The sequence below is a fragment of the Anolis sagrei genome, chromosome 4 (genome assembly GCF_037176765.1).
Source record: "Anolis sagrei isolate rAnoSag1 chromosome 4, rAnoSag1.mat, whole genome shotgun sequence".
NCBI lineage: Eukaryota > Metazoa > Chordata > Lepidosauria > Squamata > Dactyloidae > Anolis > Anolis sagrei.
Window position 1 is genome coordinate 159,344,685 of NC_090024.1, and position 65,542 is coordinate 159,410,226.

A 65,542-nucleotide genomic window follows, 5' to 3' on the forward strand; every position below is an offset into this window, starting at 1 on the left:
AAAGGAAGATTCATTTTGAAACAGTTTGGGGAAAAAAATACTTAGATGATTTTAGATAAGGCAACATGTTTGCTTGATAAACCAGAGTCAATGCTTTGAAAACTTACTTTTTTTGACTACAGCATCCAGAGTATCCTTGCGCACTCAGCTAAGTGGAGGATTTGATACACTATAGTCCAAAAGGTATAAATATAAAGTTACAATATTAACTTTTCCAGACTGTGGCAGTTGTGATTTCATATGTGTTCAAAAGGGAAACAGGAAAAACCAAATAACTATCAAAACAAGGTGTGTGAATGTCTATTTGAAAGGAGTTTTAAATTAGCTACTATGTGCCTTGCCTCCAAGTCTCTGCTAAGGATAAGATCCAACAAAAATGGAAATTCTGATACTTGAATTAGAACCCACTGTGCTTATGTTAAAGAAAATCACTGCCAGTACTTGAGATTACTTAATTCGAACAGTCCAAAGAATAATATGCATCAGATCAAAAGTCACTAAAAGAGTTTCTGGCTGTATAAAATAGAAGTTAGTTGACATCCATCAAGGGATTTTATTCCCCTCTTGAAAGCAATTGTGAATAACATGGACAGATGTTCTTAAACAGAGACATACTAACTATTCAAAAATTTAGAAGGTACTGAATGTCATTTGGAATGTGCTAGACCAGTTACAGTTATCCTTCCTTTTCTTTCATCTTACTGAAGAATCTACAGATCAAAACACATGCTACTCATTCAGTCCAGTTGGACCAGCGTCTAGTGTGGAAGAGCCAAAAATCTATCACATTTGGGCTTGTTTCCTTTATTTATTCATTCTGCCTTATTTCTGTGAAACGTTAAGCCTTCATGCATTATATGAACTTTTAGATCATCATTCTGGCAATCCTTGAACATTCTCCCTCATCATATTCAAGACATTTACAGAAATATCTAATATTTTAAATGGGTGAAGAACATACATGTACATAATGCAAGTCTTTGCCCATGTTTTAGGAACCTTACTGGAACATGACTCACATCAAAAATCCTGTTTACAAGACTTACATTGCATGGAAGAAATGAGGAAAATGGGGTCACAAAATGTAATCAATCATGTTTCATTTTATGGATTCAAAGTTAGAAAGAAAGTTGTTTATCCAGAGTCACAATACTGAAAGTAGCACTTTAGGGCAGATTTTTCCATTCTGGATCCCAAGAATTCAAAGCCCTTGAGAGGTATCCATAAACCAGGGATGGGAAACCTCAGTGAACAAGGGGGCAATTTTCACCCCACACATTCAGAAGTTTGTGCTCTATTTCTACTTCTAGGTTTTTCAGCTTAAGACATTTTCAGATGATGTGTGTGTGTGTGTGTTTAAAGCTAAATTCTTTGTGTAACTGCCTTATCAATAACAACAAAAAAACATTTGGGGTCTGGTGACTTCTGTTGATAGAGAGCTTAAAGGAGCAACCCCAAAAGTATTAGGACCACCCTTGTAGAGTAATGCCCCTAGTTTTAGACTACAATATGTACTACAAGTAGTTCATTGCAATTGAAAATGATTGACACCAACACGTCCATCTTCTACTTCTCCTTCTTTCTCGCATCCTTCTTCTCCTCCACCACCTCCTTCTTTAAGAAGGAGGTGGTGTATAACATACTCCTGGGTGTATAACATTCATGGTATGAGCTGCTCCCACAGTCCACACAGTTGTGTCCACACATAGGAGAGCCAACAAATACTGACATATCATGCTAAGGTCCCAAATTTTAGATGGCTGGATGAGTATTTGGGCTGTTAATGTCCAAACCTTAAAGAAGATATGTTGACAGACAAGTTACTGACAGCTGGGTGAAGTATAAGAAGTATATCTGGGGATAGGATTATCCACAAACAAATTAAGAGAGTATTGTTTCATACACACAGGCAACAAGAGAAATATGTTTCTAATGAGGAAAGGAAACATACTAGAATGCTACAAATACAATAGCATCATCGCTTAAGAATGATTAAGCAATCTCTTCTTGCAAGGAAATGCCTCATTATAACAAATAATTTCCTAGGGGATTGTCTATGTTTTTAAACACATGCTCTTTTTGAGGAGGCATGTCAAATGCAAAAAAAAGGGGGTTGTTAAGAGTTTTTAAACAATAGCTCAAAAATAATGTAAAAAATCCTTTACCCAAAGACTTACAAAATAATAGTAACCCATTATCTTCCTCAGTTACAACCTAGATTAAGCAGTCCAAGATTAAGCAATCTTAAATGCTCTTTTACCAATTTTCACATTTCACTAGTATGATGTAGAATAGAATTTTCATCTAAACAAATATCCAAACTATTACCTATGTTGACATTAGCATTTTAATTCATTTCTATGAGATCATTTGTTGACTGACTCTGGTTACAACTTATCCATGTTGTTGTTTATTTGTTCAGTCGCTTGCGACTCTCTGTGACCTCATGGACCAGCCCACACCAGAGCGCCCTGTCAGCCGTCACCACCCCCAGCTCCTTCAGAGTAAAGCCAGTCACTTCAAGGATACCATCCATCTATCTTGCCCTTGGTCGGCCCCTCTTCCTTTTTCCTTCCATTTTCCCCAGCATCATTGTCTTCTCTAAGATTTCCTGTCTTCTCATGATGTCACCAAAGTACTTCATCTTTGCCTCTAATATCCTTCCTTCCAATGAGCAGTCAGGCTTTATTTCCTGAAGTATGGACTGGTTGGATCGTCTTGCGGTCCAAGGCACTCTCAGAATTTTCCTCCAACACCAAAGTTCAAAAGCATCTATCCATACATTCTGCTATTTTAAAATATTATACTATGTAACATGATTTTTGTTCCTGAGTTATAAATGTCATTTTCTAATTAGTTCTATCATAAAAACATGGGAAAAGTTTATTGAACTGCAAAAACCTTGTTTTTGCAGGACATCCTGCAGCACATTTCGCTATAGTTTTTCAATGAATATCTCAGAGAGTCTCAACCAATTCAACATAGTTTATGGCAACCTCAAGAATGAAGTTTCTGGAGTATGACAACTACTTTCAAACTAAGTACCACACAATTAAACAGGAATAAAACTTCAAACCAGAAACATATTTTTTTAAAAAATATTTACATAGTGTTATGGAATATATAATATTTATTGTTCCATTTGTTTTAAATATATGTTTTCTTTTAGCTGATTCAAATATTCAGTTATAGTTATTGATATCTCTTGTCTGATTTTCATCAGCACTTGAATGCAGCATGTACTTGAGAACTGTTTTGTGAAATGACATGAAGTTTTGTTTATAGTGGTATGGTTGTGTCACGTAGTCCACCATATGCAGGGTTCTATAATCAAGGATCAAGGATCTACCTAGCATAATACTCTGTCTCTAATAACAGCCATATGTCTTCCTGCAAATCTAATAAGTAGGCTACATTATGGACAACCCCTATGTTCCTAGTATTTGGTGGTCATCAATTACTTACTTACTTAGGCGATCCCTCGTTGGACGAGTAAGATGGTCTTCCATCATGGGTTTCCTTGTGGGTCCGCATGTGGCTGTGGAGCCCTATTCTTGCTCTGCATCTTCTTCCGCAGTGAGGGCATTGCTTTCCAGGTGGAAGGCGGTCCCGGTCGGGGTTGGCTTGACGCGCCTTCCTCCTGGCGCGTTTCTCTCTTTCACCCTCCACTCGTGCCTCCTCGAATTCTGCAGCACTGCTGATCACAGCTGACCTCCAGCTGGAGCGCTCAAGGGCCAGGGCCTCCCAGTTCTCAGTGTCTATGCCAGAGTTTTTAAGGTTGGCTTTGAGCCCATCTTTAAATCTCTTTTCCTGTCCACCAACATTCCGTTTTCCATTCTTGAGTTCGGAGTAGAGCAACTGCTTTGGGAGACGGTGGTCAGGCATCCGGACAACGTGGCCTGTCCAGCGGAGTTGATGTTGGAGGACCGTTGCTTCAATGCTGGTGGTCTTTGCTTCCTCCAGCACGCTGACGTTTGTCCGCTTGTCTTCCCAGGAGATTTGCAGGATTTTCCGGAGGCAGCGCTGATGGAATCGTTCCAGGAGCTGCATGTGACGTCTGTAGACAGTCCACGTCTCACAGGCATATAGCAGGGTTGGGAGGACAATAGCTTTATAGACAAGCACCTTAGTATCCCTACGGATGTCCCGGTCCTCAAACACTCTCTGCTTCATTCGGGAAAATGCTGCACTTGCAGAGCTCAGGCGGTGTTGTATTTCGGCGTCGATGTTGACTTTGGTGGAGAGGTGGCTGCCAAGGTAGCGGAAATGGTCGACATTTTCTAATGTTACACCATTAAGCTGTATCTCTGGCATTGGAGAGGGGGCGGCTGGTGACTGCTGGAACAGCACTTTGGTTTTCTCGATGTTCAGTGACAGGCCAAGCTTTGTGTATGCTTCTGCAAAGGTGTTGAGAGTGGCTTGTAGATCTTCTTCTGTATGCGCACAGACGACATTGTCATCAGCATACTGGAGTTCTATAACAGATGTTGTTGTGACCTTGGTTTTGGCTTTCAGTCTGCTGAGGTTAAATAGCTTGCCGTCTGTCCGATAGATGATTTCCACTCCGGTGGGAAGCTTCCCATCAACAAGGTGTAGTATCATGGCGATGAAGATGGAGAATAAAGTTGGGGCAATAACACATCCCTGTTTGACACCCGATTCCACCTTAAATGGGTCACTTTGGGAGCCATTGCTGTCCAAGACTGTTGCCATCATGTCATCGTGGAGGAGCCGCAGGATGTTCACAAATTTGCTTGGGCACCCGATTTTTTGGAGGATGGTCCAGAGAGCGCTGCGATTCACTGTGTCGAATGCCTTTGCAAGGTCGATGAATGCCATGTACAGAGGTTGGTTTTGTTCCCTGCATTTTTCTTGGAGCTTTCGTGCAGTGAAGATCATGTCCACGGTTCCTCTGGAGGGGCGGAAGCCGTTCTGGGATTCTGGGAGGGTGTCTTCTGAGAGGGGCAGAAGGCGGTTTGCAAGGATTCTTGCGAGGATTTTTCCAGCAGAGGTTAGAAGGGAGATACCTCGATAGTTTCCGCAGTCTGTTCTTTCCCCTTTTTTGAAGAGGGTGATGATGGTGGCATCCTTGAAGTCTGCTGGGATTTTCTCGGTCATCCACACTTTTTCTATGAGCTGGTGGAGTTGGTGTGTCAGCGCAGGTCCTCCCTCTTTAAAGATTTCAGCAGGGATCCCATCCGGTCCGCTGGCTTTGTTGTTCTTTTGTTGGCTGATGGCATTGCTGACTTCTTCCAAACTAGGCAGTGCTGCAAGCTCATCCCTGGTTTGTTGTTGCGGGATTTGTGAGAGGACCTCTTCGGCCACACTGGAGCTGCGGTTTAGGAGGCTTTGGTAGTGTTCTTTCCAACGTAGTGCAATTGACTTTTGGTCCTTCAGGAGTTTGGTTCCGTCTGATGAGCGTAGAGGCTATATGCCATGGTTTCTTGGCCCATAGATGACCTTTGTGGCTTTGAAAAATCCTTGAGCATTATGGGTATCTGCCAGGTGTTGGATTTCTTCAGCCTTCTTTGTCCACCAGATGTTCTTGAGTTCTCTTGTCCTTCTTTGGACCTCAGCTTTTGCACTGGCGTAGATCTTTTTCTTAGCAGCACAGTTGATGTCTCTCTGCCATGTTTAGAAGGCTTTCCTTTTCTTGTCGATTAGCTGTTGGATCTCGATGTCATTTTCGTCAAACCAGTCTTGATGTTTCTTGGCTTGGTATCCAATAGTTTCTTCGCAGGCTTGGATGATGGAGGTCTTCAGTTGGTTCCAATGTTCCTCAACATTTTTGGGGTGTACTGTGGGTAGATGGTCCTTGAGTGCTGTTTGGAGATGGGCTCGCCTGGAGGGCTCCTGAAGGGCTTGGGTGTTCATTTTGCGCCTTGTCTTTCTTCCTTGGAGTCTGCGCTTGGGGGCGATCTTGATAGCCATCGTGGATCGGATTAGCCTGTGGTCGGTCCAGCAGTCGTCAGCACCTGTCATGGCTCTTGTGAGGAGTACGTCATGGTGGTCTCTGGCACGTGTGATTACATAGTCTAAGAGGTGCCAATGCTTTGACCGGGGGTGCTTCCATGATGTCTTGAACTTGTTTTTCTGGCGGAAGAGCGTGTTGGTGATGACAAGGTTGTGCTCCGCACATTTGATGAGAAGCAGGATGTCATTCGAGTTGCTGTTTCCAACCCCGTCTTTTCCTATGGTGCCTGGCCACAGGTCGAAGTCTCGCCCGACTCTTGCATTGAAGTCCCCCAGGAGAATGATTTTGTCCTCCTTAGGTATCCCCGATAGGACAGTGTCCAGCTGATAGTAGAATTTCTCCTTGATGTCTTCATCAGGGTCTAGTGTTGGTGCATAGGCACTTATGATGGTTGCCCGTTGGTTTTTGGCAAGATCAATTCGGAGGGTGGAGAGTCGTTCGTTGATGCCAGTGGGTGCTTCGGACAGATGTTTCATCAGATCATTTCTTATAGCGAAGCCAACTCCGTGCATTCTTTGGTCTTCTTCGGGCAGTCCCTTCCAGAAGAAGGTGTAGCCTCCTTTTTCTTCCTTCAGCTGTCCCTCTCCTGCTCTCCGGGTCTCCTGAAGGGCTGCTATGTCGATGTTGAAGCGTCTCAGCTCCCTTGCGATGATGGCAGTTCTGCGTTCGGGGCGTTCACTGCCACTGTTGTCCATCAGAGTCCGTACGTTCCACGTACCGAAGTTCATTTTTCTTTTTTGGCCGCAGGGTGGTGACCCCACTGGATGCGGCAGTCCAGTCAGGGATAAGTGAGGCAGACTATGTTTAGGGCATCTTTTCTAGCCCCCTCCCCATGTGGGGTGAGCAGAGTGGGTCCTAAAAAGGGCTGCTCAGTCGCGGATACAGCTGCCGAACTACTCAACTGCCTCGGACCTTGAGGTAGAACGACTGAGTCCGTACCCACCGCCCAAGTGCCAGTCTGTGACTAGGGGCTTCCAGATTTCACAGTCCTGCCCCCGTCGCCACTCGCTGATCGCCATGGGACTTTGGTTGCTTGGTTTTTATTTTCTTTGGAAGACGCCTGTGCGTGGGTTTTTTTAATGTGTGGAGGTCAGTGCACAACTGAACAACACACAGTCTTCACAGAGTGAGGTTCCACTGGTGATGTAGTTTAACACAATGACCATGGCTTCTCAGTCTGTTGCAGCCTTCTTCCGCCTTCGCAGCCGTTGTAACATGTGCCATGTTATCCTCCGCCTGCTCCGCCGTTGAGGTCTTTGGGTCTTCGGACTGTGCTTGGTCTGGGACCTCCCCCGCGGCCACTCCTGGGAGTGCACGACTCCAGTTGTTGTGCCCACAGGTTCATCGGAACACGCAAGCCCCCTCACCACGACAAGGTGACAGTCCATCGAGGGGGTGGTCATCAATACAAGTAATTCCGCACAAAAACATTGTGATGCATTTTTGTTATTTAAAGGTATTAACCTATGCCGATGGCTGCAGGGGTCAGAACAAATACCTAAAGAGAGGTTCTCTGATTTAACTTGTTTCATGTGCCCATGTCATTTTTTTATAGTTTTAGGTTGTTTTTTTCCATGGTTAGTTTTTGACTGGATTTAGCCTGGGAAAAGGCACAATGGAAACTATCATTGAATGAGTTCAGCTAAATCACAGATTTGGAGCCCATTGTACTTCGCTACTCCAACAGCAAGATCTAGACATGAACTGGGTTTTATTATTTCTGGCCAGAAAGGATGTCAGTTCAGTCTGCATTCTAAATAAACTGACATAAAATGTACATGTAGACAGCATTTTATCCACTTTGACAGCCATTCAAAATACCTGTACCTTCCCCTGATTGGCTGAATATCCAACCCATTTTGGATCCAGGCTTCCATTGGCTGTGGATTCCTCCTGGTGTCAGACTGCCATGGCGGGAAAAAGGAACATCTGTGGTTGGGTAGTTTAAAGTCCAAGTCCATATAAAGGTCCAGCTCCATGAGGGGTGTGAGACCAGGAATGTGTTGATGTCAAATGCAAATAGTCCCATGATTAACTTAATGTCCAGTCCAAGCAAAAACAAAGAGGTAGTCTAGAAAACACAAAAAGGTGATTGAGATTATTTGATGGAATAATAGGCTGGTCTTGCCCGCAACAGATCTGTTGATCTGTATCAGCCAATATACCTAATCTCATCAATTGAATCCTGGAAGTTCCCCAGCACACATAAGAGGATTTATCAATGAGAAGCAGTTTGTTTCACTGAAATACAATAGATATCCCGTCAATGAGACCAGGCTGCCTTCAGACTTGCATACATTCGCTGGCTTTAGCTCGTTTCCTGTCCTAAAGCATAGGATTAAGCAAAGCTGTTTACAGATCTAGAGTTTTAGCAACACTTTGAAGATTAATTCATAATCTTAATTGTAATCCATAAAATTATTGATTCATAAAAGTAAATTTCAGAAACACAGGGAACTATAGCTAACGGATTTTTGCAGAGTTGTGAAGGAGCAATCTTTTGACATTGCAAAAATGGTTTTAAAAGAAAAAGAAAAATAAATTCATTTTTTATTAATCTCTCCATTTGTGCTTAATTATGAGTAGGGTCAATTTCTCAATAACACTATCTCAAGGTATCGAATCACATTCTCAAAATTAGGTTAGTAACATATGTTTCTCCTTTAATCTTCAAACCAATACAGCTCAAATGAACCACCCCACTCAAATCAGAGACACTAGCTGCCACTGAAATGAAAGTGATCCCTCAAGACCACTCTTTTTTACTAAGTTAGAACTGACTTTATTATGGTGTTCAGTGTAAATGCTTTCTTTAATAATGAGTTTCATAAAGGAGGAATCTGGAATGAAGGTTCAGCATAGCAGCCTATGCCTCTAAGAAAGAATAAACACCATATACTGGCTGTCAAAGTTAAGACCCATTATTATGAAGTGTCATTTTAAAGAACAGAACGCAGGCCTCCTGTCAATTCTGATTCTAATGGAGTGAGAAAGAAAAATAAGTTCAAACTGAATTGTTGATTTTTTTCAGAACTAATTTAAATAATGAACTTTTGTTTTGAAATGCTCATTTGTTATAATGCTACTTTGAGATTGTTGTTTTGACAGAGCTATATCCCCACCAGAAGTGCCAGTTTTGAGTTAAACTTAACATTAAGTTCAGCTCAAAAGATGAATATATTTTAGATTTGCTTCACTAAAGCTGTTAGGATAAGTTTAAATTGGTATTTGAGTCTGTTGCTGGTGTTCATTTGCTTGAACAATCTATGTGTGTCTTAGACAGACTATGGATCTTTAGGTTAGAAAATCATATCTAGAGAAGCCACTTGTGTATGTTAGTATAAAACCAGCTATATCTGGTAGGCTAGCAGGTGCCTGGCAGACTGTGCCCTTTTCTTTTAGACAGGTGGCTTCCATTGCAACTGATATCAAATATCTCTTCTCAGCTTCATTCTTAATTTTAAAGAAGCTGTCCAATGTGCTGATCTCTATCCATAAATTAGGCTTAGCACTTTAGAAATACAGTAGAGCCTCATTTATCTAACCTTTGCCCATCCAACATTCTGTATTATCCAATGCAGTCTGCCTCCCACCCGGCTCCACAGCTGTTTCAATGCATTGCAATGTTTTGGTGCTAAATTTGTAAATACAATAATTACTACATAATGTTACTGCTTTTTCTGTGGATTTGTTGTAAAACATGATGTTTTAGTATTTAATTTGTAAAATCATAACTTAATTTGATGTTTAATAAGCTTTTCCTTATTCCCTCCTTATCATCCAACATTTTTGCTTATCCAACATTGTGCTGGCCCGTTTATGTTGGATAAGCAACATGTTGGATACTGTAGCTCCTTTAAAATCCAGAATAGATTCACTGCCCTACTATTAAGCCATAATTTCTGAAAAAAAGTAGACAGGCAGTAGAAATGAGGTTGTCTCAAGCTGTTGTGTGCTCAGGGGCGGCTCAACCCATTACGCAAATTAAGCATTTACAGTATAGTTAATTTTGCCCAGGGGCACTCTTGAGGCACTCTTGGGGAAAAATAGACCTTGACATATGTGAGCTATAGTTACTGGGATGTATAGTTCAGCTACAAAGAGCATTCTGAACTCCACCAATGATGGAATTGAACCAAATATGGCACACAGAACTCCCACGACAAACAGAAAATATATATCAGGGATTGGTTGGGGGGGGGGGGCAAACTACTGTTTGCTTACCATTGAAAATTACCGAGGGCCGCCTCTGTGTGTGCTATCAATTGTCCAGAACAGCTACAGAATAATTGTCACCTATCTGTAAGAGAACAGAGAGTAGTTTGGGGGAGAAAAACCCCTTATGTAATTTCTGTCTCACTGAGTTTAGAAAGTATACAGAAAAGAGAGCATGTGTGTCAAATAAACCTGCTTTATACCATAGTCCAGAAGAAAATTAATTTTGGCTTTTAAAAAGGCTTGGCATTCTCATCAATTCATTTTATATTAAAAGCACAGAGTGTGGTTGGATAGGTGCCAGGACTGTTGCACCTTGAAACGCGCAGAGACACAGAGGTGTAATGTGATGATGGCAGCTACTGCCAGGTCTCTACTTTCTAATTTCAAAATTTTCCAAATGTGGATCAACACCAGCACCCAGATCAACACCAGCACCTCGACTTGCAACCACCACTACTTACTTGCTGATCACATGGACACGCTGTTCTGACATCAGTTGATGCCACCTTGATGGCCAGGTGTTCACAGCAAGCTGTGGCTAACTGGGAATGACAGCAACACAGGGACAAGCAATGTCCTTCCTTTGTAATATTCAGCATAGGAAAAAGGTGATGGTGCATGAAATGAGGCCAAAACAGACCTAAATCAGCTCTCTAATCTGCTGCAAAACACAGGGTTATTACAGACTACAAAGTTTCCCTCAACCTCATAAAGCATGGTTGCCAGGGCCTCTGTGGAGGATGAAGATGATGGGGAAGATAGTTTTCACCTAGCTTCTGAAACATGGGAAAATGTGGAGCAGCCTGACACTCTGGAATTCACTGTTGCATAGAATGGGCAAGACACTCCAAAGTTTGAGGAAACAGAGTTAGAGTTAGGGCAGAGTAAGGATCTTCAGGGGAAAGAATAGGAGCTGACTATTTCCGTCATCGCCTACTGCTAAGAATTGATGCCATCCAGCTGAGAAGATCTAATTGGTTGGTCCAGAATAGGGAAAACAGGTGAAAGGACCTGTGAGTAGCATACATAGTTGGTGGCTGTAACTGCTCTTAGCTAGAAGCAACAGCTGGTATTCCTGTTGGTGACTTTGGTATGAACTTTGACTGTGGTATTTGGACTTAATTTGGCGTATATTTTGGACAGTAGTTAGCTTATTATTGTACATTGGCCCTTTTGAAATTGACTTTTGACTATTCTCCTGCTTGACCTTCATTGTGAACTGCTTGCTGTCTATGATTCTGGACTGTTTTTGACGACGACATTGGAGAACGGCTGGAAGAGCTCCAACAATGGCAAAGTTGTTTTAAAGCCAGAAAATCCAGGATGCTCATTGAAAGTCATCATGCCTCATAAAAGCAGTTAGCACTAGATTTAAAGGGGTCCACTTTTTCTTGTTTGTATAGACTTACCTGATTTCTTTACTACAACCTCAATTTTTTACTTATGACTGAACCAAGTATAGAATAACTTCCTATTTAAATATTTTGATAATCCGCTATTAAGCTTGAGCATCTGGTGTTTCTCACTCCATGTGTGGTAAAAGTCTTTGTTGTAAATTTTAAGCATTGCTTTGCTTGCATTAAGGCAGTGGTCTCTGGTGGTTACTAAAATCCCTGGTTTCACCTTTTTTTAAAGGATTAAAATGTATGCAGAGGATTTCCAACATTAGGGCTATTGTTTTTACATATTTTGAATGAATCCCACCTCTGTAAAATAGTTGTTTATTTAGTTTTAGCTATGGTACCATTGTCTCTGAGAACACCTATGCCAATGTTATCCCAGCTACTGCTGTTACCCAGTTTTGCACATTTAATATGGCTCTTCAACAAACACCTTTCTAATATGGAAAACTTTACCAGTAGAAGTGCTACTGCCATCTTACCTTCTTGCCTTACAAGAGTACACAATTCCACCACCACATAAATTAATACTAATAATACTAATATACTAATAATAATAATACTAATATTATCTGTGCAATCTTAAATACAAGCCTCTTGTATATCATGCAAGAAGTATAGCAGTCTACAGTTTCACACACATTGTGATCAGAGATTATTTGTCTCAAACATCTTCCATCTATTGCATATGAATATTATACTGTTCACATTCCCCAAACAAAAGATGTTCCATCCTGAAGATCCCGATGACAGGATATAATTATCTTGATTTTATAAGGAATGGAATGATAATGGCACTAATCTAGCAGAAAACCTGCCACACTCTTGAAGCTCTGCAGTTCTATCAAGAATGGTGAAGTAGTTGATAAAGTGAACTTCTAGTCAACTTTATAGTTAGCACTGAATGTAATGTAATGTTTATGAAGGACAACATGCCACTGATGATGGTTCTTGTTACAGGCAGCACACAACATTTGTGGCTTAAGCATTCACAGATTGGATTATGCATGGATTGTTATGTTTGCTGCTGCCTATGCAGCACCTGGGGGCCTCCGGTGGTGCAGTGGGTTAAAGCACTGAGCTGCTGAGCTTGTTGATCGAAAGGTCGCAGGTTCGATTCCAGGGAGCGGAGTGAGCTTCTGCTGTCAGCCCTAGCTTCTGCCAACCTAGCAGTCTGAAAACATGCAAATGTGAGTAGATCAATAGGTACTGCTCCGGCGGGAAGGTAACGGCGCTCCATGCAGTCATGCCGGCCACATGAGCTTGGAGGTGTCTATGGACAACGCTGGCTCTTCGGCTTAGAAATGGAGATGAGCACCACACCCCAGAGTCAGACATGACTGGAATGTCAGGGGACTACCTTTACCCTTTACCCTATGCTGCAGTCCTCCACATAATAAAAAAAATCATTCTTTCTAAGCAGTTGGAGCCCCCCCCCCCCCCCCCACACACACACACACAGAAGTGCAATTCCATAGTCAACTTCTGGTGGATATTATTTGTTGTTTTTCCACTTTTTGTGGAGTAATATCTTTTTGTGTCCCTAGCCCTTGCAAAAGTGAACGGCAGGCTTTATTTTTCCTCAGATGTTCTGGAAAATCACAGCCTCCGCTTCTGCTGTCTACATCCAGTGGAATCCTGTACAACTATCAAAGACAATGTAAATGAAACACCCTTTCTTCTTGCTGGTTACATAGGCATTGGGCAAGAGCTTGTGGTACAAAAGCACTACAAATGTGTTGCAGAACTTGGACATGAGCATTGAATTAAAATGACAACACATGTGTCCTGTTGGTTATTCCCAACTAGAATGGAACCATTAATTCAGTTATGGAATGGCAAGTCAATATTAAAGGACAGTGATGCCTTGACTTAAGAGTTTAATTTGTTCCTTGACTAAGTTCTTAATTCAAAATGTTCTTATCTTAAAGCAAAGTTTCCATTGAAATGCTATTAATCCATTCAGCCCCCCGAACCACCCATTTTGTTACTTGTTTTTAAATAAGAAAATTTCCTTTATAAATAATGAATAATGTATACATGTACATTCACATGGAACAATTAAAAAGAAAGATTAATGTTAAATGAAGAAACAAAGCTGTGGTAAGGAAACACAAAGTAAAGAGGCAGAAGCATCACTTTCTTCATACTGTACTCATTCCAGCTGTTGCAATCCAGAGCAGGGAATGAGGCCCTAAGATAACTATCCACCACACTTGACTGTGAAAAACAATCCTTTTTTATTGAAGAAAAATGGTTACAAAATAAAGGAAAAATGCAAGTCAAAAGCCACAGCAAAATCAGCAAACATGAATTTAAATGGACAAAGCAAAACCAAAAGCCTCACTGTGAAATACTGGAACCTGTTAGCAATCCACTAACCGTACTTGATATCCTAGAAATCTTCCCAAACTATGGCCAGGGAACCGGGAGAACTGCCAAGGTCTTCAGCAATTCTGAAACGATGCCTGAACTGAGACAGTCAGCCCGGCGTAAGGCAATTAAAGCTCAAGAATTGGTTCCGTGAACCGCCCTTCTTCTTTGAAGCCAATGTTTTTAATTCTTGAATTCGGGAGGATCGACGCAAACTGGGTGATTTACTTCTGTCTTCCCAAATTTGGCCCCTTCTGTTGTCATTACAGTTAACAGGTGCAGAAGGGAGGGAAAGGTCAAGGCTTCCCTCTGAAACATTCTCATGAACACTGGTACTTTCATTTTCCAAATCTACAGAAGTTCCTTCCTCACTAATTTCAGGAACATTGGCATTTTCCAAACCTACAGCAGTTTCTTCCTCACTAATTTCACTAGCATTGGCATCAAAAGGTACATTTCCATTAGCATCAGTAAATATATTTTCATTAGCATCAGGAGGAACAAACAGAGAATCAGGTTCAAGTTCAAACTCAGGCTGAACCCCAACACCAGCCTCCCTCCCTCTCTTGCTCTCTTATCCTCTCTCTCTCTTCATGAAGCCAAAAATACCAGGAATAAAACCACACAAAATTAACTAACCCAAAGTTCCTCAAAACTGACAAGAGCAAAGTGGGCAGCAATTTCCCAAAGCAGACAAGAGCAAGTGGGCAGTAATCTTTCAAAGTGGACAAGATCACAAGGCACAGAGGCATGAGACATGGAGGCCACTCCCTTGAAGCCCTAAAGCCCTGTATTCTCATGCTATGTAGCTCTCCCTCTGGCACTAGCTCTTAACTCAAAATGTTACTCTTATGTCAAAGTAGAACTGTCCAAGCAACAGCTCTTAACTCAAAATACTCTTAAGTTGGAATGCTCTTAAATAGAGGTTCCACTGCAAATCCTACATTTACATTAGATCTATTCTAATTGACACTACCAATTGGATTCATGCTGATTTGGGGATGTTAACTCATAACACTGATGAGATCTGTCAGCTACTCAATAGTGGATGATGCAAACCTGTTTGCAATGTCAAACATTGTCAGAGATTTTCAGGGAGTTAGCTGTGAACAGAGCTCATTCTCTTTTATAAGTACAGTAACTTTAAACTGCAATCTCATGTTAGTCTGTGCACCAACTGTGCATTTCAAATACACAAAATATAAATTGAACATCTTATATTTTCGAAACATATGTGAAGCTAATATGATAAATCTCTCTGTGAAATATTAAAATGCTTGTTTCACTACTAACATTCCAGTGAAGAAAATGGGCATCTTACAAATGCTGTTCCATTTATGTGGCATTGATGAAGTGCCAGTTTTCTGTATTTAAGCACCATGTTTGGGTAAAACTTTAGAGTAAGAAGGAAATAAATCAGGAAGACATAGTTATAATATTAAGGGCTACATTACTGAAGACTTTGCAAAGGTTATTAAGCTGCGACTGAATCATTACTGAATCATTAGTATCCTGCCCTTACTTGAATCCAATAGCTTGTCATTTCTTTATTTAGGAAAGTATTTGTTTGTTGTCTGTCATTCTGTTGGGATTCCCATGATGATGCACAACAAATATTTGAAATGTTGATTTCACACATAAGTAGTCTCCTTCTCTTTTTTGTAGTATCAGATCAGGATCCAAACTTGATTTTTGTCTTTGGTCAATGTTCTCTGAAATGGAACTTTAAAATATGCATAAATATTCATATTTTTAGAGCAACTTATCTTAGAGCCAAAGTTTATCCCATAGCTGTAATGACTGGGATGTGAATTAGGCTGGACATGAAATACAGAACCAATCTTAAATGGAAAAATGAAATATGTGGTTTGCAAATTAATGAAGCTAGGAATGTTTGACGTTTATAACAATAAAATTAGATCTTCAACTCTGCTTTATGTCAAGAACTACTAGTCCCTGTGGCCCACTAAATGTTTAGTAACCTTTTCATCGGGCTTAAATATTAGACTGTATGTATAAACAATTAGCACTTTGCACTGAAAATCTCCATATTAAGTCAAAACATAAGCTATTGTGGAAGATGCATATTGTCTTTCCAGAATTTATTGCGGAGGAAATGCTAACAGTTGAGGTATTTGGCACATAGAAATGATTACCACCAAGACTCAATTTATAAATCTACCACACAATAAAACAGAAGAAAATGTACTTCTCCCACAATTATATTAAGCATTTACTCAAGTGCACTAAGTGAATCTCAATGAACTCTTCAGATGATGATTATCTACCCCTCCCCCCATTCCATGACCATTAGTGGTCATTGAAAGCCAGCATTTTACAGCTCACTTAAAACCCACACAGAAGGGGTACACTGGTAGGAGAAGCATGGAGGCCAATAAAGCAGCAAAGTGTGAAAAATTGAATGTTGTACTCCAGAGAAGGATCCCCGCTGACTTTAAACACCACACAGATGGGTTAAAATAGCATGCAGTTTATTGAGGATAATATAAGCCAAAGCAATAAAAAAATAGTCCACAGTAAAGGGTAATCCAATTGATCAAGAAGAAACAGGAACAAATAGTCCAAAGAGAAATAGTTCAACTAAAGTCCATGAAACTAGATACTTGATTTCAAAGGCAAATAATAGCAAAGGCACTTAAATCTATGAATCCAATGTTGCTTTGTCTGAAGCTAGATTCCGTACTTGGCACTTACAATGCTGCCCTAATTCCCAAACATCTAGGAAAGGGTTCTTTCTTAATTTTGGTTTTGCTTCTAACTTCTGCTGTAATCTGGCTGAGTACTGTAATTGCCGACCTGTTTGCTGACTAAAAACACTTCTCCTGTTTAAGGCTTCACCGCTACTACCTTCATGAAAATTTCCACCTGGAGATAACTGACCGGGAAACTGCAGCGCAGAGCCTTTCTCAAGCTCAAGACCTTGAGAATCCTCTTGCAGCAATACAGGCCTCTGTGACCCATAATCTAAACTGCATTCAGGCCCCACATCTCCAAAACAGGCCCAGGCAACAGACCAACATTTCCATTCGCTTCAGGAACATTTTCATGGACAACATCTCCATTTCCATCAGGGAAATCAGCTTGAACATGAACATCATTGTCATTCCCATCATCCAAAGCAACTTGATCATCAGACACAATCACAGGCTGGACAGGCTGACATACAACATTGGAATGTTGTACATTAAATCCAACTCTTATGGGACCCACTCCCCCACTGCTAAAATCAACAGATACTTTTCCATCCACCAGATGGTTGACAACAAACCGGACCAAACAAAGAGGACTGGGAAACAAAATGTGGAGTCAGCAGACTCCAAATGGGGATGCAAAGTGGAGTTCACAACTTGCGAATGTAGAGAAGAGCAAACCACAGACCACCTACTACAATGAAGCCTGAGCCCTGCCACATGCACAATGGAGGACCTTCCTACAGCGACAGCAGAGGCATTCCAAGTGGCCAACTTCTGTTCAAAGGAAATTTAGCATAATGCCAATGTTTAAACTTTGTTTGTGGGTTTTTTAATGCATTATAACTGCATTCTCAATTCCCCTCTGATACGATAAATAAATAGCAAGCTCCACACTGAAAATCTATTCCTCCCAACACCATGTCTTATATGTTTCCTCCACCCCATTCAAGAAATGTTGTCCATATTTAATCATCTAGAGCATTTCTTTCATGAATTCCCAGTTCAAATTGCTGAATGCTTTTCTTCATCTAAGAAGAGGCAAAAGCTTTGTTTTTCATTATGTTTACAGAAGTATTCTATCAAATTGAGTATCATTTTCATATTTCTCTAATTTGTCTTCCAGGTAAGACACCTGCTTGATCTTCATATATCGATCCTGTGAGTATATTCTTTAGTCTGTTTGCCAGTATTGTAGCAGATAATATATAATCAGTGTTCAGCAATGAAAGGTCTATAGTTATGGACTTATACGGGATTTTGATCTTCTTTCAGAATCAATGTAATGTTGGTTTCTTGCCACATCTCTGGTATCTGCTTTTAAAAAATATCTAATTCTAAACTTTTAGTATCTCATTCAAAACTTTGTGAAGGGTTAGAGCAATTTCACCTGCTAGTGCTTTTTAATAGATTGCAGTGAAGCCATCTAGTTGTGGTACCTTATCTAATTTCAAACTTTGATTACTATTGTCACTTTGTGCATTGTTATTGGGTTTTTTAACCATTTTGTTCCTCCTTGGGGATGGTTGGGAGGTTTTGCTTTTCAAGATATTCTTGTATTTTTTCTTGCAATATTTCTCTATTTTTGTAAAGTTTTTGATAGTATTTTTGGTGAAGTTGTTTCCACGCTTGTTGGAGTTTTGTATTTGTTAAATCTTTCATTAATTGTCTTCCTTTTTCTTTGATCTCTTCCTGTAATTAGTTCATTCCTTTTTGCTATCATTTCTATGTATTGAATTTAGCTGGATTAATTTTCCTCTTGTGTAGGCTTTACTTGTGTCCCATAACATTCTCAGAGATGTTTCTAGATGGGTATTTCTTGATCACTGAAGATTTAACGCAATTCAAAGTCAACTTCAAACTACACGTTCCGACTAAAGCTCATGAAAGAAACCCAATTATAGGATGGCAGCTCTCATGTGAAAATATGTTGGCAAATGTTACATATAAAACAGCTTTATATGCTTAGGTTGTTAAAAGTATGTGTGTCACCTCTCTGCTATCCTTGTAGAATACTCAATAGGGGACTCAATAATTTGACTATTTCTTTGTATATACATCTATGTATTATTTTATTAGATTCATAAAGGCTTTAATCAAATACAATAAATGAAATGTATGTCTGTCTGCAACTAAATTAGTCAATAAAGCAGCCATAGTTTCATATTACATGAATAAGTTAAAACAATTCTCAGTTATCCTTTCTTTCTACTACAACATAGTTACAGAAGGGCATCTACAATCTCTACTTTTGGAATTGATCTTAAACCTTGTTCTTTCAAAGACATGGCGGGTTGGAACACATCTACCTACATCCCTAATCATCTAGAAATAAATTAGACTTTCATTGACCGAACACAAACCATGAAGGTTTAAACAAGTGAAGCCTAACATGGCAACACAATCAATCAATCAATCTTTATTATGGTACAAAGACCCAAACTGCTCAGTGGAAAAAGTGCACAGCACAGCAGAAATCTAATTATGGCACGATTACTACTCACGGGAGCTTTGCAACTCTATTAAGTCACTTCAAGTCTTGTATTCAGAGCGACATCAAGATGTTCAGAGATATTAGGGATGGCAATTATGTGCTACTCACATCCCTGTTCCCACTTTTAGCCTTATGAATTTTCAGACAAATGTCAGAACAGGGTTCTAAAGATAATTTATTATAATGTCTATACTGGCAAAACTGTTGCTGGTTTAAATTATTTATTCTTTATTTATTTACCATATTTATATCCTGCCTTCTCACCCCAAAGGGGACTCAGAGCACACAATTGTGCACACAAGACACACAAGACACAATTTGATGCCATACAACCATATCCAGCAAATAAAACATATACATTAAAAATAACTACATTTCAGCTTTAAAATTATTAAAATCACATAATCCAATATTGTAGTCCAGGCCATTCCAGTTATCTTTCCACCATTCCACATTCACATATTGCACTGATAAATTAATCACTACACTCTTAATCTATGTTGTATTAAGTAATCATGATTATAAACCATGGTGTGATCCTCATTTATTTTCTTTACTATTTTTTTAAAAAGTTAGTATTTCTGAATTCTTCCTCTGGAGAAGGAAGATAAAATGAAAGTCACCCACCCACAGTTCACTTTGACTAATTTCTGCAATGTTAAGCCATAGTTCATTATTTTAGACCAGTATTTCCACTAACACAAAATAAAAGGTCTCTTTTAACATTAGCTATTGGAGTGAGCCAATATTTCAACACCAAACTGATTAGATTAAAAAGGAAACAATCTGACCAAACATTTTATTATAAATGCCACAGGGTTAATGACTTGCAGTCACAAAGTGAATAATCACTATTTATATTCCTTAGTGGCAAATTTGTAATGATGTTATATCCTGTTTCCATAATTTAGGAATTTGATTTTTCTTTCTTCTTATTTTCAAATTAGTTATAGTTTTTCTCCCACAACATCTGTTGACAGTTCTTACTGGCAACTTTTGGAAGACTATGCTTTGGCAAATAATTGCCAACAACATTTTAATTTTGGATAAAAGCATTTTCTCAGTATTTTTCCCCAGAATAAATTCCTTATTAATTCATTAAAGCGTAACATATCCCTTCCTCCTCACTAGTGGGGGGCTAAACAATTTTCTTAGTGCAGTATTTCCATAATATTTGTTTTGCTGTATACTAGCCCATACAGGAAAAAAAATCGTACTGTAATTCGTAAAACATAAAATTCATGGGTTCTATCATGAGTTTCTAACCCTAACCCTAACCTCAACACCATACTTAGAAGTTTAGTATTAACTCTACTTTAAATCTTTCCGTAACACTATACCTCACACTGGATTTCACACCCTTAATCTAATATTTCTCATCTCACTAGACAAGACCCCAATCTGCTTCTCCCTCAGCCCTAACCTGATAACCATTGGTGAGCACTCTGGGTTCTGTTGCTCTTAAGCAAGCAAGGTCATTTTTATTACATATCTGTAACGCATATATTCAAACAGATGTAGGTTTCATTGATTCTTTTCATTAGGCAGTGTTAAAAAGTATTGTGCTTGAACCACAATTTCTAGATCTTACAGTCAGAGATGAACAGTAGCCATGTGGTCTGAATGATTTTAAATAATCGGGTTCCTCTTCATCCTGGAAAAAGTGACTAGTGGAGCGCTGCAGGTTCGTTCCTGGGCCCAGTACTGTTCAACATCGTTATTAATGACTTAGATGAAGACTTAGAGAGTGTGTATCAAATTAGCAGATGACACCAAATCAAGAGGGATAGCTAATACTCCAGGGGGCAGAATCAGAATTCAAAACAACCTTAGCAAATTAGAAAGCTGGGCCAAAACTAACAAAATGCTTATTTCTGCTGTTCTGGAGACTAGGACTCAGAGCTGTTGCAAACAGCCCTATATCCCAGAAAATCAAAGTAGAATCCCAAATTATCTGAGTATTGTCGCAGATAACCCAGTTCAAAGCAGATATTGTGGGATTTTCTGCCTTGATATTCTGAGATATAGGGCTGTGTGGAAGGGCCTGGGTTCAAATTACAGGAAAAGAGATTCCACCTAAACATTAGGAAGATCTTCCTGACTGGAAGAGCTGCTCAGCAGTGGAACTCTCTGCCCCGGAGTGTGGTGGAGCTCCTTGTTTGGAGGTTTTTAAATTGAGGCTAGGTAGCTATCTGTTGGGGGTACTTTGAATGGGCTTTTCCTGCATGGCAGGAGGTTGGACTAGATGGCTCATGCATCTTTTCCAACTCTATGATTCTATGAATCTGTAAGTATAGATTTGTCATTTATCAGCAACATGTTATTTGAAAGCAAGAAACTCTTAAAACCTAATTCTTCTAATCCTATTTTATAGTAAATAATGTAACAGTTCTCTGTTTGTATTTTTACTTTCATTTCTCACGTCCAACATTTATCATGCACTATTTCACTGAGAACATACAGTACAAACATACAGACATCATTTTTGGCAATCAAAAATAAAGCCATCCGGAAATATCTAACACTATGAGCCAAAAATAACATTTATTGGTTAAAAGTATTTTTCCTTGGGCAGATTTATTTACCAGTCCAGAAAATAACATCCATAGATGGAAACTTTTGTATTCCCCTCTTTGAATCCATTTGGTATTGTTCCCAAAAGATGTGAATACAATACATTGACTTTTTATTATATATGGAAGAGAATTATGTAAATACTTAATTAGAAGCAGAAAATGGTGTCACATCTTCTCACAATGCATCTTATGTTTTTCTGACATAGGCCAGTGAGCATATGTTCACCTGAATTTTCCAACATCAATGTCTATGGGCAGGAATAAGTCCTCTAGATTTATTTCTGTCAAAGTGTATTGATACAGTTTTCAAATGTTTCCAACAGGCATTGAGGTATTCTTTTGTATTCTTTTGTAACCACTAAATTACCTATTAAGAGTCATTTTCAGGGTTTTTAGACTTGAAACTTTGTAGTTGAAACAGAATTTTGATTTAATTAAGTCTATATAAAAATATAGAATGAGTCATAGAATTTATATTATTTTGTTTTGTGGATCTACTTCTCATAACTTGCTAAAAAATAAAATTGTCTCAATCCCTCCTTTTTTCTGACTACAACTGCCATCCCATATGTTCAAACTTAGCTATGTTTTTAGGATCAACAAAATCCCCCCAGGGCTCTTCCATACAACCATATATAACCCAGAATATCGAGGCAGAAAATCCCACAAAATCTGCTTTGAACTTGGATATCTGAGTCCACACTGCCATATATTCAAGTTCAAAGTAGATAATGTGGGATTTTATTCAGTTTTGTAGAAGGGGCCTCAGAGGCTAGCATATACAGGTCTGTTTGTGTCACATTCCCTTTAGAAGTTACAATGGATGTTCGGTTTCCAATTACACTTTTAATTATCCTTTCTAGTTACGCAATGGAATGAATGTCACTGTGAAATTATTTCTTCGGTAGCAGGCCTGTGAAAGAGAAAGCAAGTACTTGCATGTAAGAAAGAACTTAGCACATTTCAGAAAACCTTTTTTACCTTCATTAATTCCATGCAAGAGCAACCCAAAGACACCTTCACACAGCATCAATGCTCAATGGGGAGAAAATAAGCACCTTGGCTTTAAAGGCTCATCATGCAATAAAATAAAATTTTCTCCTTCTTTGAGTCTGCTGAATCCAACATTTGTTTCTGTATGTGGTGACTGAGGTCCCTTCCACACAGCCATATCACCCAGAATATCAAGGCAGATAAACCACAATATCTGTTTTGAACTGAATTTTCTGAGTTTACACTGCTATATAATCCAGTCCAATCTGGGTTTTATACAGCTGTGTGGAAGGAGCCTTGGTAAGCCTAAAATTACATGACAAACGGGAACCCAACAAACATTTTAGATTTTCATTTATCTGTCATCTGTGCCTCTTTAAATCATCAAGAGGTATTCTGAGATGTATTCTTATTTTGCACTAGAGAAAACTAGATGGGTCCACCCTTGCTGTCAAAATAATGGCAATGACAAACAACCATGCAATAGTAACTGAAGAGGTTGTAAAAGATTGTTCCAGTTTTCTTAAAACATCTTGAAGTGTATCATTTGAAAATATATTTAATAGATTTACAAGACTTTATTAGGATGGAGAAAGTTGTCTGAATCCTGTCTCAAGAGCTAGCTTTTCTGGAACCAAAAACCCCAGGCAGCGTAGCCAATGGACAGGAATTCTGGAAACTGAAACCCACAATATCTGCAAACGCAAAGGTTGAGAAACACTGTCTTAAATGAAGAAGTACAGAAAGTTGTCTGAATCCTGTCTCAAGAGCTAGCTTTTCTGGAACCAAAAACCCCAGGCAGCGTAGCCAATGGACAGGAATTCTGGAAACTGAAACCCACAATATCTGCAAACGCAAAGGTTGAGAAACACTGTCTTAAATGAAGAAGTACAGCTCATGTGAGCTACTGAAATGATTGAGGGAAAACTACTGCTCTCCCTGGAAGCAGGGATATCTATGAATGTGCTGGACTTCTATAAAAGCTCTCAGAGGCTTAGCAGGAAGGCATTAGTGAAAACAAACAGAAAGAAAGAGAAGTTTGGCTTCAAGAACTTTTATGACTTAAAAAATAAACTTCACTTACCTTTGACCAGTTTGAGGGTTCTCATGCAAAATTTATATGAAGAAAGGGGGGGGTTATATATTTTTGAAGCTCCTTGAAACATGTAAGTAGCTTTTGGCTCAAAAGAGTCCTTTTATTTGGAAAAGTGGCAAGAATCTATTTGTAAAAGTCTGTTTCCACAAAAGTCTTCTCCCAACTTCAGTCTTCTATAGGGAGGTTCCTGTGGAATGAACAGGGACCTCATTACATTGGGATCAGTAAGCTGGGAGGCTTCAGTTCCTGGATCAGGAACTGAATCTCTCTGGACGAGATAAGATCTAAACAGATTATGTGAGCTAATATAGAATCAGGCAATTAGTTTTATTTGGGCATATGGAGTATAAAAAATCTGGAGGAAGAGGAAGGATTGTGAGAAGATGGGGTGGAAATGGATCAGATAAGAAGGATCAAGCACCGAGTCTTACTGGGGACAGATAGGGCTTCAACAGATGTAGTAGCGGAATAAAAACCTGCCATGGTCCACATGGCAGTTTTGATTTTAATAGGTCTGCCATCACCTCCAATAATATTAGATTGTATAAATAATTCAGTTTGACACCTCTTTAATTGCCATGCCTCAATGCTATGGATGCTGTAATTTCACAAGGTTTTACTTTCTCTGCCTTTGGTAAGGCACCAGGATTTTTTTCTCAAAAAGACTCATGACAGCTACCAGGACTGCATAGCATTGGGCCATAGCAGTAAAAGGCATGTCAAATTACAAATCCCATTGAAATCCGAATTAAATTCTGATTCCAGTTTTGCCCATGCAGATAAAGAGAAGAGAAACGGTTATTTTTGTTTTGTATTGCAGCTTCAAGAACAAGCACAGCCCGGAGTGGACATCGCATCTTACTTTTTTAATAGTTTGTGGAATCTTCTCTGTTCTTCAATATAATAAAGTGGAGTTAAACCCTTGTGCCGACAGGACTGAAGACTGACAGGTTGGAAGTTTGAATCCAAGGAGAGCACGGATGAGCTCCCTGGCAGCTCCAGCTCCCCATGCAGGGACATAAGAAAAGTCTCCCGCAAGGATGGTAAAACATCAAAACATACAGGTGACCCCTGAATAATGTCCTTATGGATGGCCAATTCTCTCACACCAGAAGTGACTTGCAATTTCTCAAGTCACATAATTCTCTATTGAAATATGCAGAAGCACAGAAGCACACAAACTTGCAAATCTTCTATTATATCACTACCAGTCAAGATCCTCATAACCCTTTTATCAATACTAGAATCACAGTACTTGAGAATCTGAGCTCATCTGCTATTAGTTGTTGTTTATTTGTTCAGTCGCTTCTGACTCTTCGTGACCTCATGGAGCAGCCCACGCCACAGTTCCCTGTCAGCCGTGGCCACCCCCAGCTCCTTTAAGGTCAAGCCAGTCACTTCAAGGATACCATCCATCCATCTTATCCTTGGTCTGCCCCTCTTCCTATTTCCTTCCATTTTCCCCAGCATCATTGTCTTCTTTAAGCTTTCCTGTCTTCTCATGATGTGGCTAAAGTACTTCATCTTTGCCTCTAATATCCTTCCCTCCAATGAGCAGCTGGGCTTTATTTCCTGAAGTATGGACTGGGTGGATCTTCTCGCGGTCCAAAGCACTCTCAGAATTTTCCTCCAGCACCACAGTTCAAAAGCATCTATCTTCCTTCGCTCAGCCTTCCTTATGTTCCAGCTCTAACATCCATAGGTTACTATGGAGAATACTATTGCTTTAACTGTGCCAGTCTTTATTGCCAGTGTGATGTCTCTACTCTGCTATACCAAACTTAAAATATTTTCAACCAATCTTTTTTTAAATGTGTGCTCATTTAAATATTTTTAGGGCTGTGTGGCCATTAAAATCATGTGGAAATTAACCATTTGTTCTCTTGCACATTCACACCAACATACCAATTGCCTTTGGAATGGTAGTGTATTCATAGCTTTCAGTTTCCATTGACCTTTATATGAACTTTGATGTTAAATAGTCACATATGACACCAATTCATTTACTCATTTGACATTGAAATATAGTGTACTGTGATGGATAATCTACTGGAAAAACTATTTGATTGCTAAAAATATTGTTGTTGTTTTCAAACCATGTGTTCAGCAGATGAAAAGCACAATAATGTGGTTGGATCAAATATCAAAGACTCCTGCAGACTAACCCCACTCAGCCAACCCCAAGAAAAAAATTCAGTAAGATTACTTAAGATGAAAAAATGTATGTGTTACCTAATGTGTATTAGACTTTAAATTTTAGAAATATCTTATAATTTTTAAACAATGGACACATGTTTCCTTTTAAAATATTTTAAAAGTAGAACAAAGATTTATGTAAACTCCCAGGCAAAATCATGCAGACTTTTTTTTTCAGAGTTCCAGGATCCTTTGAAGTATGTCATGGATTTAGTGAAATATGTAAACAGAAAAATTCTTTCCTGATTTTGATTAGGTGTAAATATTCCACACATCTCTTCAAACATTATGTATTTCATGCTTCAAACTAGTATGTGAATTTTCAAAGACTATAACTGCAAGCCCTATTGGCACTTCTTCTTAGTAAACTGATTGTGTTCAACGAATGCTTTCCCAGGCTAGTATGGTTGGGTGAACGCTGCCAACAAACAATAAATGATTTCACTGGGAAAGATAGACACATCCCACCTAAATATGCAATAGGACAATCAGAAACCATGACCATTTAGGGCTCTGCTACATATTTTAGCATATTTTACAACTTTTCCACTTGTTACCCTTTTTAATCTGAGAAATGTTTCCCCCAGGTATTTAACTATATGAAATAGGTCTAAAAAATCAAACATTTACTGATAATCATCATTCACAAGGCTGGCTAAACAGTCCAATTTTCCTTTTTGTGGAGTACTGCTGAAGCATTTTCTGCAGGGTCTACTATAACCCCTGCACTTTGTTGCTAACAGATTTGTGTAAATGGGTGGTGTTCAGAAACCTTTACCAGGATTTATCACAATGTAGAAAAGAAAGCATGTTGGTTGTATATGATAAAGTTTGCCAGGATTTAGGGGTTTCTAACATGTAGATTGAAAAATACAACTCTCCAACACACAGGCATGGTGGTCCACGAGAAGGCCTTACTGGTACATTATTTAAACTGTTATCTTTATTCATATCATGATCTGATCACCATGCTCAATATATCCCATATGCATGGGGGTATTGGGGTAACGATACAAAAGGTTTGCTAGGGTAGACCCTCTTTCAATCATACTCACCCCCCCCCCCCCTCGAATCAAAATCCTGGCTGCGGGCCTGCCAACACATGTCTTTCCTAATCAATGAATTGGCTTATTGTGTATTTGGTGTAACAAACTGTTGGGTTTCATCCCTGATTGCACAAGTCTCCAGCCCTCAATGAGTAGTTAGCCTAGATAGATTAAAGTGAGGGGTTCATTCCCCAAATTTCTTATGCATGCCTATTTTAAGAATTGACTTAGAAGGCTCAGAAAGAGAGTTTGTCTTGCTCATTCTGCATGCCACTATCTCCTCCACCTTTGAATACTTCACAATGTGATCTCTTCAGAGAAAACATAATTTTCTCTTTAAAGGTATTTTTATTGCCCTGGGCTGGCTATGCAGCCTATCTCCATTTTCTGGGTCTCTTCTTCCTTTGTTCCTTTGTTCTTCTAGCAGTGGTTTACCAGCTGTTAGGATTTCTGGGAATTGAAGGCCAAAACATCTGGGGACCCACAGGTTGAGAACCACTATTCTAGAGTAAGGAGGCATCTTGCCATTGTTCAGGCAAGATGTAGTAGATATGGCTATTTTGTTATTTTTCCTTTTTCTTTTCCATAGTAGATAACTCAGTGAGATAGTTATCTCCAAGAACCTTTCCTATCCAGAATGGATTTCTTTTGTCTTTAATAAACATATTATTTTTAGAATCTATGAAGTTGTGGATCTGCAATCCTGTTCCATCCTGTTGAATGGAAACCAATCCTTGCTCTTTACACATAAGCTTCTGCTGGTTATGAACTGTGCTTCTGGCATTCTGCTATATTTTTATGGAATCACCCCAAGTGGGGGTTATTTTGAGCCTAACAGCTCCTTTCCCAACACAAATTTAAAGTGCCATCTATTTCAAGTTAGTCTACATGGGGGTTTTAGCTAATTTTTCCCATAGCAAATGATAGCCAATTTAGCACTTAGCAGATTTCTTTTGATAAAATCAAATGCAGTACTTAAATCAATGAGTGCAGTGAAGAGCTGGTGTCAATAAAGGCAGTCAAAACATGAATATTTTGATACCAAACAAGATAGGATAAAATAGTTGCTTATAATTGACCTTTGCTTCTAAAACAGATTTGCATTCTGCCTAATCCTCTACTTTCTGTTAGAGAAGCTTAGCATAAATTGTCTGAAATGCAAATTAAGGAAATATAGGAGTAATTCTTTGTATCCCAATTATTTCCTTTTCTAAAAAGATGAATTATTATCCTTCAAGCCACAAGGAGAGGCAGGTAAGTATTATTATTATTATAAATAACACTTGCTATATATCATTTGGGATAATAATTCCTCTTTTTAGAAAAGGAAGTAATTGGGATCCAAAGAATTATAGACAAAAACACTTTTTCTCTAGGTGGGTCTTTCTCTTTGATCTTGTGGCTTGTTCTTGGCCTTGCAGCTCTTCTTATGTCAGTCGTAGAATACCCATTAACCTGTAAAGCCCGGTTTAGGTGGTTCAATTCAGCTTGGAGGAAGTGAGGTTCACATATTCTGTTTGCACCAGGGCTTTAATTGTGCTTCTTTTTTAACCTGGATGATGGTTGGAGTTTCTATGTAGGTATCTGTGTGGCATCAATCCCGAGACAAACTGGAATTTAAAATCCAGTTTCCTCTCTGAATTTTGGACTGCTTAAAAGGACAGTAGAGGGAATATCCAGCTCTTCTCACCAGAACAATCAAGAATTCTTTCAAGCAGTGCTGTTTGTGAGGCTCTCCAGTAATTATGAATTTATTAAGTAATTAGGACTATAGGCAGTAAACTGTGCTACAGTTATAAAACAATAAGCAAACAGAATGTTAAAATGGTAAAGTAAATCAAGAGTTAGTCCAACTGCAGAGCTGCAAGTAAAGTTACCTCTTTCAATGCCATCTTCTCTGAGTCTGGCATTTTATATAAATGAACCTATTACCTCATGCATGATGCAGGGAAAAGCAGTTAAATTTTGTAAGAGATCTGCTTTCCCTTAACAACCACAGGAGAAAGTGTGAAATATTCATAACTCTCAAAATCCAGATGAAGACTACAAGTCTGTGCCACATGCAGACTTCATGGAAATAATTTAGGGAAAATATTGGATTTTATCTTTCGTCAGAAAATCCAGCTACAATGTAATTGTAAGGCTGTTTCTGAAACAAAACGGGACAATATGTAGCTGTCATTGTAGCTACATATTGTCCTGTTTTGCTCCCGGAACAGCCATACAACACAAGTAGAAGTAACTTAAAAAGATTTACTTCAGCAAAATAATAATAATAATGCAAACAGCAGTAAAGGAAACAGCAGGTAAAGTCCAAAAACAATGCAAGGTCTTACAGCAGATGTGAAAGAAAAGTCTTTGGCAATAAGTCTTCACAGCAGACAGCAGAAGCAAGAGTCTTTGGCAAAATGCTTGTAGTATATAAGAACAAGAGTCCTTGGCAAGAAGTCTGGTACAAAGCCAACACTGGAATTGTAACACAGAGACCAGAACACAAACACACCAAGTAGGTCGGTTGCTGCCAATGCTGGCTTCTGGCTTCACTCCTAATTTATAACCCTGTGCTTCCAGTACAAATGTTCATAGGGCAAGGTCTGATCACTCCGCATTTTTGCTGTGATTCTAGCTGACCTTCTTTTTTGTCTTTTTCCCTTCACCATTCTTGAAATGTAGGAACTTGTAGTATGTCTTCATCATCTTCTCTTTCCTCCTCAACACTTGGCCCCAAATCCCCAAGTGCCACCTCTTCAGCCTCTTGTTCTATCTTCTCACAAGAAGCAGAAGAGTAGTCTACAAGACATACACTGATGTTACCTGCCAAAAAAAGGCAGTACCCCAATCTAGCATTTGCAAGGAGCTGCATATTGGAGCATGAGGAAATGATAGCTGCAGCACTCTCCCAACCACTAGCCACACTGGACAGGCAACTCTTGGGGTCCTCTTGGGGTCATACTGGAGTTGCTTGTCTCAGTGCTCCTCACAGCAGTGCCCCCTTTGGTTGGGGCACTGTTTGGCTTAAGAGGTGGGTTTGGGGGTTAAAAATGGTCAGTGCAAATCCCAAAAGTTAAAATGAATCTGGTTTATGATCTCATAAATATCAAACAGGATGTCAGCCATTAACTTTATCTATATTGTGGGTACATCTGCCAACATATATCATACTGTATATTCTCAGATACTTACTATCTAGATTCTTGCAAAAAAACATTATTGTTGTTTTATTTCACTTGGAGCTGAAGATTAAGTGGAATTAAGTCATGTTAATTTTTTTAAATTGTACTTGTGTTTTTGTGGCATTGAATTTTGCCTTGTAAGCCATCTCGAGTTGCCAGAAGGCTGAGAGGGGTGGTATGCAAATACAGTAAATAAATAAATAAATATTACTCTTTCAGAAAATAATGCCATGCTGATTTTTAGATTATTGAGATTGTGAGTTTTCATTCAAAATCAGGCTGCTAAACACACACACACCCCATCTTTCTATGATTAATCTGTCAAATATATTTGGAAGTTGGACATCTACTGATCTGTCATACACAGAGTGAAGAAATGCGTAAGCAATAACAGCAGGAAAAATATTCACAATAACTGGTTAACAAGTTTAAAACATGTTTCCTGACACTGGTTTTGTGTGGGGAAACACACAGAATTTGTACTAATAAAAGCATATTTTCTGCAACAAAAAATTGTTTTTCTCCCCACAATAATTTGTCTGAAAAACTTTTGAAAAATAAAATGCAGGGAACATGCTGGAGAAAAACATTCATTTTGTCCATCAGCAGGGAGAAAGCACATATTCCTCTTTGCTTGAAAGGATCAAAAGGCAATAAAGTAGTGTTTCTCAACTTGATGGTGGGACCCGGGGGGGGGTCACGAGGGGGTTTCATAGGGGTCACCAAAGGCTATCAGAAAATACGTATTTTTAATGGTCTTAGGAACCCCTTTGGCATAGTTGTTTGGATTCACATCTCCCCTAAATCACTTTCAATTCACCCCAAATCCCTCTAGTATTTTTTCTTGGTCATGGGGGTTCTGAGTGGGAAGTTTGGCCCAATTCTATCGTTGGTGGGATTCAGAATGGTCTTTGATTTTAGGTGAACTATATATCCCAGCAACTACATCTCCGAAATGTCAAGGTCTGTTTCCCCCAAACTCCACCACTGTTCACATTTGAGCATATTGAGTATTCCTGCCAAGTTTGGCCCAGACCCATCATTGTTTGAGTCCACAGTGCTCTTTGGATGTAGGTGAACTACAACTCCAAAACTCAAGGTCAATGCCCACCAAACCCTTCCAGTATTTTCTGTTGATCTTGGGAATTCTGTGTGCCAAGATTGGTTCAATTCCATCACTGGTGGAGTTCAGTATGCTCTTTGATTATAGGTTAACTATAAATCCCAGCAACTCCCAAATGTCAAAATCAATTCCCCACTCCAAGCCCACCAGTATTCAAATTTGGGCATATCAGGTATTTGTGCCAAATTTTGTCCAGTGAATGAAAATACAACTTGCATATAATATATTTACATTATGATTTATAACAGTAGCAAAATTACAATTATGAAGTAACAACAAAAATAATTTTATGGTTGGGGGTCACCATGTGAGGAACTGTATTAAGGGGTCCTGGTATTAGGAAGGTTGAGAACCATTGCAATTTTTTTTTAAAAAAGGCGTTGTTCTCTAGACATACTGCTAGTTCTGCCAGTGACTTCACTTACTCTCTTTTATGCCCTAAGAATGTCTCATAACCACAGTTCTTAAATATAACAAATCATTGTCAGGAGCTCCGTTAGTTTCTGAGACCCTACATTTACAATACACTGTTAGAGAACTAAATGGATTAATAAGGAAATATTAGTAATATTGTGATTTCAGGGGGGAAAACTTCAGAAACAGAGAAATATGAACTTTAGGAATTGAGAACCAATAGTTTTCTATAGTATTATTTAAACAGACCATATTTCTTGCACATGGATAGTGCCATTTTGACTACCTAAGAAATGGCGCTCACAGCCAGACTTCAGCCTGTTGTTTAGAAAGCACATCAGGGCAATAGTTGCAGAATGACATCAGAATCTGCTAAATGCTTAATTAGAGTCTCAGTCAAAGGTAGAAATATCTATAGTGAAAACAATGCCAATAATGCAAGGAGTTTTGAATTAGTAATCATGACAAATATTTTGCAGACTGACAGTCTGCAGCCTTTGAAAAATCTGAAGTCCCTTCAGATAGTCGAGCAAAACAATTTATTCTGCATGAGCTAAGTCATTCATAATGGAATAATGCCTCCATGATTAATCACATACATATTAGACATAAACAACTGTGCATTGCTTCAAATATCAATGTGAGGAAATTTACATTTACCCTCCTTTAGAAGAGCACAGTAAATGACTCTGGTAAAAACTCCCATGTCAAGAAAAAAACAGGAAATTGAGCTGCCTTTTATTTGACTCACTTCTTGACCTTTGGGGGGAAAACAGCATATTGTTCAGAAGAAAAGCTATAAAACAATAGGATTGCATAATGATGCCCTTTCACAGAAGCCTGCTGAAGTTTCTTGTTCGAGAGATAAGGCAAGAGCTAAAGTAAAATCTAGATGGCAGAAGTAATTTCCTTTTGAACATCCCAGATGCATATCAAACTAAAACACAGTATGGTAGCATCTTTTCATCTGTCTAGATCTGTATGGCTATGGCATATGAGTACTATAGTCAAGTCTGGTAAACACATTACATACTGACCAGCCATTAGAATCAGATAGTACTGTACAGAAAGGACTGGTCCATTGATACTGTAATGTGCTTGGATGATGACCAATAACCTGAAACTGAATTTAGTTATGATTGAGATTCTTATTTTTCTGTGATTGACATTTTAAAATCAGATTTGAAAGAGACCACAAGTTCTATCCAGTGCAACCCCCTGCCATGCAGGAACACACAATCGAAGCACTCCCAACAGATGGCCATCCAGCCTCTGTTTAAAAACTTCCAGAGGAGGAGACTCCACCACACTCTGAAGCAACAGCACAATCAATTGGCAAACAGCTCTTATCATCAGAAAGTTCTTCCTAATATTTAGGTGCAATCTTCCTGCAGGTTGAATCCATTGCTCATTGTCTAGTTTCCAGAGTCCTTTCAAATAGATAAACCCCCTTTCAAACTTATTTTCAAGGTAAACATTAGGGCTGTGCATTTGTAAAGAATTGCTATCCATTTCTGTTTGTTTCATTCGTAACCCCCCTCCCCTCATTTTCATTTTTGTGCACCTTCCGAAATCAGGTGCCTTTCCAAATTGATGTTTTTGTGCCACATCCGAAAAACGGGAAAAAATGACCCATTAGCCACTATGGGCATGCTTCCCCAGGCTCCCCTTCCCCTCAGTTTTAATGCTAGAGAGGTGAAAATCACCACACATGGAGGGCACATCTACCACTTTTAGCCCACCATGTTTTATAATGTTTGGATCATCCCCCATTTGGGGGGGGGAGGGTTCTTTCTAGAAATAAAATCTACTTAAAAACATTGCATCCCCCCCCCCTTTCTGGCCCCACCCTCTTATTTCTCCAGGAGCAGCAGGAGGAAGGCAGGGCAGAGCACCATTCCTTCCTGCCAAATGCTAAAAGTGCTGCACACACCACACACACACTCCAGTGCCCAGACCCACTATTTCACTTCTTTAACTGGCGGCAATAGGGTGAATTCCCCTTCCCTTCCCTTCATTTTATGCAATTGCATTGTTTGTCCTTATATCCTTCATTACGACCTGGATTAAAAGCATCAGAGTTACTTAAGATACCACTCTTCCTGTGATGCTTTTCCCTTGGTGTGCAGGGAAGACCTGGGTTTAAAGACAGGGCTTAAGATAGAACTCTTCCTATGATGCTCTACCCTCAATCTGCAGAGGAGATGAGCGGCAGAAGGTGAGGTGAGGCAGGCAGTAGATGAGGTTCTTCTCCTTCAATTGGCCCAACAGGTAGGGCTCTAATGGAAATAGCATATGGCAGTTCTGTGCAGGCCGTGTGACCCGATATCCACTTCTGCTTGCTTCCATGTCGAGCTAACTTTCAGATGGGAGGGAGGCTTCCCCTTTTGTGCTTTGAAACGGAACAAAAGAACAAATGTCCAAATAAATGGGGTTTCAGGCACAACTCTACTAAACATACCCAGCTCCCTAACCATATCTATTTTTGTGTGCCTTTGTGAAATCCTTGTGAAATTTATCTTGCACTGCAAGCCTAGATGGACTTTGTGGCTTGAAGTGCTTGGGGCCGGCTTGAGCTCATCCACTATTTACATCCTGTACTGATAACTTCCTGGCTAGACTGTAGTGATCTATACATAGGACTGCCCTGGAAGACAACTTTAAAACTGCAAGTAGTGCAAAGTGCTGCAGTTACACTGTAACCAGAACATTGCATAGAAATAGTATAACACCAGTCTCAAAAAAGTTGCACTGGCTGCCAGTATGATCTGAATTCAAGGAACTAATAATGACACTGAAAACTGTAAATGGCAAAGAGCCCTGCTTCTGAAAGACCCCTCCCTCCCTATAGGCATATCTCAATTAACAAAACATCTGACAAAGAAACTCCCACCAGAGAGATCTAACTTTAATAGAAGATGAATGGATGATAAAATCCAGGTTTAATCCATCGTCTAGTTCTATAGCTGCAAACAAATAGGATTCACATGAATTGTGCAGAAAGAAGAATGTCAATAGTTTTGCTCATCTGTAACTGATCATTCTATGTCTGAAGTATTGAAATAGCCTGAAAGTAACTAACCAAACTCATCTTTTAACATATCCTCAGAATTAGATGGCAGACAGATGGATGGCAATAGTGGGGGGCAAGATCAATGGGCAACTATCACAGGCTTCCTTGTACTTCTGGTGGTCGGAGAACACTGATTACTCCTGCAACCACTATGAGTATTTTTGTTGACATGAATATTAGGGCTTCCATAAATTGAGTATGATATTTCAGTCTGCGGATGAATGTTTAATGTAAATATGTCATCCCATCTTGAGCAGAACAATTCATATAGAGGCTGCAGAAAAGGTTAGTGTGTAACTATATCAAACTCCCACTAAGCAATAACTTTATTGTAACAGAAAGAATCAGGCAAGGCAGTTCTCAATTTTTCATTTCTCGGGATTAGCAACAAATAATTGTGACGACTGGACCCAACAGAGCTTACAGTGTTGAAGCCATAGTTAATGGACCATATACACTTTTGGTTATTCCATTTTAATGACTTTTTAATGCTTGTAAACATTACCGCTTGATTGATTGTCCCTTGTCTGCATAGGCTTTTATATTTATTACTTTGCATAACTTGAAGTCCAAAGATTTTTATAAGGTTAATAGCTGTGTTTTTGTTTCATGAACTTACTATCATTTCTTTTTCTGTACTATTAAGAAACAGCAACCCAAATGTTTCAATGTACAATGTATGAGGAGCAATTTCAAGAGATGGGCATGTTTAGCCTTCAGACGAGATGAACAGTAAAGAACAAGTAGTTTACTCTTCGTAGCTCAGAACAACATATCTACAATCACATGATCAGTCGCATTAACTCACATAATGTTCTTTTAGAGAGATTTAAAATGATCTTTCTTTGTCCATGTGGAGAATCTTCCTCAGTAGCTCATGAAACAAGAGCACACTCCAAACTCTGTCTCTTTTTGCTTCTCTCTGCTTGTATAGCTCAAGCACTTGTGTAGCTCAAGCCTGAAAAATGAAACAGTATTCAAAAGTCCTGGGCTCAGCCATCTCTCCAGGTGTTGCCCAACCAATCAGCGTTGTGTATCTTATTTTACAGTCGACACTAACACACTAACAGATTTCTTGCATGCTCCAACAGAAACCACCTAGAAAACTGTTATAGAGATACATCTGGAAGTTCAATTGGTACAGCAGTAGACAGCATTGTTCAGAAAAGACAGACAGATACAGAAACTATGACATCAAAAGACTGAGAAATTATAGCATCTTAACAAAAAAAAGAAGTATTTCAAGTTGCTGTCTATTTGTTTTGCTTTATACTTGTAAGCCTACAGCATCTAGTACTCCCAGGCGGTTTCCCATCCAAGTACTAACCAGGCCTGACCCTGCTTAGTTTCCAAGATCAGACAAAATCAGGCGTGTTCAGGGTGGTATGGCCATAGGCCTTTATACTTGTACCTCTAAAAACATTTGTATGGAATCTAAATTAATATATCAGTGACAAGATAATTAAATAACATTTATATTATATTATTGTATTATATTATATTATATATTGTATTTTGTGTGTAACAGGAGATACAGATGGATGTACATTTGGAATTGGAAGCATTTAAAAACCAATCCCTTTGCACAGAAATCTAATTCTCTCCCAATGAAATTTAAGTTCTGCCAGGTTTTATTAAGTTTGTTACCTGGCAGCTCTCTTTGCCAGTTCTCAAGCCAATTTATTTCTTGGGGTGGATAACTGAAGCCAGGACTTGGAAAAGTCTTTTGGACTTCATCTTTAAGGCATGACGACTCCAAAACACATTGAGTTCTGATTTTGTTTATGAGCTTTGTTTTCATAATCTAATCAAAAGTGGAAACTACAAATAACATTGGAAACAGCCAGTAAATGTCCTGAGCTTGTTCTCTGCTTTGCCCACACTTGTGGTAATGTAGAAGTCACATTTCTATGATAGCCTTCAACTGAATTCAGGTCTTAAAATCTCTTGTGGTTTGCAGTATTGGCATTTATTGGAAACAAAGGAAAAGGCTGAGGTGTGTGTTTGGAAGTGTTGTTTCTGAGAATTTCAAATACACACCACAGTCTTTTCCATAGTTTCTAATCTTTTTAAAAAAAAACACACTTGATTTTATTTTCAGCAAAGTCAGAAGCTGCTGTAATGTCAAATGCAGAATTAGAATTTGAAGTTGTATCAATTTGCTTGAGTACATTGGGAAGGAGCCCTGGTGGCTCAATGGGTTAAACCTTTGTGCCAGCAAGACTGAAGACCAATAGGTCAGAGGTTCAAATCTGGGGAGAGTGTGGATGAGCTCCCTCTGTTAGCTCTAGTTCCCCATGCAGGGACACGAGAGAAGCCTCCCACAGGGATGGTAAAACATCAAAACACCCCCTGGGCAACATCCCCTGGGCAACGTCCTTGCAGATGGTCAATTTTCTCATACCAGAAGTGACTTGCAGTTTCTCAAGTCGTTCCTAACATTAAAAAAAAGTACATTGGGAAATTTCGATAAGCTAGAATGCATGTTGATCCAGGAGCATTTTCTTTATCTTCTTGAAAAATTAAGTAAAACACAAGATGATAACATTTTACCCACAGGTTTTCCTACTCAATATAATGTACAGTTTACTGTACTAAATACAAGATGGCTATAAGCATTTCTCAAATATCATACACGCAGTGTATAAATTATTATTTCATCATCATTTCCCTATATTTTCAAACATTTATTGAAGATTAATATATTTTAAATGTAGGATATATATAGCAGGAAACTAGAAAAACTTGATAATTAAGCAAACCAAGATGTGAAAAATGATTCACTTCGTTATCTATTATCCTGCATTTCCTTCCACGCTTCTTTCATATATTTTTTTTCTTTTTTATTGTTCACTTTACAAAATACAAAGGTACAGGAATACTATTGATTATTTATACTTCAGTATGATCAAATGTGTTATCATTTTCCCCTGGCTTCTCCAGCTATTTTATAGTCTAAATACAATACAAATAGATTGGCTGTAGCTCAGGGTCTTATTAATCTTATACATAACTGTCTGTCTAAGGTTCTCAAAAGTACTCATTTTGTTTTCTTCATCATCCTGTATCCCATTTTATATCAATTCCCCTCCTTCTCCCTCCCCCATCTCCCTGGGAACAGTTTACTAATCTTGCTATGCTTATTATAATTATTCAGTCATGAGAATAGTCTTATTTAATTCCTTATATTTATCTTTTCCCTTTATTCTGAATATGAGACCCTTCCATTTTTCCTCCCAGGTCTTTCTGGTTTGGCGCATCCAATAATAACTTTTCCTTTCATTAATATAGTCTTAAAGTAGGTAGTCAGCTATATATTTATACCAAGTTTATGTATCCCATTTCTTTTGGTCCTTCCAGCCTAGGGCAACTGAGAATTTAATTGCATCTAGCATGTATTTTATTATTTCCTCCCATTCTTTAAGTCCTGCATAGTCCTCCATTTTTTAAATGAAGAATTGTGTCTTAATCTATTTTGTTAATTCCAACAATTCCAAATAGGTTCAATTAAAAAAGTAAACCAAAAGTTCTGGGCATGTACAGTTATCATTTTCTCTTTTACAGTAATAAGAAGGAAATCAAATAATAACACTATGTAACACGATTTTTGTTCCTGGGTTATACATTTCCCAATTGGTTCTATCATAAACACATGGAAAAAGTTTATTAAATGGCAAAAACTTTGTTTTTGTGAGACATCTTGCAGCACATGTTGCTATAGTTTTTCAGCAACTCTCTCATCGATTCCCAAGCAAGTCAACATAGTTTGTGGCAACCACAAACGTTTCTATCGTATAACAGCTACTTTCCAAGAAAGCAGTGCACAATTAAACAGAAAATAATACTTTCAAATCCAGTACATAATTTTTCACCTTTTGTTACATTGGTTTAATTGTAATTAGAATTAAACCAATTACATTTGAATAATTATAATTATTTTAATTATAATTAAACCAGTTACATTTTAAAATTGACTCCAGTTCCTTATTACATCCATATTCAGGGAACTGTAATTTGTTTAAAATACTCTATGATTTGAAAGTAAGCCATAGTTCATTCCTTGCTAGTTCTCATTAACCATACCTTATCTCAAGTGTCAGAAAATTATGAGGGTTCATATGCAATTTTAACTTCAGACCCTGCTAGTCTATACCTCTGCAACACTGTTTATTCTGCCCACCTCTCCCCCAAATCTACTGCCTAATTTTTTCCCTTGGTAAAATGATAAATAATGCACTTAGATGGAGGATGGCAGCTGGTTTTTAAGCCTACTCTACTGTGTATAAGGTGAGTCCAGTTTCTTTATAAAGCCTAAAAGAGTCTAAAGTTGATGGACAGTTTGGTTTCCTTGATAAATGTATTCCCTGGCTGCCGTGCAATTTGCCATTTTGTGAAGCAAATCTGAAGGGGATCAGGATCCATGCTGGTTATTATTGGGCTGCAAGCAGGCTGCAATACATTTTTTTCCCCACCCACCGATTTAAACAAATCGCTGAGTCCTGAAGACATAGCCTGGGGAAAATTTTCATCTCCTTCTCACAGCAATAGAAGAAGTAGCACATAAATCCAAGACTTCTTGTGACAGGGTATGGAAATCACACTGTCTTGTTTCCTCTGACTTCAACCGCAGATCTAAGATGTTATTAATGGAAAAGATGTTGCTGTTGTTATTATTATAACTATGTTTATTTAAACCTCACTTTATCTCTCCTGCAGGAAACTGAAAACAACTTAACATAAAAGCATCAGCATACAATTTAAATATACAAATATGTAAACATTAAAACAGGATTAAATACAAACAGCATTTTTAAAATCCCAGGTAAAAACCATTAAAACAAGTTGAAAACCACAGCACCCCCTGAATTCATCTTAAAAACCTTCTTCTTTGAAAGCCTGCCTGAATAAAAAGGTTTTAGCCTGCCTCTGGAAGGACAGCAGGGAAAGGCCCATTCTGGCTTCCCTGGGCAGGGAGTTCCAGAGTCAAGGGGCAGCCACCGAGAAGGCTCACTCTCTTCTTACCACCCACCAAGCTTGAGACAGAGATGGGACTGAGAGAAGGGCCTCTCCTGAAGGTCTCAGAGCCCAGGCAGGCTCATTGAAAGCAATTTGGTCACCCAAATAGCCTGGACCTGAACCATCTAAGACTTTAAAGGTCATAACCAGCACTTTGAATTGTGACCAGAAACAGACTGGCAGCCAGTAGAGCTGCTGCAACAGGGGGGTTGTCCTGTAGCCAGCCCCAGTTAGCAACCTGGCTGCAGTTCTTTGGACCAGTTCAAGTTTCCAAGCATGTTACAGGAATCCAGATGGGATGTAACTAAGGCATGTATCACCATGGCCAGATCTGGCTTCTCAAGGCATGAGTGCACAAGTTTTAATTGCACAAAGGCCCTCTTGGACACCACCAACAACTGGTCCTCCAGGTTCAGGGCCGAGTCCAGTAGGACTGCGAACCTGTGTCTTCTAGGGGAGTGTGACCTCATCCAGCACAGGCTGGATCCCTATTCCCTAATCTGTCTTCTGACTGACCAGGAGTACCTCTGTTTTGTCTGGATTAAGTTTCAATTTGTCTGCCATCATCCAGTCCATTACTGATAACAGGCACTGGTTTAGAGTCAGGATAGCTTCCTTGTCATTACGTGAAAAGCAGTAGTAGAGTTGGGTGTCATCTGCATATAGAACACCATACTCCAAAATTCCAGGTGACCTCTCCCAGAGGTTTCATGTTAGGGTATTATCCACTCTTAAGTGCACAGCTTCCTCTCCAGATTTGTGTTTATCCATTAAAATATAATTTCTGACAGAGCATAAAAACGTGTTTGGCTTTCCCCCCTTTTCCAAGAAGTTGCCTTGTGCTAATGTCCTGCTTCAGTTAATATAAATTCCTTCTGGGTACCAGATACCATTGACCATGTAGCTGTTGCATAAAACCAGTGACTGGTCAGACTCAATGAATCAATTTGAATTGTTGCAACCAGAATTGCCAAATTAGAAATGAATCTAGTCCAAATGAAATGTGAGAGAGGAGTTTAAGCTTATACATGAGTTAGTTCACTTTTTCTTTGTACTTTGTATTTTTTAAAACAATCAACTACTGGGGGAAATGAATGGAAAACATATAAAACTGAATCTCTGAAATAAGTATGGTCAGACCTTGGGAAATTGATCTTTCCCCATAATTCTTAGAATTACTAAAAAAAAAAAAACCCTTATCTTTCTGTATATAGTGGGGGGGAAATAACACCAAAAAAGAGAACATGATATTACAGATAATACTAGGACTTCCACATCAGGGCTTCAGCCATTGTTTAGTCACAGCGTGTGCCACTATCCTGGATCACTGGATTGTTCTTCTTAGGAACATGACACATCTCCAGCCTGTTTTTAAATATATAACATAACACCTTCTCAAAGAAGAAGACATTATTTTTAGTAGCGGAAAGCAATTTTAGAACAGCCCTTGAAAAGTCAGGATGCCAAGCACAACTGGGATAGAGAAGTGATCCAGGAGGATGTGATGAGAAAGAGATTGCTGATAATGGAGGGAAGGAATTAGCTGAAGAGGCTTGGGCTTTGTAGTCATGGGATTTATCTTGGAGAAAGACAAAAAACCGTGGCTTCTGTGAATAACAAACTCTTATATCAGGTCAGAGTTTCTATAATAAGAAGCAGGGGAATTGATTGCATGCTAGCACCATGTTATGTTTCCCTGTGTTATAGTTGCATATTATATATACACACACATATAACAAGAACTGACAAATGAATAGAGTTATTTGCTTGCTAGGAGCCCCCGGTGGCACAATTAGTTAAACCCTTGTGCCAGTAGGGCTGAAGACCAACAGGTCGCAGGTTCGAATCCGGGGAGAGCGTGGATGAGCTTCCTCTGTCAGCTCCAGCTCCCCATGCAGGGACATAAGAGAAGCCTCCCACAAAGATGGTAAGACATCAAAGCATCCGGGCATCCCCTGAGCAATATCTTTGCAGACAGCCAATTATCTCACACCAGAAGCAACTTGCAGTTTCTCAAGTTGCTCCTGACATGAAAAGAAAATGCCGGCTTTTGTACCATTACTAGTTTATGGGGAGCAAGGTCTCTGAATAATGCCAGTTACTCACTCCCTGGGAGTGTGTAACTTCGTGAAACATGCAAGCTGGTGATTTCAGTGTTCTCCTCACTATGGTAGATGGACAAATTGTGATAAGGCCCCTTTCTGACCCTGTTCTCATTCCCACCAAAAAGGTATTCAAGTTGTTTTTGACTTATTGTAAATCTATCCTAGAGTTTTCTTGGCTTTGTATAATTTTCTTGTTGTCATTTCTCACTTGCTTTTGTACATTCAACATGCTGGTTTTACAGCTATGTTTTCAGCACACACTTGGTACCCAACAGTCTCAAAAGCCTAGCCAACTGCTCCCAAAGCCCTATCAAAGCCTGTGTGAGGAACATGCTACATGCTGCTGCCAATTCTCTCTTCCACCCACTCCCAAAGAAGCCAGAGAAAAAACTTCAGGGAGGAATGAATTTAAAAGATAAAATGGGAGGTGACAGACAGACAGAACCAAGCCTTCAAATTCAACAATAACACTTTATTAAAATTTTCACCTTAGAACCAAGTTAGAGTGGACTTGCATCTCCTCTGGTGAAGGCAGCAGATCCTAGCCAGCACCAACCAGGAATTACTGGCACAGCAAAGTCTTAATGTTTGGTATCACTGTCAATGTACTATAAATAAATCCATGTGTTCACAATTATGGGAATGTCAGTCTTTGAGAGTCCAGACTTTGCTGGCATCCTCTTTGTCCAAGGAGAATAAGCACCTCTGATTTCTCCTTCAACCTATCCATATCTCATTCGATCCTTTGGGAGCAAAGCACTCCAGGCTCCAAAATCACACAATAATTTGAAACATATTGAGCAAAACTATCTTTTAAAAAGATTTAACCTTTAAGGTCTTTTTTGGAGAATGGACAGAACAATTGTGATATACAAAGGCCTTCCACGATGTAAACTATAGCAACTGAATATGGGGGTGGGGAATAATAATAATAATAATAATAATAATAATACAACTTTATTTATATCCCACCACCATCTCCTAAAAGGGACTTTGGGGCAGCTTACAAAATAATACAACACAGAAATAATGTTAGAATAATATTAAAATTAAATAAAATTGAATGATATATACAAGTAATATTTAAATTAGATTTTATCTTTATTATACCATAAAATTGTTGAAATTATAATAAAGGGAATATAATAAATCTTTTAGAATTACTGTTCTGCCCCTATGCTATCTTAACTACTTGGAAGGTGAACTGGCTGTGCAGGGAACAGATCAGAAACTATAAAGTTGAATCAAACATGAATTGATTAACTGATAAGAATTTTAGACTTCCTTTCCTTCTGAGTCTCACTGCAAAGTCTTTAAGAGGGGAGGTAAAGTATTTGAGAGATAAATACAGTTCTGGTTGAACTGAGGCTCTTGAATCTTTATTTCTTCTTATTGTCTCTTTTTGGAATGGTGTTCAACTGTCTCTAAGATGGTCTCAGAGTTTCTGATTGGACTTCTAAACAGCTCCAACTGGACTTGAATACAGCTCCGACTATACATACTATTTGTAAACCTTCTGGCCTTCCTCTCTCTTCACCATCCAGCCACAAAAAGGCTGGCTCTTCCAAGAACCTGAAGTGCCTTGCCTGATGCTCCACCCCTGAGGGGATTCTTAAAGGGGCAGGGTGAGAGAGGCTTCAAATGCAAAGAGGGTGTCTAGACAGACCCCCAGAAACTGTACATAAAATATTAATCCCTCTAACTAAAAATGGCTTAACTAGGGGTAAACAGTGAGGGCCTTCATGGGGCACGACAATTACAATTGGGAACTAGCAAGTTGGAAGTCACATTAGTTTCGATAATTATTGTTTTTGTTGTTGTAGTGCAGGGGTCCTCAAACTAAGGCCCGGGGGCCGGATGCGGCCCTCCAAGGTCATTTACCTGGCCCTCACTCAGGGTCAACCTGTCTGAAATGACTTGAAAGTACACAACAACAACAACAATCCTATTGCATCAGCCAAAAGCAGGCCCATGTTCCTATTGAAATATTAAGTTTATATTTGTTAAAATTGTTCTTCATTTTAATTATTGTATTGTTTTTAAGTGGGTTTTTGCACTACAAATAAGATATGTGCAGTGTGCACAGGAATTCATTCATTTTTTTTTTCAAATTATAATCTGGCCCTCCAAAAGTTTGAGGGACTGTGACCTTAACTTGCATTTCCATCTCAGGGAGAGGTGGAAATTCTATGCCATGCCTTTAGGTTAGGATTGCTAAAAGGAATGAATACCTTGTCCATCATTGCATGATCTTCATCATGCACTGTTAGAGCACCAATAAAATCAGGCTGTGTGCTTTATGAGATGGCATAGTAAACTGTTGGGAGTGGAGGGAATCTAGAAGCTCTCCGCTCCTCACTTGATTCGGACTTACAATGGGTTCTAAGGTGAACCTATAATGGAGTTTTCTTGGCAAGATTTGTTCAGGGAGGGTTGCCACGGAGGGCCCTTCCACATAGCTCTATATCCCAGAATATCAAAGGCAGAAAATCTCACATTATCTGAGTGTGGACTCAGATAACCCAGTTCAAAGCAGATAATGTGGGATTTTCTGCCTGGATATTCTGGGATATAGGGCTGTGTGGAAAGGCCCAGAGTAGGGATTCAAATCTTGGCCTCAAGGATCCAACAGTTGAGGCAGTAAAGGACACTGGGCAACATATTACTTTTTTTAAGATTAGAAGAAGCATTAGAAACATTAGAAGAATGTTTGCCTTGATTATTGAATATACATCAGTCACATTCACATGCCAGAAGCAAATAGTCATTAGCTCAGTAAGAGGGAAAAGCAAATGAAATTAAAGAAATACTTAGAATGGTAGAGTGGCATTTTGAACCTGTACACATTCAGTAAAATAGACTAGATCCCTTTGTTGTCTTTGGTATTGTATTTCATTAGAGAGCAGAATTTGGCATAGAGAGCTTTGTTTCATCAGAAAAGAGAAGAAATCCCTGTACAAACAAATAATTTACACCGTTTGACACCAAACCTCTTTCCAAAACATCATCAAAGAGTTTTCTCCATTGAATTGCATATCACATGTTGGTAGCAATGCTCAGTGCATCATAGCATAGCCAAAGTGTTCTAGGCTGAACCTTATTGTAGAAGAGATGGAAGAAAGCACATCAGCCTGTTAAGTTTTGAAACATTTTTCTTCATTAAGCTCAGTTTACATATTCCAAAGCTGTTAAGAAATAAAGGGCTAGTGGAACAAATATTATAATATTTGTTGACTGATAGTCATTTAATCTGATGTCTTACCAGTTGTAACTGCCAATCAAATGATCATTCCTCGATTATTGAATCTGTTTCATTATTTTGTTTCTCTTCAGAGTGTGGTATATAAGACATCCACATAATTTGTTAGTGTCTATAACTCTCGGTGTGTATTTCTTCAAGAAGAATGTGTGTGTGTTTTCCAGAAAACATTTCCAATGAAAGCAGAAGCTGAAATAGTTGCTGCTTTTTATATTCACTTCATTTCAATCATTTTATTATATTTTGTTAAATGAATTTCAAGTTTATTGCATCCTATTGGATCCAGATTCTATTTTGAAACCATATTTCTAGCTGCTTTTTTCCAACTAACAATTTTCTTTTGAAGTAGAACGAGTCCCAGAGGAATGGCATATAATTTAAATATATTTAATAAAATGGTGGAAAATACATCTTATTTGAAACCATCCAATATTTTCATTTCTATCTTCTTTGGTTATGTCGTTTAGAATGGGATGATTAACAACATAAACTCCCCAGTGTCTAGGAATGGAAATCATAGGATTGTGCTGGAGGCAGAAGTAATGATTAACCTCTACTTTAAGGCATACTGTATCAAGGTGTCAGGTGTGTGGACACAGGAATGTCCTTACCTTTCAAGTAAGAGGACTACTGAGGTCCCGTATGTATTATTTGATGAAACTTCTCGATTAGGAATGCTCTTCTCCAACTTATTACAATGCTTACTATGGGGTTTTTGTGGTAAGATTTATCCAAAGGTTTGTCATTACCTTCCTTTAAGGGCCCTTCCACACAGCCATATAACCCAGAATATCAAGGTAAATAATCTACAAAATCTGCTTTGAACTGGATTATCTGAGTCCACACTGCCATATAATCCAGTTTAATGTGGATTTTATACAGCTGTGTCAAAGGGGCCTAAAACTGAGAAAATGTGACTCCCTCAAAGTCACTCAGGGCCCTTCCAGGCAGACCTTATTTCCCAGGATCTGATCCCAGGATTTCTGCATTAAATTGGATTATATGAGTCCCACTGCCTGATAATCTGTGATAAATGGAACACCTGGGATCAGATCCTGGGATACAGAGCATGTCTGGAAGGGCCTTCAGTGGGTTTCCATAACGATGTAAGGATTCAAAACACATTGCCTCCTAGAGCCCTGGTCCTGTACTCCGACCCCACACTGCCTAACACTCAACACAAAGCCTTGGTGGAAGCTTGTGAAGTGGTGTTTTTTCACATGTGATGCATTTGGAATTTTGGCATTCAATCTCATATATGTCATTGTGTGGAATTCCAAGCCATATTTTGATTAATGTCATTTTGCCAGCACTCCTTCTTTTAAAGCTTGTTTCATGAGGCCATAACACAAGTGATCATATGCTTGGATGCTCAGTGATGTGACCAAAGATTGACAGAAATCATTTTCGTATCAGCAGCAGGTTCTTCAGAGTATGTATATTACAGTATGCTCATATTTTAGTATGTGTAAGAAATGGTAATGGTCTTTTTAAAAAGGTTAGGCAAGGTGGACTCCTATTTCTCAGAAACAAAAACAAAAACTGCAATGTACTTACAATAAAATTGAAGAGTTACTTAAGTCACCATCTTTCTCTTTTCTTTCTTTTAAAAATTCAATCATCTGTCTCCAGTTTAACCACAAACTGAGTCAGCTTGTTACTCAGTTTTTTCTAACCCCAGGCATGATGGTTTGTTTACATGCAAAGCATTTTAATAGAACTGTGTATACTGTAACACTCTACTATGGGACTGGGTTTAGTTCTGGAGTTAGGTTAGCTGTACTTCAATTTCCGTAACTAAAAAGTTAAATCAAGTATGAAGTCCCATGAATTTCAGTGATCACATTGATTTGTTTAAGGTCCTTGACCATAAGACTGCCAAATCATTCTAATGGTAGGTAAGTATACTCAAGAAAAGATGACCATACAGTGTAGGGAGGGTCACAGATTTAGAGTTAAGAGAAAAATCCAGACTTTTTGTAATCAAATCCAAAGAGACAAAGAAGTCCAACCATGAACAAATATCCTTAATATGAATCTTCCAAGCAAGGCTTCCATAGAATAAGAACTAGGACTCAGCAGGAATCTGAAACGATGCTTCATCTAACAAGTTTTTTTCCCTGGTGCGAACTTTATATCCCAACACTCAGAAACTGGTTTCGCTTTCCTCAGCTATCACTCCTCGCCCTAATCTCTCGAAGCCTAGAGGAACAGCAGAAACCTTGACTGAGCTGTCTGTTCTGGCTAAACTCCAGCCATCTATCTATGAACTCATTATCTTGCTGCTCATTCATTTCTCCAGGTGTCAAGTTGTTTTCAAACCCTAAATCTTGGGGGCTCACTGGGTCAGGGAGTAAACTATTATCCCTATGCCCTGTAGAAACATTCTCATTAGAAACTACCCTTTGACATAGTGTCCCTATGTCATTCTCTGTATTAATATCATTGACCAAACCATCTCCATCTTGAGCCTCAGTGCTATCATTTCCCACATCACTTCTGGGTTTACAGGGAACATCATCTGGCCACCCTCCTGTTTACTGTGGAAACTCCTGGGATAAAGCTACTGTCTGGATGGGCCCTTAGAGTCTCCAGATCTTGGTAAAGCAGCAGAAAACACTTTATTGACAACACAAGATTTAAGTGAGATCCTTAAGAGAGGAATGCAACTGAACATGATATGTCTGTATTCTTTCATTTCTTTACACATAACAGCCTTGCTCAGTAATCATATAATGTACCAATTTCTCTTGTTTCTATTCTTCATTCAATAGTCCCAATAAAAACAAATCTGATTTCAACTGGATATCCTTTTTCAATGTTTTAATTAAATAGTGAATCTTTTTGGCCTCATCACTTGTTCACCATATATGGTGAAATGTTTCCAACTGATGTTCACATTTTTCTTTTTGGACAGCAGACATAATTAGCACTTTGATTGGAAATTGACTGGAATGGCGTTAACAGCTGATGATACTGTTTTATTGTTTTAATTAATGCTTTATGTATTGTTTTAATTAATGCTTTTTGTATTGTTTTAATTAATGCTTTTTGTATTTTAATTGTTGTTGTATTATTGTAATTGTTTATATGCAGCAGCATTGACTTGTTGCCAAATGTAAGCCGTCCTGAGTCCCTATTCAGGGGTAGAGAAGAGACGGGGTAGAAATACCAGAAATTAATAAATAAATAAATTATCTTAGAAGCTTTTTCTACCAATAAAGAGTGTTTTATGTAAATTGCGTGCATATAGCAATAATCATTTCACAATTTACCAGTAACTACACAAAAATATTCTGCACTTCAGGGCAAAACAAATCAAGCTAATACTCTTCATCCATTTGGCATCATAAAGTGATGCTATACTAACTGTAATTCAGTAGGATTTTAAACACTGGAATTAGCCTTTTACTTTTGATGTTCATTTTGTGGGGAAATTCTATCTGCATAGTAGCAAATCTTTCTCATCCTCTACATCTCCTTTACTAAAATGTCTTCATGGCCATATGCATTTTGTCTTAATGGCCATATGGAGTTGGTGATATGATTTTGCAACAAACCATTCTTCTAAGCACAACATTTTTTAATGCTACTGTTAGCGCAGCTAGCTGAATTAATTTAAGAGCAGGACATATCTACTATAAACCAATTAGACTGGGGAAGCAGAATGTATTTACCAACCATGATGAGTATTTTTCCAACAATTGCACAGGAAGCTAAGTATTCATTACCAGCCATGGTCTATGTCAGTAAAAACAACAGCAATGCTGCCACACGAGTACAATTCTGATTTGTACCACAAAAGACTCCAGGCCTTTTGTTTCAGCTTTATCTTTCATTATGAAAAGCAAAGGGAGATCTTTTCTATCCAAGAACTTTTGTAATATGCATACTGAAACCACATCAACAATGAGCTATAGTTCTCATTGACAGTGAAAATTTGAGGAGAACATTTGTAGTGCGAGGTATTATAAGATGTAAACAGTTTAATTCTCCAGGCTATAAGTGTATTATCATATCATGTTTAAAACAATAGCACTATCCTGAAAACATCCATAATTATATCATATCCAAAATGCATTAGAATATTTAATATTTTAAAAAATCAGAGTAGCAATTGTGTTGGTTCACAGCATTTAAAACTTATTCAGTACATGCACACCTGTATGGACTTCATCCCACAAGGGGAGGAAAGCAGATGGAGTTGTCTTCTTTGTGTGGAGTTTCATGGGGTTCCATCTTAAAAGAAGACAGAGAATTTACTCACTCCCATCACACATACTCTTCCCCTTTATAGCTCAACCATCTCAAGGAAACCAGCACACTTTTAAAAACAGTAATCCTTTTTGAAACCCCACCTTCCCCTGAAGCTCTACACTAAAGGAGACAGACACCTTTTCCTTTTCGAGACACCACTTTCCACGGGGTCATTCTCCTTAAGCCTCTGCACTAATAGAGACAGGCACATTAAAAAAAACACTTATTCCAGGACACCATAGATCAGTGGTTCATAACCTTCCTGATACTGCGACTCCTTAATACAGTTCCTCATGTTGTGGTGACCCCCAACCATAAAATAAATTTGTGCTGCTACTTCACAACTATAATTTTGCTACTGTTGCGAATTGTAATGTAAATATCTGATATGCAGGATGTATTTTCATTCACTGGATGAAATTTCACACAAATACCTGATATGCTCAAAACTGAATACTGGCATGTGTGTGACCGGGGTGGTTTTGTCATTTGGGAGTTGTAGTTTCTGGGATTTATAGTTCACCTACAATCTAAGAGCATTTTGAACCCCAACAACGATGGAATTGGGCCAAACTTGGCACCTAGAACTCCCATGACCAACAGAAAATACTGAAAGGGTTTGGCGAGCATTGACCTTGAGTTTTGGAGTTGCAGTTCACCTACATCCAGAGAGCACTGTGGACTCAAACAATGATGGATCTGGACCAAAGTTGGCATGGTTACTCAATATGCCCAAAGGTGAACACTGGTTGAGTTTGGGGGGAAATTGACATCAATGTGTGGGAATTGTTGTTGCTGGGATTTATAGTTCACCTACAATCAAAGAGCATTCTGAACCCCACCAACAATAGAATTGGGCCAAACTTCTCACACTGAATCCCCATCATCAACAGAAAATACTGTGTTTTCTTATGGTCTTTGGTGACCCCTATGACACTCCCTCATGACCCCCCCCCCCCCCGGGGGATCCCAACCCCCAGATTGAGAAACACTGCCATAGATCAAGGACCAATGTGTCAAGCAGAAGTCTCCCAATATCCGAAACTGATTCCTGTGGAAGTATAAAAACCATCAGCAAATTATGTCCCCAAGGCTCATCCTATGCAAGATGATCTAGGTGGACATTTTGGTTGATGGTACTACAACTTTATTCTGGTTGTGATTAAGACATAATGCTCCAGGAAGTAGCAGAAATTTTAGTAGTGTCCTAGGTCTTTGTCATCTCTTGTCCATTGTGGAATCTCTGTAACCCTAGCCTAACAACTGGATTTATCAGGATAAGATTAATGATGCTTCCAACCATGTACTCAATGTCTGAAAGTATTTTCCAGCCTTTGTTTTCCTTTTCTCAACAAAGGGTCCTCCAGATGTTGTTAGATTACAACTCCCAACATTTCTCACCATTGCCTATGGTGGTCACGATTTCTGAGATTTGAGTTCCAACAACTTCTAGAGGGTCATTCCTGCTTTAAATACATTCCTAAAATAGTTTAGATGGCTCACTGTTGTATAATAGAATGTATACAATATTCACTGTATATTGGGTTCACATATATATTTTTATTTTTTTGTAGTGTAAAATATTGGAAGTTGGAAAATATCATAATTTTAATGGGGTTTTTTTTCTAAGAACAGTTTATAAAAATGCATTACCCCCCAAATGGTTTTGTCACCACATGGAAAGTTATGTGTCAATTTTTAGCAAGTCAATTTCCCAAATGTAGAGCTGTAACTGAACCAAATGAAATACTTCATCACCCTAGATTTTCTAACCATGATTGTATATAGGTAATGTACACTATAATTTATATCATGCCTTTCTTTCAACACTTGGTTGCCCAAGCACAGTCATTCCTCATTAGGGAAAGCCATAAAAGTAAACTAAAAGTAACTGAAAAAGAAGTAAATGTAGTTCTGCATCAGATCTTTCAGACTTTGTACTAAATTAGTTAACACAGTAGTGCCTTGACTTTAAAGATTATGTGCTAGTGAATCATTATGTCTTTAAATTTCCATCAAGGCACTCATACCAGTTTGAAAATTATTTTCTAGCCATTCTTCAGATAATAAGAAGGTTAGAATCAATAAATAGTGTAAGAAATCAATGTAGTTGTTGCAGATGATATATTTCAATCTCTTGAAATGGAGGGAACACTGCATCCTTCAAAATAAGTGCTTGAGATCTGGTTTGGAAAATGCCTCTTAGGTACAAAGCAGCCTTTTTTCTATGATTGCATCCCATGTTGATTTGCTCACTTTAGACGAGTCTTTATCAATTTTCTAAGTGTGAAGACTTACAAGCCAATAATTGTAGTTAATGTTAAAAGAACTGACCAATTTGACAAGGGTCTCCAACTAGACAAGCTTAGCTGTTCCTGTTTTGACCTATTCTGAACTGTCCTAAAATGGCATCATATAGCATGCACCTGCTCCATCAGTAGTGCATGATCCTCCTGAGTGAGTGAGTGAGTGAGTGGCAATGAATAAGTTTTAAACTTGGTTTTGAAGGAGCTCTCCAACATATTGAACTCTATTCCTAAATATGTCAAGACCCTTGGAGAGTCTTTCAAAGTTAGTGGATTTGTCACGCGACTAACAAGGGAGCCATGAGAGTTAGCAGTGGACTCCATTCTTGGCAGGCTGCAGCACCTTCCTGTGCAAGTTTTGTATACTTGTGAAGATGCTTAGGTAAATATAGCACCTTCTAATGCTCCAGAAATATCCTGCACAATGTTGCATGACAAACTAGTCAAGATGGCTCAGGCCTCTTCTACACTGCCATATAAGCCAGATTATCAAAGCAGACAATCCACATTATCTGCTTTGAACTGGATTATATGAGTGTACACTGCCATATAATCCAGTTCAAAGCAGATACTGTGTTCCCTCACCTATTGCGGGGGTTCCGTTCCAGGAACCTCTGCGATAACTGAAAAATTGCAATGTAGAGATGCTATACTGTATATGTACAGTATAGCTCCACCCACTCCTCTCTCTCTTTCTTCCTCTCCTCTTTCCCCCTCCCTTTGCTGGAGCCACCCTTCCTCCTTCCATGCTTCCCCACTGGCATGGGGCTCTCACCTGGTTACCCGAGTGAGAGGGACTGGGAAAAAGCCCCGGCAGAAGCTGCCTTGGCAGTGGTCCTCTCCAGCCCCAGGTGAAGAAGCCCCAGCAGATGCTGCCTTGGTAGCCCTCCGCACCCCTCGCCATCGCTACTTCGGCAAGTGGGGTTTATAGATCTGTGTATACAGTGTTCCCTCAGTACATGTATTTAATTTTTTTAAAAAAAACACACAAAACAGCGAGTCTGCAGAAAGCAAACCACAGAGTACCGAGGGAACACTTTAATCTGGATTATAATGGCATTGTAGAAGGGACCACAGTTCCATGTGATAGAGAGCCCAGGAAATGTTGATGGAATGAATGCCAGCCGTGTAGGTTCAGTACAGCAGCTGATCCAAGCATCACAATAAGAATCAGCAATGTCATTTGATTTGCCACTGCTGCAAGGAAAGGTCTGGCAATGGTTCCAGAGCTTTCCTTGCAGCAGTGGCATACTCTTCCAGGATATCCTTCAAGTAGCAATGTAGCAAAATGCACCCTTGTGTTTCATGAAAATTACTACCTTGCCAATATTGACCATTGTCAACCATTTTTGTTGTCCCTTTTGTTTTCCTCTCTCACCTCTTTACCTTTGTAAATGAAATGTATCTGGAGTCAATGCAACCTTTCCCTTGAAAAATCTGATTTAAAAATCCCAGATTCCAATGCCTACTGTCTTACACTTACTGAAAGTGTTATGTTTCTGTTGTTGCCTCAATATTCAAAGCTTCAATTAGCCCAGCAAGAGGCAGGTTATCTTCCTACTACGCTAAAGAGAAGAGATTAATTATCCACTTCCTAGCAAAAGGAGGCATTTTTGTAGCTACCATCAAGAGGCTTGCTTCAGTAACCTTTGTTTCTTGTATGAACAAAGTGGGGCTGTCCTTGAAATACCCTTTGAATTGCAGTCCCATTAGACTTAGACATCGGATTATTATTATTATTATTATTATTATTGTGTTTATTATTATGTTATTATGGAACCCCCCATTGGAACAGTGGGTTAAACCGCTGAGCTGCTGAACTGGCTGACCAAAATATTGCAGGTTTGAATCTGGGGAGCGCCGTGAGCCTCCGCTGCTAGTCCCAGCTTCTGCCAACCTAGCAGTTCAAAAACATGCAAATGTGGGATCAATAGGTACTGCTCTGTTGGGAAGGTAATGGTGCTCCATGCAGTCATGCCGGCCACATGACCTAGGAGGTGACTATGGACAACGCCGGCTCTTTGGTTTAGAAATGGAGATGAGCACCAACCCCCAGAGTTGGACACTACTGGACTTAATGTCAGGGGAAAACCTTTACCTTTAACTTTACTATGTGTGTTATGTTTATTTATACCATGCTTTTTCTCTCTACAAAAAAACTCAATAAGGCATACAGTAAAACCAAATGAAAAATTTATTGTTGAAGGCTTTCATGGCTGGAATCACTAGGTTCTTGTGGGTTTTTCTGGGCTATAGAGCCATGTTCAAGAGGCATTTCTCCTGACGTTTCGCCTGCATCTATGGCAAGCATCCTCTACTTCTGAGGATGCTTGCCATAGATGCAGGCGAAACGTCAGGAGAAATGCCTCTAGAACATGGCTCTATAGCCCAGAAAAACCCACAAGAACCAAATGAAAAATGGTTTAAAACCTAAAAATACCCAAACATTAAAATAGAATTGAATAGTAATGGTATTAAAAATAAATAGTTAAAATTCTTAAAATTGTATTCAAAGCTAGACTATCTCTTGGGGCCCTTCCACACGGTCATACAACCCAGAATATCAAGGCAGAAAATCCCACAATGCCTGGTTTGAATTGGATTATATGAGTGCGCACTGCCATATATTCCAGTTCAAAGCAGAAAATGTGGAATTTTATTCAGCTCTGTGATAGGGGCCTCACTCTCTCAGAGGCACACAGATCCTTTTTATTAAAAGAAAAATTATTTAATCACACATACACAAATAGTAATTTTATTCTATATAAAACACATAGAGAAATAATACTTATAAACTATGTATTACATTAACATATAATAATAATAATAATAATAATAATAATAATAATAATAATAATAATAATAATAAATGAAAAACAAAGGAAAAACACAAAGGAAAAAAGAGAAGAGAGGAGCAAACAGGGCTTGGCTTCCAACCCTCTTCTCCTCAGTTAAGGATATTATTTGCAACAGACACAGAGTTCCATGCCGTTTAATAAATTTCAGATTTTCCTTCTATTTTCCAGAAAGAGGGTCATTTTAAAAATGCCTTGTTTAGCTTAGTATATTGGAGCCCCCAGTGGCGCAATGGATTAAACCCTTGTTCCGGCAGGACTGCTGACTGAAAGGTCAGCGGTTTGAATCGGGAGTAGGGTGATCTCCCATCTGTCAGCTCCAGCTTCTCATGCAGGGACATGAAAAAAAATTCCCACAGGATGGCAAAACATCCAGGTGTCCCCTGGGCAACATCCTTGCAGATGGCCAATTCTCTCACTAGAACCGACTTGCAGTTTCTCGTTGCTCCTGTCACAAAAAACAAAGTTTAGTATATCAGTTTGTGAGAGATATGAGTGTGCCTACAAGTTGCCTGTTGACTTATGGCAACCCCATGAATTTCAAATGATTTTTTAAAGCAAAGAATATTCAAAAGTAATTTTGCCAGCTCCTTCTTTAGAAATACAACCCTTGGTATTCATCAGTGGTTTCCCAACTAAGTACTAACTAGAACTGACCCTGATTCGTTTCCAAGATTATTTATTTATTTATTTATTTATTTATTATTCAAACTTATATGCCACTACTCCCCTGGGGCTCGGAGCGGCTTACAAGAACAGGCTAAAATCTAACACAATTTAAAAACAATTTAAAATAATTTAAAAACAGCAATATCAAAGATCAAAGGCCTGTCGAAACAGAGATTAGACAAGATAGAGCATCTTTAGAGTTTATACTATTTAGGCAGGTTTTCCAAACTTCCATTAACCTTTCTTTGAGGGCACCTCTGTTTGAGAATAACTTTTTTGTGTGTGTCAGGAGCAATTTGAGAAACTGCAAGTCACTTCTGGTCTGAGAAAATTGGCCATCTGCAAGGATGTTGCCCAGGGGGCGCCCGGATATTTTGATGTTTTACCCTCCTTGTGGGAGGCTTCTCTCATGTCCCTACATGGGGATCTGAAGCTGACAGAGGGAGCTCAACTCATTCTCTCTGGATTCGAACCTCTGACCTGTCAGTCAGCAGTCCTGGCGACACAAGAGTTTAACCCATTGCGCCATCGGGGATTAGAATAATTGGGAAAAAGTCTTTTCAGTTTTAAGATTTTATGGATGAAGTTCATGAGATGCATCAGGCGCAAAGTATTATGCATATTGCTTTTAGCTTTTTTAGACTTTTTCATTAACTTCGCACATAAATGTGGAGGGTTCTCTACTGAAAATAATACCTTTGTGTATTCTTCCACATCAATAACTTTGCCAACCGCCCCTTGATCTTACTCTGCCACATGAGTCCAGTTTTCTTCTTCAAAATGTTGGGGAATGGTAAACTGACTCGACATGCACTTCTGATTTTGGTGGTTGTCTTACCAACTGCTTCAACATAAAACTACAACTTCTGGAGGAATTGCTCGGCATATGAGTACAGTAGATCAATGGCTGTATATTTCCCCAAAAGAATAAGGGCAGGGTGCATATTTCCCTACACTTCGTCCACCCTCTGCATTCAATTCTGTATGCATTTTTACAGAAAGATTATATCCTGTTAATAACAAAGACAAGCTTGTGGTTTGACAGAAAAGCCCAACGGTCTGCTCTAAGGCATATTTAACACTAAATTGCAAGACCCAGAACATTTCAAGAGCATTTATCATACATGCTTTATATACTTTACCATCCCCACAAATATGTGATCCTAAAGGACAATAACATTTAGCAGGAATCAAATTCCAAAGGCCACAGACTTACAAAAAGTACTGAATAGACATAATGACTGCTTGTGAAACACCAATATACCCACATTGGCTAATCTGAAGAATAATTTCCTTGAGACAACATTATCCTGTGTATCTAGGTTTTTTTCACTATATGCTGCAATCTGCTCAACTATATTTTCTTGAACAAATACAGTGCCATTTTTTTTCAGAGTCTGGATTTAAAAAAAAAAAGAAAGAAAGAAAGAACAGTTATTTATGCCCTTTTAGTTTCACACCTCTCTTATTTTCTGTCTTAAGTGCTTGGCAGGTTTGACATCATAAACTACTTGTCATTACTTGGAGAATCATTTCAGAAATACTATACTCTCCTGGCATTGTAAAGGCACATGTTACAACCCCCCATTTCCTCCTTACAAGTAGAGGAAGAGATATAAACAGCACAAATGATTTTTTTCCCCCTGGCACATTTCTCACTCCCATCTTGTATTGTCAGAATATTGACAGATTTGATGCATCAGACAGGAAAGTATTTTTAACAAGTGTTTCTCAAAGGAGCCAAAAGGATCCTGTGATGGGTCGAAAATCACTTATGTGTGTTCCATTGTGTAGATATCAGATTTCTATTTCTGATCACTTCCACATCCAACTTCAGATACTTTTCAAGCAGTTATGCAGAAATCTCTATTCCTACATTCAGGGGATGAAAAGTATTTAAACAAAATGTGCTTCTACACTGCAATCTAATGCATTGTAAGTTTCATATCAGCCTGCATGCATCCACACAATGCATACAGGCTGATGCAATTTAACCTCGAGTAAGCCACTTAATGTGGCTGCACCCTGGGTTTAAAAAAAATACAAGGAAAGGCACAATTCTTGCTCCAGGATTCAGATCTTCCCGTGTGCTCATGCAGTGGGGACATCCATCCTGGATCTCTGTGTGGGATGCAGGATCATGTCCCCATAGCTATCATGCGCTCCCTGGCTCAGGGATGTGGGATGGCTCTCCCACTTGTCTGTCCATTCCCGAACCCAAATTTAACCCCTAAAAGAAAGAAAATAGCAGTTACCTTGGTCTGTCAGCACTCTAAATTTCCTGGTTTGCTGCCATGTGACTGAGCCTGGAAAATTTGGAGAACGAGGGGAGGAGCTCACACTTACCAAGCTGTTTCAGTCAGTTACATAAGGCAAACCAGGATCTACTGATCAGAAAGTGTCACATTCTTTCTTCTTCTTTTTTTTGAGGGGGGTAAGAATCATGCCCCATTACTGGCAGTACTATAACCAGGTTCAGCATGGTGGGCTATGGGATTGCTGTCCCACCTCCAAGGCAGTTGATAGCAACCCTATGTAGACATAGGACCTTATCACATGGGGAAAATTCCCCATTGTAAAACACTTCATCCATGCAGTCGGCAAGGAACCTGCCAGATGTCATCACATGATACAATATCTGCTTTTGGCAAGGTTACATGCCGGCTATGTCAGCAAAGTGTGCTACAAGGGAGAAATGAATGTGGGAAACTACGTAGGTTCAAATCAAAAATCATAGGAATATACACCAAGTATATTTCCAGCATGTGATGGGCAATCAGGCAATACAGGGCACTCAGTGACAGATTTGCTATGCTGCCCCACTATTTTCCCTGCTTTCCCCCACATCAAGGACCTCCATGTGATGAGATCTATAATGCAGCTCCCTGACTTATGGATAGGGACTACAAATTACTGGTACACATTTGCCAGAAAGAAACGTAAGGTAGATTTGCATGGTGGAAGCTTTTTTGTAGCTCAGCAGCACAGAAGTTTCTGAGTCTAAGATCTGTGAGTACTGATACTTTTTGGTTATTTTCCATGGACATTAAAGACATTCACACGGAGCAACATTCTGTTCCTTTTATGACAGTGCCAGCCGTGATGTTTCAGCAGTTAATTACAAGATAATACTTTAGAACTGACAGTGAGCAGCATGCTCAACAAAACTCAGTAGGAAAAGGGAAGGCATGAAGTAATCCAAAATAAAAGACTGCACACCTCCTCACATATATAATTAACACAGTTTATATGTATCTCCAATCAAAGTAAGTAAAAACAAAGGAATTTTGGTGATCCATTAGTAAAATCAAAAAGCAGATCGAAGAGCTATATTTGTTAGAGCCTACCTAAATGCCACAAAAGTATGCAAGCTTCCAAGCAAACCAGAACTCTCCATTGGTCTATGTGAGCCAAGGAAAAGAGACGGGTTGGAGGGGGGAAAAGAAAAGAGAGCAAAACTCAGGCCAAATATTGTGTCTATGAGGTCTGCAACTGCAATTAATATTGCAGACTGAATGAATCACTAGACCAGGGGTCCTCAAACGAAGGGCTGAGGGCCAAATACGGCCCTCCAAGGTCATTTACCTGGCCCTCGCACAGGACCAACCTAAGTCTGAAATGACTTGAAAGCACACAACAACAACAACAACAATCATATCTCATCAGCCAAAAGCAGGGCAACACTTCCCATTGAAATACTAATAAGTTTATATTTGTTAAAATTATTCTTCATTTTAATTATTGTATTGTTTTAAGTGGTTTTTGCACTGCAAATTAGATATGTGCAGTGTGCATAGGAATTCATTCATATATTTTTTTCAAATTATAATCCGGCCCTCCAACTGTTTGAGAGGGCCGGTTTAAACCTGGCCCTCGGTTTAAAAAGTTTGAGGACCCCTGCACTAGACACTGCATGGAATGGCTGATGCTTGTTTATTCACCTAGCCTTACTAGTGGAGTCATCATCATATCATAGGGTATCACATGTGGCTGAGTATGATTGCCTTCCAAGTGTAGGGTCTTGGTGATGTGTCCGTAAGTGGCTATTCTTGATCTGCATGTTCTTTCGCAGCAAGGACATTGATTTCCAGATGGAAGTTGATCCCAACAAGAGTTGGCTTGAGGTACCTTCCTCTTGACATACTTCTCCCTTTCACCCTCAATTTGTGCCTCTTTTAATTCCACAGAACTGTTTGTCACAGCTGACCTCCAGTTAGAACATGTAAGGGCCAGGGTTTCCCAGTTCTATGTGACTACCACATTTTTTAAGGTTAGTTTTAAGCCCATGATTAAATCTCTTTTGCTATCCAACATCCCATTTTTCGTTCTTGAGTTTAGAGTAGAGTAATTGCTTTGGGAGACAGTGATCAGGCATTCAGACATCGTGGCCAGTCCGGTAAAGTTGATGGCAATGGATCATCGCTTCAGTGCTGGTGGTCTTTGCTTCTTCCAGCACACTAATATGTGTCCGCCTGTCTTCCCAAGAGATTTGCAGGATTTTTCGGAGGCGACACTGATGGAATCATTCCAGAAGTTGAGAGTGACATTTGTAGACAGTCCATATTTTGCAGGCATATAACAGGGTTGAGAGGACAATAACTTTATAAACAAGCATCTTGGTCTCCCTACAAATGTCCTGATCCTCAAACACTCCCTGCTTCATTAAAAGAAAATGCTGCACTTGCGGAGCTCAGATGGGTTACAAATCTCTCATCCCATTGTGTGCTGTTGCCAGGAGGCAGAAAAGAGGCTAATAAAAATATCTCTCTATTAAAGTTAAAGCTCAGATGGTGTTGTATTTCAGAATTGATGTTCTGGAGTAAAGTTCACGGTATAGGTCTAGTTTAGTGGGAACCAACAATTGGACTTAGCCAATGCTTCCTTATCTAATCAGAGATATATCTACTGCAACATTGTATTGCATATTTACAATGGCAAAAATCAAGGCTTGCCTTTTCAATTTAAAAATATCCTTCCATGGATGGTTCGATGCGTAGATTAAGAACCTGTGGATACGAAGGGCGGACTGGACAGTGTAATTACCCTTGTTCTGATCATGTTGTTTGTTGAGAACTTCGAAATAGTAGTTCATGCTGGGTTTCTTTCCTTTTTAATGCAACAAAAGTCTCCCACTGGAAATTTGAATAATGATGTCCGCAAATCTCTGGTTTTCAAATAGTTGAAAGTATGCAGATGGAAAGTTGTACAAGTAGTGGTTTAATTTGTACATTATGCACTGCACTGCATGAAGCATCTGTATTCAAGCATTATAATTACAGAAACACATTATTTGATGAGCAGACAAGTCATGACACTTTGCTGCTAATTTCAAATAATGGTGGGGCTTAATTATTCGTAGTCCATTCAAAATAATTAGCAATTGTTGTTTTCTGGGATCTCTGTCACTCCAAGCAGTAGAACAACATTGCCTAAAACCTCAAATGAATTTTGTTGTAAGCATATAAATAAGAACAATGCCTTCCCTGGGACCCCGAACACAAAGGAGCAGTGAGAAAATTGCATGGTTTTGCATTAAATGGCTTTTTTGAGCATTTATTAGACGATCCCCATGACATCACAGTATTTATTTATCTGACATAGGTAAAAAGATTATGATAATGAAAGCCAATAATTATCCTTTTCTGTGTGTCTCTGTGAGTAAAGCACAAATAAAACATAGCCAGCTAAACTGAGGTTCATAAAAGCTTAAAGAGGAGACATGAGGAGCAACTTAAAGACCTAGAAGCTCCTTCTTTGGGAAGGAGGGAAGCTGTCCAGATTTGGTTGCTGTGTTTCTTCAGCAATCCGTCACCATCTTTCTAATTCTGCTACTGCTTTAGGCCATGCTATAATGAATGTGTAAGTCTTTTACAATTTTTCTGCTCTACAGAATAGTGCTAGAGGACATAGAAAAGGCTGCTAAATTGTTGTAGCATGCAAGCAATCAGTGAGTGTGTGTGTGTCGACTGCAAAATAAAGTGCATGAAGCTGATCGGTCAGGCAATGCATGGGGTGATGGCTGAGCCTAGAACTTGTGGATGCAGTTGCGATTTTTGTTCAGGCTCCAGCTATGCAGTTGAAGACAGTTGGAAAAGAGAAGCAGAGAGAGACAGAGTGATTTGTTTCTTGGCTGCTGAAAAGAAGGTATCTCATATGGACAAAGAAATATCATTTTAAATCTCTCTGAAAGGGCATTTAGTGAGATGATGCAACTGATCATATTGTACATATGTTGTTCTGAATTAAGATGAATAAACTACTTTTATTGTGTTTCTTTTTCAGTTCAACATCATTATTGTTCATCTGCGTATTTTCTTTCCCTGGCAAGGCAGTGTGTGGGCTGATCAAATGTGAACGACACATGGTTTATTTTACATTCCGCCACATAATCTTATATGGCAGTTTCTTTTCCTTGGATTGTTCCTAATCCCTATATAAACGCAATAATTCTAAAAGAAGCCTGAGGTGTTTTCTGTTATTTATTTATTTATGAAATGTATACCCTGCCCTTTCCCAGTCAAGGGTCCAAGGCAGTTTACAGTCAGTAAAAACATCTATATATATAAATTTGTTAGGGGCATCCAACGAGGAAACAAAACTCAAAAAACCCCCAACGAAACTTAACCAAAATTCCCATGCCCATAACACAACCCACAAGGTACAAACATATCTACTCAAAATGAAAAACAACACAACAACACACTCACAAAACGGCAAAACAACAAAACTCAAAAATCCCCCAACGAAACTTAACTAAAATCCCCGTGCCCATAACACAACCCACAAGGTACAAACATACCTACTCAAAATGAAAAACAACACAGCAACACACTCACAAAACGGCAAAAGAACAAAACTCAAAAAAAACCCCAACGAAACTTAACCAAAATTCCCATACCCATAACACAACCCACAAGGTACAAACATATCTACTCAAAATGAAAAACAACACAACAACACACTCACAAAACGGCAAAACAACTGAGCATGCACATTGGCGCCCAGCCGCAAGTTCCCTGGCGCGCGCACATGGCCTTCCGGCCAACGTTCTCTCTGCGGAAACCATGCCCACTCCAAGCCCCGCCGCACCGCTTCCCGCACACACACACCCCCTGCCGCACACACACATGCAACCCCATGCTCCATCACTCCCCCCGCCGCCGCATACACACATGCAACCCCACTCCCCCCGCCGCCACACACACACACGCAACCCCACGCTCCATCACTCCCCCCACCGCCGCACACACAAGCAACCCCACTCCCCCCGCCACCGCACACACACACGCAACCCCACGCTCCATCACTCCCCCCGCTGCCGCACACACACACGCAACCCCACGCTCCATCACTCCCCTGCCCCATTCTTACCTCCTTTTACTTCACGCCACCTCCAAACCCCACCCCGCCCCTTCCCGCCCTGTCAAAATCTAGGAAAGACAGGAAGGAAGGAAAGAAGGAAGAAAGAGAAAGGGAGGTAAAGAAAAAGGGGGAAGGAAGGAAAGTTAGAGAAAGAAGGAAGAAGAAAAGGAAAGAAAAGGAAAGATGGAAGGAAAGAAAAGAGAGACAGCAGAAGAGAAAGAAAAAGGGGGAAGGCAGGAAAGAGATAGAGAAAGAAGAGGAGAAGGAAAGATGGGAAGGAAGGAAGGAAGGAAGGAAGGAAGGAAGGAAGGAGGGAAGGAAGGAGAGAAAGAGGGAAGATTGGCCACAGCAACACGTGGCGGGTAAAGGTTGTTATTTCTATTATTATTATTATGCTATTGTTCCTATGAGACCCTTTTAGGAGGAATGGAAGAGGTGTCAGGTCCCGGAGGCAATGCATTGCATTATTGTTATTGTTATGATGGTGGTGAAATAAAAGGAAATAAAAAGTGAAAGAAGGAAGCAAACAGGGAGGGAAGAAAGGCAAAGGAAGAAAGGGGGAGGGAATGAAGGAAAGAGAAGGATGAAACCAAGTAGTGAAAGAAGGAAAGAAAGAAAGAGGTAGAGAAGGAAGAAAGGAGAGAAAGGGGGAGGAAAAGGGGGAAGGAATAGGTAGGGACCTCTCTTTCATAATAGTCCAGATATCTACCTCAACTTTGATAAGTTTTACTATAGGCCACAGCAACGCGTGGCAGGGCACAGCTAGTACAATATAAAAATTAAAAACAAGCTAAAACAATAAATATTAACAAATGCTATGAAATACTAGGCAGTTCTCCTTCTGTAACAGGTTAAAGTAAATCTGATTTTCCGTATCAGCATTTTGAAATAGATGTGATTTTCTGTGTGCTCTACTTGAGTGTTCCATACTGGTGTGTTCCAATGGCAGCAATCTGTGAAAGGATTGTATCACAATTGAAAGGTCTTTTGTCACACAAAAAAAAAAAACCAGAAAAAGGGTCCACTCTGATGTCTCCAGATAATGTCTTAGTTGTTGTTAGTTAATGAAGGAAGCTTTATTTATGGGCGGTTCCAGACAGGCCTTTATCCCAGAACCTTAAGCGTTTTTAAAAAGTGGATGTTCCTGGGGGGCTGTCCCCACCCACCCCAGAAAGTGTGCACTTTCTGAGGTGGGTGTCCAGATGCTCTCGCAGGACTGGTCCACGAGAATATCTGGAAGCCCTACCCTCCCAAAAGCTCTTTTAAAAGTAAAGAAAACTTACCCGACCTCCAGTACAGTGTTGCAGCCGCTCTCCTGGCACGTAGAAATAATACACCAGGAGAGCAGAGGGGAGGAAAATCGTTTTCTTTACTTTTAAAAGGGCTCTGGGTGATAAATAAATAAAATAAATACAAATACTGTCTTTTCTAGTGAGCTATGTCTTCTCATGTTCTGGCCAAAGTACAACAATATCAGTTGAGTCTTAGCTTCTAAGGAAAATATAGCCTTGGTTTGCTCTTGGATGCATATTTTTAGGAGCCCACAGTCTGTAGAACCATTCTCCAGCACATCTCAAATAGATTGAGTTTCTTCCTATCACCTTTTTTCTCTGCCCAGTGTTTTGACTATACTTTATTTGTTAACATGAAAAATGCTTTCTAGTCTTTACTCATAGAACCAACCATCAGACAGCTCTGCCTTTTTATTATGGTTGCATTTAACAAATCAACATCTCATCTGATTTGTGATCCATAATAACCAGTGGGTAGAGGGGAGAACTGAAGCCAAAGTCTGCATAAATCAAAGTCTGCAACACACACACAAATCCAACATTTCACCCACCAAATACTCCTGGGATTTCTTATTTTTCAGACTTTTTCCCTGCTTAAGGAAAGACCTTTTTCACTGTGCCAAATATTTTGAGGGCTCCAAGAATTTCTTGAGCTGTACCCATGTGTTACGAGATTTAAAACCTTCAATATATCCGTAACTGCTAATAAAATTAGTTTTGCCAATCTCTTAACATCTCAAATGGGAATTCCAGACCATTTTATATTTCTAATGAAATATTATCTGTTCTTCTTGTACAATAACTGTTATAAACAGTTTCTTTTTGAAAGAAAGAAAGAAAGAAAGAAAGAAAGAAAGGGAAAGAAAGAGTCCTTTAGAAAATACTAGTGAGGAGTACACACACTCCAAGCTTAGACAGGTTTTCTGAGCGTGGGCTTCTTTGCCTTTCTATGTCAGAGCACTTCTTAAGATTAACTTCCAAGAAAATTGTGTGTATGTTTGTATGTTGTATATACACATATATCATGTAATGGATAGCAGTCTAGGAATCTCTTCATGCCAGTCTTTCCCCATTAAGTTTCACTCACAGTTACTGCTTTTTGAGTTTGAACTTCGGCTTTGCCTAATTTGAGGGGATTCTCCAGCCCCTATCAGATATATCAGACTTTTGGCCAATACTTTTCCCATTGTTCAAATTTCACATTGTGACCCATAATTTGAGCCCATTCAGTCATACATTCTTGCCATGTTCATGTTCCAATTGAATTTTCAATACTAGTTTGCTCATCTTGGCTAATAAAAGTTTATTGTTGGTATACAATAATGTTTAAATGTCTATCTTTACCCATTTAAAACTGTAATTGTTTTATCCATTTTAAACCTGTGAGTTACCAACAAATATTATATCAATCATTTTCAAATTAATAATAATAATAATAACTTTATTCTTATATCCCGCCACCATCTCCCCAAAGGAACTCAAGGCAACTTACATGGGGACCAAGCCCAACAGAAACAGAAATAAAATATAGCACAAATTTTAAAAATTGCATTTCAATAAT

The 65,542-nt window shown here is 39.1% G+C and overlaps 1 pseudogene; it reads right to left on the reverse strand.

Annotated features, from left to right (window-relative positions):
• Window positions 1-36,138: 36,138 nt before the first annotated feature.
• Window positions 36,139-36,257, reverse strand: LOC132775308 (5S ribosomal RNA; annotated as a pseudogene).
• Between the last annotated feature and the right edge of the window lie 29,285 nt (window positions 36,258-65,542).